Raw genomic sequence first — 72,089 nt, forward strand, 5'->3', positions numbered from 1 at the left:
TTCTACACTTCCTGGGTCCGTATCCCACTATTCCCATCCTATTCATGTATTTGTCAAGATGCCCCTTAAATATCACTATCGACCCTGCTTCCACCACCTCCTCTGGCAACGAGTTCCAGGCACCCACTACCCTCTGTGTAAAAAACGTGACTCGTACATCTCCTCTAAACCTTGCCCCTCGCACCTTAAACCTATGCCCCCTCGTAATTGACTCCTCTACCCGGGGGAAAAGCCCCTGACTATCCACTCGGTCTATGCCCCTCATAATTTTGTAGACCTCTATCAGGTCGCCCCTCAACCTCCGTTGTTCCAGTGAGAACAAACGGAGTTTATTCAACCGCTTGTCATAGCTAATACCCTCCATACCAGGCAACATTATGGTAAATCTCTTCTGCACCCTCTCTAAAGCCTCCACATCCTTCTGGCAGTGTGGCGACCAGAACTTAACACTATACTCCAAGTGTGGCCTAACTAAGGTTCTAGAGGAGGGTTTCAGATTCCTGGAGCATTGGGACCAATTCTGGGGGAGATGCGACCTGTACAAACTGGACAAGTTACACCTGGGCAGGACTGGAACTGATGTCCTCAGGGGGCTATTTGCTGGACGGTTGTGGAGGGTTTAAACTAATATGCCAGGGGGATGGGAACCTATGAAGGAGTTAGAGAAAGAGGGAGCAATGACAAAAACAAAAGGCTGAAAAGTGAATAAGACATGTGAGAGGTGGAGAAGCCAAGGGCAAAATTGAAACAGGGCAATAGAGAAAAATATTGGGAGCAAGACAAACAATGTCAAAAAGACAAACCTAAAGGCTCTGTGCCTGAATGCACGGATCATTTTCAATAAAGTGGATGAACTAATCACGCAGAGAGATATAAATTGGTATGATATAATTGGGATTACGGAGACATGGCTGCAGGGTTACCAGGGATGGGAACTGGATGTCCCAGGGTTTTCAGTGTTTAGGAAAGACAGGGATAAAAGAAAAGGTGGTGGCGTGTCACTGTTGGCTAAAGGGGAAATTAACACAGTAGTGAGATAGGATATTAGCTTTTACAATGTGGAATCTGTCTGGATAGAGTTGGGAAAAACTAGGGACAATAAACATTAGTGGAGTCATATCTCGACACTCAAACTACAGTGGTGACGTTGGAAGTTTCTTAAAGACGAAATTAGAGATGCATTTAATAAGGGAATATCGGTCATAATGGGGGATTTTAATCTTCACAAAGATTGGGCAAATCAAATTAGCCACAATGCCGTGGACGAGCAGTTTCTGGAGTGCATGCAGGATGGATTTCTTGACCAATATGTGGAGGAACCAACTAGAGAGCAGGCCATCTTAGACTGGGTACTGTGTAATGAGAAGGGAATCATCACCAATCTGGATCTACGAGACCCCTTAGGGATGGGCGACCACAACATGGTAGAATTTTGTATCAAGATGGAAAGTGCACTAATTAATTCGGAGACTAGGGTGCTGAATCTTAATAAAGGGAGCTAACACTGTTGGGGAGGTTTTAACCTAATGTTGCAGGGGGATGGGAACCAGATTAGGAAGTTAGAGGTCAGTAAAGAGGCAGCAACTAAAGCTAGTAAGGTACTAGATAATAAACACAATGTGACTAAGGGGAAGAGTAGACAGGGAAGAGATGATAAACGCAAAGGGATAGGTGGTCTGAGGTGCATTTGTTTCAATGCGAAAAGTGTAGCAGGTAAGGCAGATGAATTTAGGGCTTGGATTATTACCTGTGAATATGATGTTATTGGTATTACTGAGATTTGGTTGAGGGAAGGGCAAGACTGGCAACTAAATATCCCAGGGTATAGATGCTTCAGGAGGGATAGAGAGGGGGGGGGGGTAAAAGGGGTGGAGGAGTTGGATTACTGGTCAGGGATGATATCACAGCTGTAAATCCACATTTGAAATGTGGGAGTCTTTTAAGGAAAGGTTGATTAGAGTGCAGGACAGACATGATCCTGTGTAAATGAGGGATAGACATGGTAAGATTAGGAAACAATGGATGACGGGTGGAATTGTGAGACTAGCTAAGATGAAAAGGGAAGCATACATAAGATCTAGGCGATGTTATACAGATGAAGCTTTGGAGGAATATCGGGAAAGTAGGACAAATCTCAAATGCGCAATAAAGAGGGCTAAAAGGGGTCATGAAATATCTTTGGCTAACAGGGTTAAGGAAAATCCCAAAGCCTGTTATTCGTATACAAGGAGCAAGAGGCTAAGTAGAGAAAGGATTGGCCCACTCAAAGACAAAATAGGGAATTGTTGTGTGGAGTCAGAGGAAATGGGTGAGATTCTTAATGAGTACTTTGCATAGGTATTCACATGGAGAGGGACATGACGGATGTTGAGGCGAGGGAAGGATGTTTAAATACTCAAGGTCAAGTCTGCCTAAGGAAGGGGGAAGTTTTGGGGTATTCTAAAAGGCATTAATGTGGACAAGTCCCCAGGTCCGGATGGGATCTATCCCAGGTTACTGAGGGAAGTGAGGGACGAAATAGCTGTGGCCTTAACAGATATCTTCGCAGCATTCTTGAGCACGGGTGAGGTCCCGGAGGACTGGGGAATTGCTAATGTTGTCCCCTTGTTTAAGAAGGGTAGCAGGGATAATACAGGGAATTTTTGACTTGTGAGCTGGACGTCAGTGGTAGGCAAAATGTTGGTGAAGACACTGAAGGATAGGATCTATTCACATTTGGAAGAAAATAGACTTATCAGTGATAGGCAGCATGGTTTTGTGCAGGGAAGGTCAAGTCTTACACACCTAATAGAATTTTTTGAGGAAGTGACAAAGTTAATTTATGAGGGAAGGGCTGTAGATGTCATATACATGGACTTCAGTAAGGCATTTGATAAAGTATCCCATGGCAGGTTGATGGAAAAAGTGAAGTCGTATGGGGTTCAGGGTGTACTAGCTAGATGGATAAAGAACTGGCTGGGCAACAGGAGACAGGGTGTAGTGGTGGAAGGGCGTGTCTCAAAAATGAGAAAGGTAACTAGTGGTGTTGCACAGGGATCCGTGCTTGGACCATTGTTGTTAATGATATACATAAATGATCTGGACTAATGTATAGGTTGTCTGATTAGCAAGTTTACAGATGATACTAAGATTGGTGGATTTGCAGATAGCGAGGGGACTGTCAGAGAATAGAGCAAAATATAGATAGATTGGAGAGTTGGGCAGAGAAATGGCAGATGTAGTTCAATCCAGGCAAATGCGAGTTGATGCATTTTGGAAGATCTAATTCACGAGCGGACTATACAGTCAATGGATGAGTCCTGGGGAAAATTGATGTACAGAGAGATCTGGGAGTTCAGGTCCATCGTACCCTGAAGGTGGCAACGCAGGTCCATAGAGTGGTCAAGAAGGCATACAGCATGCTTGCCTTCATCGGACGGGGTAATGAGTACAAGACTCGGCAGGTCATGTTCCAGTTGTACAGGACTTTGGTTCGGCCACATTTGGAACACTGCGTGCAGTTTTGGTCACCACATTACCAGAAGCATGTGGATGCTTTAGATAGGGTGTAGAGGAGGTTCACCAGGATGTTGCCTGGTATGGACGGAGCTAGCTATGAAGAAAGGTTGAGTAGATTAGGATTATTTTCGTTGGAAAGACGGAGGTTGTGGGGGGACCTGATTGAGGTCTACAAAATTATGAGTGGGGATGTTAATTATCAGGGGTCACGATTTCAAGGTGAGAGGGGGAAAGTTTAAGGGAGATGTGCGTGGAATGGTTTTTACGCAGAGGGTGGTGGGTGCCTGGAACTCTTTGCCAGCGGAGGTGGTAGAGGCGGGCACGATAGCATCATTTAAGGTAGCATCTAGACAGATATATGAACGGGTGGGGAATAGAGGGAAGTAGATCCTTGGAAACTAGAAGGCAGGTTTAGATAAAGGATCTGGATCGGCGCAGGCTGGGAGGGCCGAAGGGCCTGTTCCTGTGCTGTAATTCTCTTTGTTCGTGAAGATCTAAGCCCTGAGTTGGTCTTGATAGATTGGGCAGAGTAACTTAAAGAGATGGTAGTGGATAGACAATGGCAAACATTCAAGGAACGCATGGGGGAACTACAGCAACAGTTAATTCCTGTCTGGCACAAAAGCAAAGGGGGTAAAATGGCCAAACCATGGCTCACAAAGGAAATTAGATATCGTATCCGATCCAAGGAAGAAGCATATAGATTAGCCAAGAATCAATAGGTCTGAGGATTGGGAGCAGTTTAGAATTCAGCAAAGAAGGAAATGAAATGAAAATCGCTTATTGTCACAAGTAGGCTTCAAATGAAGTTGCTGTGAAAAGCCCCTAGTCGTCACATTCCGGCATATTTTCGGGAGTCTGGTACGGGAATCGAATCGTGCTGCTGGCCTGCCTTGGTCTGCTTTCAACCCAGCGATTTAGCCCTGTGCTAAGATTGGGAAAGGACAGTACAAAATGAAGATTGCAGGGCATGAAGACTGACACAAAGAGTTTCGATAGATGTGTGAAGAGAAAGAGATTGGTAAAGATTAATGTGGGCCCCCTACAGACAAAAACAGGGGAATGTAGAACGAGGGTCAAATAAATGACTGAGCAATTCAATACATGCTTTGGTTCTGTCTTCACAAAAGAGGACACAAATCAGATACCAGAAATGTTCGAGAATTAAAGGTTTGGTGAGAGGGAAGAACTGAGAGAGATCAACATTGGTAGTGAAATGGTGCTGGGAACATTGATGTAATTGAAGGCGTATAAATCCCCAGGGCTGAGAATCCGCATCCCAGAGTGCTGAAGTAGGTGACTCTGGAAATACTGGATGCATTGGTGGTCATCTTTCGGAATTCTGTAGAATCTGGAACTGTTCCTGCAGATTGTAGGCTCGCTCACGTCACTCCAGTATTCAAAAAGTGAGGTAGAGAGAAAGCCAGGAATTATAGGCCAGTAAGCCAAACATCGGTCATGGGGAAGAGGCTTGAATCCATTAGCAAGGACTTTATAGAGGAACATTTAGAAACCAGTAGCAGAATCAATCAGAGTCAACATGGATTTATGAAGGGAAAATCATGCTTGACAAATCTGTTGGAATTCGTTGAAGATGTAACCAGTACAGTTGACAAGGTGGAGCCAGTTGATGTGGTTTATTTGGACATTCAGAAGGTGTATGACAAAGTCCCGTATACGAGATTATTGTGCAAAATGAAAGTGCATGGGATTGGGGGAAACGTATTTAGGTGGATAGAAAACTGGTTGGCAGAGAGGAAACAAAGAGTAGGGATTAATGCGTCCTTTTCAAATTGGCAGGCAGTAACGAGTGGGGTACCACAGAAATCGGTGCTGGGACTGCAGCTATTCACAATATATATTGTTGATTTGGATGAGGGAACAAAATGTAACATCTCAAAGTTTGCAAATGATACCAAGTTGGGTGGAAGGGTGAATTGTGACGAGGATGCAAGGATCCTACAGCATGATCTGGACAGGTTGGGCGAGTGGGCAAATCAATAGGAGATGCATAATTTGGATAGATGTGAGATTATTCACTTTGGACGCAAAACCAGGAATGCAGATTACTACCTGAATGATCGTAAATTGGGAGAGGGGAGTGTGCAGCGGTAATTGGATGCCCTTGTGCACCAGTCCCTGAAGATAAGCAGGAAGGTACTGCAGGCGGTAAAGAAGGCTTATGGCTTGTTGGCCTTCATTACGAGAGGTTTCGAGTTGAGAAGCAGGGATGTGTTGCTGCAAATACACAAGGCCTTGGTGAGGCCACGCCTGGAGTATTGTGTGCAGTTTTCATCGTCTTCTCTGAGGAAGGTTGTTCTTGCTCTTGAGGGAGTGCAGCGAAGGTTTTCCAGACTGATTCCCGGGATGGCGGGACTGTCATATGAGGAGAGATTGACTAGGTTGGGATTGTTCTCGCTGGAGTTCAGAAGAATGAGGAGGGATCTCGTAGAGACTTATACAATTTTAATGGGACTAGTTAGGGTAGTTGCAGGGAAGATGTCACCAATGATAGGTGTGTCCAGATCCAGGGGTGACAGTCTGAGGATTTAGGATAAACCATTTCGGACAGATATAAGGATACATTTCATCACCCAAAGAGTGGTGAGCCTGTGGAATCATTACTACAGGAAGTAGTTGATGCTAAAATATTGAATATATTTAAGAGGGGGAAAGATATAGCACTTGGGGAGAAGGAGATCAAAGGCTATGGGGAGAAAGAAGGATTAGGCTAATGAGTTGGATGATCAGCCATGATAGTGCTGAATTGCGGAGCAGGCTCCAAGGCATAAAAGGCCTCCTCCTGCCCCTATCGGCGATGTATCGATGTATCTATGTAAGTAGAGAGTGTTTTGTGGACAATGGCTCTTTCAGAGACTCAGAGGTTTTGGGGTGTGGAGAAGGGCACACGCATTACATAACAAACAAAGACTAAAAAAATGCTTTTAGATTTTGCAACATCATTGCAGTTACCATTGCCCGACAAAATACGATAAGAAGAGGTAATTGCGGCGTTAGCTGAGCATTTAAAAGTGCCTGAGACATAGTCAGAATCATTGCCAACGGTGAGAATTAATTACAGATCAAGCAACTTGAGCATGAAAAAGAAGTAAAACGGCTTAAATACGAAATGAAAGAAAAAGAAATAGAAAGGGACGTACAGCTCAGAGAAAAAGAAAAGGAGAGAGAAGAAAGGGAAAAAGAAAGAACAGCCCCAGCAGAACAAAATGAGAGAGAAAGGGAGGTACAGATCAGGGAAAAAGAAAAGGAAAGAGAGTTTGAACTTCTGAAAATGGCCATGAAACGTGAAAGTCAGTTAAAATTGACGGATGTAATGGGAAACGTAGAGTTTGAGGATAGTGTTGAGGATAGTGAGAAAGAGCGTCATAGTCGAAGGCTTGGTGGGGATCTATTTAAATGTGTCCCAGAATTTCTAAGGTTTGATGACAAGGATGAAGAAACCTTTTTCATTTCATTTGAGAAGGTAGCTAAACAAATTAAATGGTCCCAGGACATGTGGCTATGACTAATTCAAACAAAGTTGGTTCGTAGGGCCAGTGATGTGTTTGCATCACTGTCAGAGGCGGTATCTGGGATGAATGAGGAGGAGAAAAAAATCTATCTTAGATGCAGATGAACTAGTGCTTGAAGCCTACAGACAAAGGTTAAGAAATTTAAGGAAAGAACCTGATAAAACATACATGGGGTTTGAAAGGATCAAACAGTGTAATTTTGATAGGTGGATAAGGGCTTTGAAAACAGGCAAAACGTGTGAAACTCTCAGAGAAATGCTAATGTTGGACGAGTTTAAAAGTTCAGTTCCTGATGTAGTGAGAACTCATGTGGCAGAGCAGAGGGCTAACACTGCGAGATCAGCAGCAGAAATGGGCAGATGCTAATGAATTAGTTCAGAAATCAAAGTTTGCTTTCCGACATCAATTTCAGCCTGTGAGGGATAGAAACTGGTGAAAAGAGAAATACACAAATGGTAAAGATAAAGGGGATCTGATGGGAGATAATAAGGAGAGTGTACCTCAGATTAAAAAGGAAATCCAGGACGGTGGAAGAATAATGAATGTTTCAGGTGCTTTTACTGTACTAACCTAGGCCATGAAAGTCACAGTGTTGGGGGTTGCAGAAAAGCACTGGGAAGGCTGATGTGGTAAAACATGATAAGCCAGAGAGCTTTGTTAAAGTGGTAAAGGAAAGTGAAGAGAAGGAGGTGCGAAAGATTGTACAGACTGATCAAACTGCGATTGAGAAGAAGGTGCCAGATCTCTTTAATAATTATCTTGTGTGGGTAAAGTGTACTCATGTGTACGGGGAGGATTAGGTAAACAAGTCAGAATTTTAAGAGATACAGGAGCTAGTTAATCTTTGATGGTACGAGATGACAAGTTATGTAGTTTGGGTGGAATATTGCCAGAAAATGTGGTAATATCTGGAACTCCGAGGGAGAAGAGTAGCGTTCCATTATATAAGGTAAGGTTGGAAAGTCCAGTGAAGAGTGGTGAGGTGGTAGTAGGTGTTGCAGAGAAACGATCTTGTCCAGCAATACACTTTGTCTTGGGTAATATAGCTGGATCGCAGGTGGGAGTGGTGCCTACTATGGTTGATAAGCCAGTGGAAAATCAAACAACTGAAGAATTGAAGGGCGAATATCCTGGGATTGTTCCTGATTGTGCAGTAGCAAGGTCGCAAAGTCACAGGTTAAGACAATCGGAGAAATCAAAGAATGAAGATACAATTGAAGTTAAATTATCAGAAACGATTTTTGATCAGATGGTTGGAAAATAACTAGAACAGGTGGCGGATAAGGCGGATATTTTTAGTTCAGGAAAATTTGGCGGTTACAACAGGAAGATATAGAAATAAATCGGAAGTATCAGGAAGCATACATGGAAGATGAATCTGCGTGTATACCAGAATGTTAGTACCTTAAAAATGATGTCTTAATGAGAAAATGGAGATCTTTACATATGCAGGCGGATGAAAAGTGGGCAAAAGTTCATCAAGTGATATTTTAGGTAGGTTGTAGAATGGAGATGTTGCTAGCAGCACATGAGGCACCAATAGGATGTCATTTGGGAGTAAGGAAAACTCAAGCTAAAATACAAAAACATTTTTATTGGCCTGGACTACGTAAAGATGCAGTTACATGTTGTCGATCATGTCACACATATCAAGTGATAGGGAAAGCTCGAATGGTGATATAATCAGCGCCCTTAATGCCCATTGCAGCATTTGAGGAACCTTTTAGAAGGTTCCTAATTGATTGTGTAGGACCGCTTCCGAAAACGAAAAGTCAGAATCAGTATCTTTTGACGATAATGGTTGTCTACTCGGTTTCCAGAGACAATTCCAGTACGCAATATTACAGCTAAAATGATTGTGGAGGAGTTAATTAAATACTTTTTTATATATGGACTACCCACAGAAATACAATCGGATCAAAGCTGACATTTTACCTCAAGGTTATTCAAGGAAGTTATGGGTAGCTTTGGCATAAAACAATTTAAATCAGCTCCGTATGATGCCAAATTGCAGGGAGCGTTAGAACTGTGGTGCCCTCGTCCTGTCTGCACTGTCCTAAAGGTCTCGTCATTTGTCGCTGTGGCAAAATTTGGTTTTGCAGATGGGGGAGATAGCGGAATTGCTCTCAGTATGGAGTGGATCAGGCCGTTGCCTGGTTGCCCTTTCTCTCTTCTCTCTAGGGATGCTATAAGCTCTTGATAAGTGACTTCAATGCTTCCCAGAACGTGGAGGGTCAGACCTCCTCGTTCTGGTTACAGGTCATTGGCTTGGAATATTTTTATACAGAATTTGATATCGTCCAGGAGGACGGAATCACCATAGGAAAACTTGTACCTGGCCCTTCTCCAACTTTATATCCATACAATGAGGTGCATGGTCAGGGGTTATGATAGTGGTGCATTCCTCCCTCACTACCACTGGAAGCACCATTTTGCCGACAATGAAAAAGTTTTAACCTGAGCAGGCCTTGTGAACGTGGGAGAAGTAGGAGAACTATTTCTCTTGGGTGGCTGAACTTCCATGGCTTTAATCTCCCCAGGTGCTCCATAACGTTATTGAGATCTCGAGCCATTCCTGTTCAACCTCGCTCCCTGGGTTGGATCTGTCAATGTTCGGGTCTTCCATGCAGTTAAAATCACCACCTTGAGTAAGTGGGTGGATAGGTCAGGGGTTGCAGTCATAGTTTCCTTGACGAACTCTGCGTCAACCCAGTTTGGGGTGTAAACATTTACCAGTGTTACCGGGGCACCTTCCAGCTGACCATTTGAATTGGTCCGCTGGGTCCGCCACTGCGTTCGTCGCCAGATGTGTTCCTGTCGTGCGACCTAATATGGCCACATTTGTTTCACCCAGCACTTACCTTCTTATAAAATAAACGAAAGAGAAAATACTGGAAAATCTCAGCAGGTCTGGCAGCATCTGTCGGGAGAGAAAAGAGCCAACGGTTCGAGTCCGATGACTCTTTGTCAAAGCCTCCTTAACGCAGTTGGATCCTCTCTCTTAGATGCATCTCCTGTAACACCCATCCTCAGGGTTCTGAGATGGACGAGGACTTTTCTCCGACCTGTTGAGGCTTCTCATGTTCCATGAAGCTATGCGGATGAGGTGGGGGTGTGGGGGTGTGGGGGGTGGGGGGGGGGTGTCCCTCTACCTCCATTCGTGTGGGGGTCAGCCATAATCACCCTGTGGGCCTGGCCCTGATCGGCCGAGCCTCCGCTCGCCCTTGTGCCACTCAAGATACTTACTGAATGTTTTCCTTTGTTGCGACCTTCCCATAATGTAGCCAGCCTTTTACCCCTTCAGACCTCCATCACGTGCTCCCTTCTTGCTTCTGCCCCCCCCCCCTTCCCCCAAAACAGCGCGGCAGCCCTGTACTCTTTGGAACCCCTGAGCTGCTGTTTTATTCTTCCCTCATATCAGGCACTTCCTCACTCCCGGGTGGTGTGCCGCAGCCTGCTCCTTTGCTCTTCCTCGCTACGTCAGCCTATTCGTCAGTATAACCATTCCTCAACGATCAGATCCTCCAAATAACCCGGTATGTATCCTTCTTTCCCCCCACCCCACCCCACCGCACCCCCACCGCCTCCCTGTGTGTGTTCGCCATTCTCCTTTTGGACCCCTAAAGTCCATGCAGCATTCATTGACCTCTACTGCTATTTTCCAGGTTGTGTTTCTGCAACAAATTTGTTGGCCTCCTCAAGGTCATCAAAGTAGGACTCTTTGCCCTGAAAGGTGACCCATGACAAACAACACCTTGCTTTTGTACAGTGCGCATTTGGCCCTGCTAAATTCTGCTGGAGCTTGATCTGGTCTGCTCCAATGTCTTGCCACAAATGGATGGAATATCTTTCCCACTTTCACGCCTTCATGCCTTTTACCCACCATAGGTCCGCTCCTTTCCTGGTACATGTTGAGCCGTATAATCATCGTCTGCAGTGGCTCCCCAGCCTTGGGCCTCTGCTGAAGCGACCTGCGGGCGCGGTCTGCCTCCCTGGCCTTGACGACACCCTCCTCAGCTTCCCGACCACCACATGGAGGTGCCCGGCAGACACATGACCTCATGTTTAACTGACGTGACCAGTTCTTCTGGTTGGAGATTTACTCCTTCAGCCTTTTCTGTGTCATGACCAACCTCGACACCTCAGCTTCGAGGGCCGCAATCCATACCCCTGCTCCATGGCAGCTTTCTCGAGGGCCCGGGCTGTTTCGGCTTGTGACCCAAGCCTACGGACCATGTGGCTCATAGACTCACTCATGGCTGCCGGCCTCAACTGGCACCTCCATGGCCGCCGGAAGGCCCTCTTTCATGGCCTCTCTACGGTTCTCAAGCTCGGAGGTGATGAGACCCATAATTTTCTATATCAGCACCTCGATCTGCGATGGAAAGTCCTTGGGACCATCCGTCATCGGTTCCTTGTCACCACATGGTCTCCTGTGCTCCAAGGCTGAGGCTTCCCTCCTCCATTTTGGTTTTTCTTCGGCTGGCTTACTGTTTCTTCGGCGCTTTGCGCAGATTTTTAATCGATGGGTATTTGATTTGGTGATTTCCCATCCGTTTAATGCTCGTTTGTTGGGATTAAAGAGCCTCAACCAAGGTTTCTAGACTGAAGCCATTTTGTGCCACCGCTCAGCTCATGGCCGCCACCGGAATTCATGACTCCATCTTATCCCTACGACATTGTACATGGCCTAAAAGCATACCCCAAACCCCATCAGTTTTCAGCACGACCAGAACATGTTGATGCGTTTGGCCGGAACGCCCTGACATCGCTCACAAATGTCTTCCAACCCCGGGAAAACCCCGCGCCTGCGTGTCTGGGTCAGCTGCGCCCTGTGCCTCACCTGCAGTTACATCCGGCTGAGACACACTCCAGAGTTCTCCCCCTATGTCGAGATCAAGTTCTTTCTCCCACTTCGTTCTCCTTTCGTCCAGTGGGCCCTTATTTCTTCTATAGTTTTCCATATATGTTTGCACGGTTTCCCTCCTCTAACACGTCCTGCGATATCAGTCTCTGTCACGGTGTACCTAGGTAACTGAGGAACAATGGTGTCTCCTTGCGGAGAGAGTGTCGTATTTTAGGACATCGAAGCGCGCTCCCTTTCCAGAGATGGACCCACGCTGTTAGTTCCTCCAAGGTTGCCAACTGCCATCTACATTCATGTCCCAAACCCTCAACAGCCGTTCCTCCTTTCCCCAGGTTTTGTGTGTGGTGTCCATTCTGGTCGGGGTGAATCTGCGTGTTTACAGAGGTGAGCTGAGAAGGACATGTCTCTTAACTTTCTGCTTTCAGTCATGCTACGACCACAGAGATCGGCTTGTATTTGGCCTGTGGTAATGGGTGTGGGGCGGTGGGCAGTGCCCACAGTGATGCCCATACACAGGAAGCCTCTTACATCAGCACACTTTCCGCACCCGGCTGCCCCAGCCAACATCGCTCGCTTACCACATTTCCTGCCCAGTACACGAAGGCCGAGATTAGTTTGTCTTCCTTGGCAAAGAAGGATTGGGGATGAAGATTGGGAGTGATCTAAACACGAAGAGGAACCTTGACAGGACATTAATCTTTAATGTCTGCACTGCCCCCACCATGGAAAGCAGGAATCCCGCATCCACAGGCCCCCACTCAACACCTCCATCAGGCTAGACAGGTTCCAATTGGGTTCTCTGGATCAGCAGGTAACTGAAATTGGTTTGGGCCATTTTGAACAGCAGCGTTTTCAGCTCTGCCTCACCCTCTTGGAAATTCACTGGGTAGATTTTGCTCTTGCACAAGTTTAAATTGTCTCCCGAGAGGCTCTGAACTCCCTCGTGATTCCATTTTTCCCCCTCACTGGTTAGGTGGTTCGCCACGTAGAGCAGCAGATAATCTATATGGGGAGAGACTATGTGCTCCCCGTCTCCTTTCCTAATGCCTCTCCTCCCTTACACTAATCTGAGCGCTATAACTGGTGGGTCAATTGACACAGCGAACATAAGCGGGAACAGCAGGCATTGCTGCCTCGTGCCTCTGTGCAGATGGTAGTAGTTTGGGCAAGTGGCATTCGTCTGTACCTTCGCCATGCGAGAACAGTACAGCAGCCTCACACATGACCTGAACACTTGCTCGAACTCAAACCGCTCCAGAACCTCAATGAGGTTCTTCCACTCCATGACCACTCTGAGCAGGCTCTGGTGTTTACTATCAGCAATCTTCCCTTGACAAACCTGGTCTGATCTTGGGCGATTACTTCTGGCAAGCAACTCTGCAGTCGTCTTGCCAAAACATTCACCTGGACCATTGTGTCAGTATTCAGGAGTGAAATGGTTAGGTATGACCCACACTCCACCGGATCTTTGACTTTCTTCTGTATCAGTGACATAGAGGCCTGTGCCACTGTGGGAATCAGGGCCCTCTGGACAGCAAGTTGTTCAACATCCCACCACATGCAGGGCCAGTACTGCCGTGAAGCTTTTGTCGAAGTCTGCAAGGAACCCATCACTTGCCGGTGCCTTGACGGATTGCATGGATTTCATACACTTTGTAATATCGTCTAGATCTAGCGGTGATTCCAGTCCCTTTGCCTTTGCCAAAGCTGGCAATAGTAGCCTGTCCAGGGACTGCTTCATCTTCGAGTCCCCCTCGGGGCTCAGATGTGTATGGTTCCTAGTTGAAGATTGCAAAGGAGCCATTGATCTTCTCTGTAGCTATGACGACCCGTCCCTTTGCGACCCTGAGCTGTGCTATCTCTCGTATGGCCGTCTCTTTCCTCAACTGGAAATTTAATAATTTCCTCTCCGCTCGCTGACCCAGGGGTGGGGTCTTGGACTACTGCCGATCGACTTCCAGCATGCAGTCAATCAACTGGTCTGGTTGCCTTCCCTCCCCATCTTTCGGAGCCCCGTATGCTATTATCTTCCCCCGATCACTGCCTGAAGGGCCTGTACTGCGCTGTAATGTTCTATGCTCTATATTCAGTGCCGCCCAGAGTGTGGAGGGAGAGACGTCGCTGTTCTGGTTGCAGCTCATGTATCTTTTGATGGCTAGTGTTGTCCTTAGCATTGTCGGCGGGGATGCCCGTGTACAGCTCCATGGTGAACGGTTGGCCCAATGTATTTCAAACCTTATATCAAAGCAGTGTGATAGGTGGTCTGAGATAACGATTGTGGAGTATGCTGTCCCTACTACCACTGGAAGCGCCGATTCCCCGACCATAAATAAGTCTATTCGGGCAATGGCCTTGAGGACATGGAAGAACAAGTAGAACTACACGTTTGGGTGGGCTAAACCTCCAAAGGTCCGTCCCCACCACCCTCCCTCTCCAGCCCCCCTCCCCCACCCCCAACACCGCACGATCTGTTCCATCAACATGGACAGTTCATTCGCCATTCCCGACTTGCGCTTGATTTGGAGCAAACGCTATTCGCCATCCGGCCAGGAGAATTTAAGTCTCCCCCCAAGATGAGTTGTTGGGAGTCGAAGTCATAATCTCTGCGATTGTCTTTTTGATTAATTCAGCGGTGTCCCAGTTTGGGGTGTACACATTTACACGAGTGCGAACAGGGACCGATCCAGAACCCCACTCACCATTATGTACCATCTCCCCAGGTATGTTACCGTATTGGCCGCCTTGAAGGCTGCACTCGTGCTAAATAGAATTGTCAGCTTCTTGCCCTCGAGTCGAATCTCGCTTGATAGGCCTGTCCCATCCAGTTATTTCTTACCTTTGTCATCTGTAGGAAAATTACGTTGACACTCAGGCTTTTCAGGTGAACGAAGGCAGGGCCCGTTACGTCCCCTCACCTTGCAGGTGACTATCGTGCCGGGAGGTTTCTGTCCATCCACCACACCCACAATACGGTCAGCCATACTTAATTCGTGCACATGCTCCCGTGTGCTCGCTTTTGACTTCATTCTTCGTCCATTCATCTGACCAGCATTGTATTCCTCTCCCTGTCTCCGCCCCTGAGCTACCCATTCCTGTTTCCCATCAAACCCCTCCGATCGAGAGGTCTACCCTCTCCTCTACCGTCTTACTCCACCCCCCCTCCCCACCCCCACCATACCCTGCGAGCATTCCCCCATCACTCAGCATGCTAATTTACCCCCCCCCCCCCACCTGCCAGACATTCCCTCCCTTCGGTAAGACAAGCTGCACACCATCCCCCTTTGCATTACTCCTGTTTACCAGTATGCTCGCTGGTATAGTGCCCCCCCCCCCCCCCCCACGAAAAGGCGCCCAATAACCCTGAGCGTCCCGATTCCCCATCAGCCTCGTCTCTTCACCTTTCCCATTCCGTGTCGCCCTGTCTCAGGCTGGTGGAGGGTCAACCACGACGCCATGGAGGAGAGCCAGGTGAGCCCCCTTCCTCGCTCTGTTGGCCTGGACTCGATGCAGGTGTGATCCCACCCTGTCGCTGTAAACCCAGGTAATCCGCAAGCTCCATAAGATACTTTGTATTGCCAATACATTTACTGATTCCCCACGAGACAATCACGGAAGGAGACAGAGAAACGCTATTCGTCAATCGGGGCAAAGGCCACTGAGAAGAACGTGAAAACCTACGAACCAAAGGATTAAAGAAGACTCTGACAGACAATGTATAACCCCCACCGTTCATTTGAGTCTTTGATTTTATGCCATCCCGCTCAGTCCTTGCCCAGCATATTCCTTTGCATGAAGCCCTCCATCCGACCAGGTTCCCAAGCATCCTTGACATGAGCTCGTTTGGGCTCCTATCTTCCGTGCTCTCTGGCAGCCTAAGAATCCGGAGTTTTTGGCGCGGAGACTTATTCTCCTGGCCATCTACCTTTACCGTCAGTGCAGTTAGTGTTGCTGCCAACTTTGTTATTTCGGTCTCTGGCGAAGCTATTTGTTTATTTCCCGGATCGTCACTCCCTGGACGTCCACGTGTCGTTTGATGCCCGTTCCTCGCGTCTAAACATAAGACCATAAGACATAGCAGCAGAATTAGGCCACACGGCCCATCGGGTCTGCTCCGCCTTTCATTCAATCATGGCTGATATTTTTCTAATCCCCATTCTCCTGCCTTCTCCACATAACGCCTGATCCCCTTATTAATCAAGAACCTATCTATCTCTGTCATAAAGACACTCAGTGATGTCGCCCCCACTGCCTTCAGCGGCAAGGAGTTCCACAGATTCACCACTCTGTGGCTGAAAAAAATTCCTCCTCATCTCTTTTTGAAAGGATCATCCCTTTAGTCTGAGATGGTGTCCTCTGCTTCTAGTTTTTCCTACAAGTGGAAACATCTTCTCCACGCCCACTCTATCCAGGCCACGCAGTATCCTGTAAGTTTCAGTAAGATTCCCCCCTAATCTTTCCTAACTCCAACGAGTTCGGATCCAGAGTTCTCAAACGTTCTTCATACAACAAGCTCTTCGTTCCAGGGCTCATTCTTTTGAACCTCCTCTGGACCCTTTCCAGAGTCAGCAAATCCTTCCTCAGATACGCCGCCCAAAACTTCTCAAAATATGACAAATGGTATCTGACCAGAGCCTTATGTAGCCTGAGGAACATCCCTGGTTTTGTCTTCTAGCACTCACGACATGAATGCTAACATTGCATTTGCCTTCCTAATTGCCAACTGAACCTGCACTTTAACCTTAAGAGAATTGTGAACAAGGACTCCCAAGTACCTTTGTGCTTCTGATTTCTTAAGCATCTTCCCATTTAGAAAATAGTCAATGTCTCCATTTCTCCTTCGAAAGTGCATAACCTCACACTTTTCCACATTGTATTCCATTTGCCACTTCTTTGCCCATTCTCCTAGCCTGTAGTAATCCTCCTGCAGCCCACCTGCTTCCTTAATACTACCTGCCCCTCTACAGAGCTTTGTATCATATGGAAACTTAGCAACAGTGCCTTCAGATCATTCTTCCAGATCATTAATGTATATTGTGAAATGTTGTGGTCCCAGCACCGACCCCTAAGTTACACCACTAGTGACCGGCTGCCACCCTAAAAAATACACCTTTATTCCCACTCTCTGCCTTCTGCCAGTCAGCCAATCCTCTATCCATGACAGGATCTTACCCTTAACTTCCTTGTTCCTTTCTCAAAGAACTCTAGCAGATTTGTCAGACATGACCTCCCCTTAACGACGCCGTGTTGTCTCTGTCATATTTTATCATTCACTTCCAAGTACTCCGCAATCTCACCTTTAATAATGCACTCTAAAATCTTACCAATGGCCTAAGTCAGGTTAGCCGACATGTAATTTGTCGTTTCATGCCTCCCTCTCGTCTTAAATAGGGGTATTACAATAACCACATTCCAGTCCTCTGAGACCCTTCCTGCCTACCTCCAATGATTCCTGGAAGATCATCACCAATGCCTCCACAATCTCCTGAGCGATCTCTTTTAGGCTCCTGAGGTGTAATCCATCCAGTCCAGGTGATTTATCTACCTTCAGAGCTTCAGTATCCCCAGAACCTTCTCCTGAGTACTGATCCCTGCACGCACCTCTGCGTGCTGGTTCTCCTGGAGCTCTGGCATCCCACTGGTGTCTTCCACCGTGAAGACTGATGCAAAGTAACCATTCAGTTTGCCTGCCATTACTTTGTTTCCTATTATTACTTCTCTCGCCAAATTTTCCAGTGCTCCAATGTCTATTTTTGCCTCTCTCTTACCTTTTATATATGTAAATAATCTCTTCCTATCTTCCTTTATATTACTAGCTAGCTTGCACTCATACCTCATCTTCTCCACCCTTATTCCTTTTTTAGTTGTCCTCTGCTCGCTTTTAAGGGGATCCCAATCCCCTGGCTTCCCACTAATACTTGCCACTGTGTCTGCTTTTTCTTTTGCTTTTATGCTGTCCTTGACTTCCATCATCAGCCATGCATATCTTGTCCTCCCCTTCGCATTTTTCCTCCTCCCTCGGATGAATTTCTGTTGTGCCTCCCGAATAACCCCCCAAAACTCCTGCCTTTGCTGTTCCACTGTCTTCCCTGCGAGGCTCCTTTTCCAAACTACTCTGGCCAACTCCTCCCTCATGTCTTTCTAGTTACCATAATTTAATTATAATACTGTTACAACTGATTACAGCTTCTCCCTCTCAAACTGCAGGGTAAATTCTATCATATTGTGGACATTGCTCCCTCAGGGTTCCTTCACCTTAAGTTCCCGAATTAAGTCTGCCTCATTACACATCACTAAATCCAGAATTGCCCGTTCCCTAGTAGACTCTGTCACAAGTTGCTCCAAAAGACCACCTCTTCGACATTCCACAAATTCCATTTCTTGGGATCCACTACCAACCTGATTTTCTCAGTCTTTAAACGTGCCTTTAAACGTGTCCAAGGACACGTTTAAAGGCATAAACCACTTTCCCTGCGACTGCTCAGCTCTTGGCTGCCACCGGAACTCTGCGGCCTGCGAAGCTGACATTGCACTGGCACTGAAAGTCATATTCCACATTACGCAATTGGGTGGTTTGCTGAATATATTTTTGACTTGATGGTAGCAACTGTCCGATGGAAGATATCACCCGTATTCCTTCTGTATAGGAACAGTTAAAATGGTTCTCTTCACCTACTGCTCATAACTTTGAAATGCGTTAACATTCCAGGGCAATTTGCGGTGAACAAGTTCACGTTTCTGGCCTGGAAGGGGCGGCCAAAAGCAAATTCATCAGTATGCACAGTGCGAAATGAACAGATTGGTGGAGGCATTTTCCAACAGGGTATCTTTGCTGCATTATATTTTGTCTTGAAGCCTACATTGTGGGAAAATTATTCCGGCACTATTTACTGATAGTCAATCATATAATGTTGCAGGAATGCTACTGCCTTTAGTGACCAGTTAAAGTAGACTTGCGAGTGACAGTAGTACTTGGCCATAAGCTGATTCCCATCGTGAGAATTGCCTGCCACGATAGCACTTCCTGGAGAGTCTTGCATCCTTTTCAAGTGAATGGAGGCCCTGCCACAAATTTGCCCCATGACAAATTCACAGCACAGTTCTGCAGCCCGTGTAGTCTGGTTCCCCACCATTCATCTGATGCTTGTAACCTCCGGATGATTCAACACCCGAGGGTAGGACTTTGTTGGTAATCTTTCAGTGGCTGCAAATTTTGAAAGCCTTTATCTTACTGACAAACAAATGTATCTAACAACAAAGATAACACAAATGCTAATGTAAATAAACACATGGCTGAAATCCGGAGAGTTGGTGACTATGACTCAGGAGCTGAAAGTTTAAAGGCCCTGCAAATTCAAGATTAATCAAATGAAGTGGGATGCTTTTCTAATTGGAGGGCTGTGACCAGTGGTGTTCCACAGGGATCAGTGCTGGGACCTTTGCTCTTTGTAGTATATATAAATGATTTGGAGGAAAATGTAACTGGTCTGATTAGTAAGTTTGCAGACGACACAAAGGTTGGTGGAATTGCGGATAGCGATGAGGACTGTCTGAGGATACAGCAGGATTTAGATTGTCTGGAGACTTGGGCGGAGAGATGGCAGATGGAGTTTAACCTGGACAAATGTGAGGTAATGCATTTTGGAAGGGCTAATGCAGGTAGGGAATATACAGTGAATGGTAGAACCCTCAAGAGTATTGAAAGTCAAAGAGATCTAGGAGTACAGGTCCACAGATCACTGAAAGGGGCTACACAGGTGGAGAAGGTAGTCAAGAAGGCATACGGCATGCTTGCCTTCATTGGCCGGGGCATTGAGTATAAGAATTGGCAAGTCATGTTGCAGCTGTATAGAACCTTAGTTAGGCCACACTTGGAGTATAGTGTTCAATTCTGGTCGCCACACTACCAGAAGGATGTGGAGGCTTTAGAGAGGGTGCAGAAGAGATTTACCAGAATGTTGCCTGGTATGGAGGGCATAAGCTATGAGGAGCGATTGAATAAACTCGGTTTGTTCTCACTGGAACGAAGGAGGTTGAGGGGCGACCTGATAGAGGTATACAAAATTATGAGGGGCATAGACAGAGTGGATAGTCAGAGGCTTTTCCCCAGGGTAGAGGGGTCAATTACTAGGGGGCATAGGTTTAAGGTGAGAGGGGCAAAGTTTAGAGTAGATGTACGAGGCAAGTTTTTTACGCAGAGGGTAGTGGGTGCCTGGAACTCACTACCGGAGGAGGTAGTGGAGGCAGGGACGATAGGGACATTTAAGGGGCATCTTGACAAATATATGAATAGGATGGGAATAGAAGGATACGGACCCAGGAAGTGTAGAAGATTGTAGTTTAGTCGGGCAGTATGGTCGGCACGGGCTTGGAGGGCCGAAGGGCCTGTTCCTGTGCTGTACATTTCTTTGTTCTTTGTTCTTTGAAACCACACTCTCGGAGAAACCATAATCCAGCAGCAACCGGTTCAACCCAACGAATTAGATACAAGATCACAAATGTAATATTAACTTGACAAATCGTCACTCAGCCTTACACCACAGCAATAGTAAACCTGTCCATATATTAGGACGGTGTCTCCCCTTTGGGCAGCCTGGTAGCACAGTGGTTAGCACTGTTTCTGAACAGCAGCAAGGACCTGGGTTCGGTTCCCGACTTGGGTCACTGTCTGTGCGGAAAAGTTTAGAACAGATGTACGAGGCAAGTTTTTTTACACAAAGGGTGGTAATATATGGAACGCGCTGTCTGGGGAGATGTCGGCAGCAGGTATGAAAGCGGTGTTTAAAGGGCATCTAGACAAATGAATGAATAGGATGGGAATGGAAGGATACGGACTTCGTAAGATCAGATGATTTGAGTGCAGGCAGGTACTATGGTCAGCACAGGCTTGGAGCGCCGAAAAGCTTGCTTCTGGCTGCGTTGTTCTTTGTTCTTTGAGACAGGATTGACTCCAATTTGGAAATGTTGTTGTATTAGAGAGAGGCAACGTGATTTTGTGAAGGGAAGTTCGTGTCTCACTAAGTTGATTACGGTAGCACAGTGCGTAGCACTGTTGCTTCATAGCTCCAGTGTCGCAGGTTCGGTTCCTGGCTTGGGTCACTGTCTGTTCAGAGTATGCACGTTCTCCCTCTGCCTGCGTGGGTTTCCGCCGGGTGCTCCGGTTTCCTCCCACCAGTTCCGAAAGACGTGCTTGTTAGGTGAATTGGACATTCTGAATTCTCACTCAGTGTAACCGAACAAGCACTGGAATGTGGCGACAAGGGAATTTTCACAGTAACTTCATTGCAGTGTTAATGTAAGCCTAGTTATGACACTAGTAAAGATTAGTAGGTTATTATAATTTCACGGCAGCACAGCGGCTCCGTGGTTAGCACTGCTGCCTCATGGCGACGAGGTCCCAGGTTAAATCCCGGCTCCGGGTCACTGTGCAGTTTGCATATTCTCCCTGTTTCGCCCCCACAGCCGAAAGATGTGCAGGATAGGTGCATTCGCCACGCTACATTGCCCCTTATTTGGAAAAAATGAATTGGGTACTCTAAAATTAAAAGAAAAAAAACATTATAATTTGGTCACTTTTCACTTCTCCTTCTGTTTCACTTACCACCCAGGATTCTGAAAATGAATTGCTTAAGGGAAAGCAATTCTGTGACATTCCACTAATAGTTAATTAAATTACGCAAAAAAAACCTCCAAAAATCTGGGAGATGTTTTCTCTTTGCAGTAGTTTAATACAGTGTCAGGTTAAAAATTGAATTCTTGCTCTTAGATCGTCTTCATTGCTGCTGCTAAATTGTGCAACTGACAGACAGTATGGTTCGATTCCTGACTTGGATCACAGTCTCTGCATCATCTGTACGTTCTCCCTGTGTCTGCGTGGGTTTCCTCCGGGTGCTCCGGTTTCCTCCCACAAGTCCTTAAGGATATGCTTGTCTGGTAAATTGGACATTCTGAATTCTCTCTCAGTGTACCCGATAATGCGCCAGATTGTGGTGATTAGGGATTTCACAGTAACTTCATTACAGTGTTAAAGTACCCTACTTATGAAAATAATAAAGATTATCACTATTATTCATAAAATGAAGTCAAATGTCAGCGCCGAGGTGCACAATTTTAAAAAGAGATGCCAGTTTTCCCAGACAGAGCACTGGACTGAATGGCGGATACAAGATATCATTGTGAAAGTGTATGAACTGAATATTTAAGACGGTTCGTAACACCACGAATAAAACAATCTCTTCTGGTCCAAATTTCATTTGATGTAATCTATCTCCATATGAAAGTCAAGGAACAGTGTTACATTCAAGAACCCGAATGTTTACCACAACTCTGGGATGTTCAGAGTGCCGATTAGGTTCCACGTAATGTACGGAAACCTTGGATAACGAGAGATATTGTAGGCCTCGACAAAAAGAAAAAGGAGGCATTTGTCAGGGCTAAAAGGCTGGGAAAAGAAGAAGTCCGGGTGGAATATAAGGAAAGTAGGAGGGAACTTAAGCAAGGAGTCAGGAGGGCTAGAAGGGGTCACGAAACGTCATTGGCAAATAGGATTAAGAAAAATCCCAAGGCTTTCTACACGGTCATAAAAAGCAAGAGGGTAGCCAGGGAAAAGGTTGGCCCACTGAAGGATAGGCAAGGGAATATACTTGTGGAGCCAGAGGAAATGGGCGAGGTACTAAATTAATACTTTGCATCAGTATTCACCTATGAGAAGGAATTGGTAGATGTTGAGGCTGGAGAAGGGTGTGTAGATAGCCTGGGTCACATTGAGATCCAAAAAGACGAGGTGTTGGGCGTCTTGAAAAATATTAAGGTAGATAAGTCCCCAGGGCCTGGTGGGATCTACCCCAGAATACTGAAGGAGGATAGAGTGGAAATTGCTGAGGCCTTGACAGAAATCTTTGGATCCTCACTGTCTTCAGGTGTTGTCCCAGAAGACTGGAGAATAGCCAATGTTGTTCCTCTGTTTAAGAAGGGTAGCAAGGATAATCCAGGGAACTAAAGGCCAGTAAGCCTTACGTCAGTGGTAGCGAAATTATTGGAGAGAATTCTTCGAGACAGGATCTACTCCCATTTGGCAGCAAATGGACTTATTTGTGAGAGGCAGCATGGTTTTGTGAAGGGGAGGTCGTGTTGCACTAACTTGATAGAGTTTTTCGAGGAGGTCACAAAAATGATTGATGCAGGTAGGGCAGTGGATGTTGTCTATATGGACTTCAGTAAGGCCTTTGACAAAGTCACTCATGGTAGACTAGTACAAAAGGTGAAGTCACACGGGATCAGGGGTGAGCTGGCAAGGTGGATACAGAACTGGCTAGATCATAGAAGGCAGAGAGTAGCAATGGAAGGATGCTTTTCTAATTGGAGGGCTGTGACTAGTGATGTTCCACAGGGATCAGTGCTGGGACATTTGCTGTTTGCCGTATATATAAATGATTTGGAGGAAAATGTAACTGGTCTGATTAGTAAGTTTGCAGACGAACAAAGGTTGGTGGAATTGCGGATATCGATGAGGACTGTCAGAGGACTACAGCAGGATTTAGATTGCTTGGAGACTTGGGCGGAGAGATGGCAGATGGAGTTTAATCCGGACAAATGTGAGGTAATGCATTTTGGAAGTTCTAATGCAGGTAGGGAATATACAGTGAATGGTAGAACCCTCAAGAGTATTGAAAGTCAGAGAGATAGAGGTGTACAGGTCCACAGATCACTGAAAGGGGCAACACAGGTGGAGACGGTAGTCATGAAGGCATACAGCATGCTTGCCTTCATTGGCCGGGACATTGAGTATAAGAATTGGCATGTCATGTTGCAGCTGTATAGAACCTTAGTTAGGCCACACTTGGAGTGTAGTGTTCAATTCTGGTCACCATACTACCAGAAGGATGTGGAGGCTTTAGAGAGGGTGCAGAAGAAGTTTACCAGAGTGTTGCCTGGTATGGAGGGCATTAGCTATGAGGAGCGTTGAATAAACTCGGTTTGTTCTCACTGGAACGACGGAGGTTAAGGGGCGACCTGATCGAGGTCTACAAAATTATGAGGGGCATAGACAGAGTGGATAGTCAGAGGCTTTTCCCCAGGGTACAGGGGTAAATTACTAGGGGGCATAGGTTTAAGTTGCGAGGGGCAAGGTTTAGAGTAGATGTACGAGGCAAGTTTTTTACAGAGAGGGCCGTGGGTGCCTGGAACTCGCTACTGGAGGAAGTGGTGAAGCGGGGACGATAGTGACATTTAAGGGGCACCTTGACAAATACATGAATAGGATGGGAATAGAGCGATACGGACCCAGGAAGTGTAGAAGATTGTAGCTTAGTCGGGCAGCATGGTCGGCACGGGTTTGGAGGGCCGCAGGGCCTGTTCCTGTGCTGTACTTGTCTTTGTTCTTTGTACGTTCTACCATCCGGATTGAACACTGATTGAATAATGTATTGACTGACAGAGATTTTACTTGTTCATTGAATGATTGCTGGAACACTTGATTCATTGGGGACAACGTTGTTGCGTGGAAAGTGAATGGTATGGGATCAAACCTCTGTTCTACATTCCTCCAGGTGTGTATTTCTTCTCAGTTCAATGGAAATAAAGATTAGTTGAAAATAGAGAATTATAATGGGATGATCATCTGATATATCCTATTTTAAACTGTCTCCCATATTTCAACTCTCTCGAATATTGCTTCCAATTCAGACAATGAAAGGAAAATGGGTAAAAGTGTGAATTAGCTGCCTTCAAGTTTTCATCATTTAGACTATTGCATAAAATCGTGATTTAACCCTTTGTCATCGTAACTAACTTCTTATGTTTTCCAGTTAATTGTATGCAAGGCATATTAATCAGATCACTGCATTACAATTTACAAGTTGTTCATTTTCATGTCACTTCCCCTCCCCCCGCCACCCTCTCCCTTCTTTCGCTGTTTCAGGATTATTTCCTTGTCCCTTTACTTTACTTTGGGTAGTCGTCTGTGTTTATGTGTGGGAAGTGTCCTTCTACTCCCTCTCTCCTCTCTGTAGCTTGGCCTGCCTTCTCTTGTCTCTTCGCTCCCTGTCCTGTTGCCGGCCTCCCACTAAGGGCTCTCATTCTTGTGGCTTTGTGTTGGGCCTTCTGGTCCCTGTGTCGGCCACTTTCTGGCTTCTCCTTATTGTTTCCTCTATTCCCCCCCTACCCCCTCCCATTTCTGTCTGCTCCGTGTGGACCCGTTATCTCCCGTGCGTCCCCCCCCCCACCACCACCACCCCCACCCCCACCCCACCCCCTCCCACGCACACCCCACTCTATTGGCTTCGAACAGGTTTTGGAACAAGTTCGTGAATGTCCTCCATGTTTTGTGGAAGACCTTCTCTGACCCTCAGATGCTGAAAGTCTGATTCAGCTGGAGAAACTCCAATAGGTCTGCCAGCCACCCTGCAGCTGTGGGTGGTGCTACTGACCTCCGGTATGCAATTAGGGGAGCAAAGGCAAGTTCAGCAGCCCTCTTCTCCATATGTAGTCTGGCGAGTGCGATACCCCAAAGACTGCCACTTTGGGGCATTGCACCACCCTCACTCACACAACAGTGGATGTTGCTTCAAAGAAGTTTGTCGAGAACTGGACAAGTCTGGGGCAGGCCCATATCACGTGGGCGTGGTTAGCCGGTCCTCCCTGGCACTTTTCTGATTTGTCCTTCACCTCCAGTAGAAAATATTCCTTCGAGTTATTGTCAGATGCGCTCTGTGCACCACGTTTAGCTGCACGGGGCTTAGCCTTGCGCAGGAGGAGGTGGAGTTAGCCCTGTTCAGCACTTCGCTCCAGAGTCCCCACCTTATTTCCGTTCAAATCTCTTCCTCCCATTGTTCCCTTCTTTTGTCCAGTGGGGAGCGTGTCCTTTCGAAAGGTCGTCCATAAGGTCCCAACAATTCCCCTTCCCTGGAATGCCAGGTCCAGTAACTCTTCCAGCATTGTCTTTTTCGGGGTCCTTGGGTGCTTTGTCGTCTCCTTGCGGAGAAATCGTTTGACGTGCCGATTCTGTGATTCTTCCCCCCTACCATGTCCCCTGCACCCCGTCCCCCCAAACGACACACATAAACGTCGTAAGTATTCTGTTTATTTCCTGTAAATATGTCTTTGGGACGTAGATCAGTATGGATCTGAACAGGAAGAGGATCCTGGACAGTGCGCTCACCTTGATCATCTGCACCCTCCCTGCCGGGGAAGCCAGGAGTGCATCTTATGTCAGTCGGTACTTTCTTTGCGATCTCTGCCAGAATGGCCAGGTTCGACTTGTGGATCCGTGTACAGTCATGGGCTATCTGGATCCCCAAACAGCGTAATATGCTTTGGGCTATCTTACATGGTCGACTCACTAACTCTGCCCCCACACCTTCTCGGGTTCACCGGGAATATTTTCCACTTGCCCAGGTAGCGGTTGTAGCCCAAGACGGCTCCAAACTCTCCCAGGAGCTTCATGATTTCTTTCATGTCATTTTGTGGGACTGAGATGTAAAGGAGCTGGTCATCGCAGAGATTGCATCTGTGCTCGCTGGCTCCTCTTCGGATTCTCTTCCAGCCTCCTGATTCCTGCACGGTGATTGCCAATGGCACAATTGTCAGGGTTAATAAGAGCGGGGACAGCGGGCATCCATGTCTTTTGCCTCTGTGCAGCTGGAGGTATTCAGGACTGTTGGATTGGACCATACGCTCACCTTAGGAGTGTCATATAGGAGTTTCACCCATAAGGTGAACCCTATCCCCAGCCCAAACCACTCCAGCACCTTAAAGAGGTAATTCCACTCTACTCTGTTGAAGGACTTTTCTGCGTCCAGGGAGACGATATCTCTAGTGTTCCCTCCATGGATGAGGTTAATATCACATTCAGCAGACGTCAGATGTTCGCAGTTAGCTGCCTACCCTTGTCTGGTCTTCTGTGACCACCTGCATTATGCAATTCTGTAGTCTCTTGGCCAGGAAGTCTGCGGGTATTTTTACGGCTACGTTGAGCAGCATAATGGCTTTGTATGATCCAGCAATATAGTGGCTTATGTTTGCATTGGAGGCAGAGTGCCCCTCATGAGTGAGTCTGCAAACATCTCCCTCGGGTGTGGGCGAGTGCTGGCACGAATATTCTGTAAAGGTCAGCGCAGAGTTTTCCCCGCCTGCATAGAGTTGCTGCTCTTCATGACCTCTCCCGGTAAGAATGGTGCGTCCAGCTCCCTCCATCTTTGGGCCCCCACGACTGGCATGCCCAATCCATTCATAACCCACTTTATCGCCGAGTCCCTGTCGGTGGCTCGTAGGTGACCCCAGTAGAACACCTCAACTGCTTTGTTGACATTTTTTGGTTTGGCTACCATATAATCAGAGAATCAGAGAACTTACAATGCAGACGGAGGCATTCAGTTCATCGAACCTGCACTGACTCTTGAAAAGAGCACCCTACTTAAGGCCACATCTCCACCCTATTCCCGTAACCCAGTAACCACAACTAAAGTTTTTGGACACTAAGGACAATTTAGCATGGCCAATCCACCGAAACTGCACATCTTTGGACTGTGGGAGGAAACCGGAGCACCAGGCAGTAACCCACGCAGACACAGGGAGAATGTGCAGACTCCGCACAGACAGTGACCCAAGCTTTGACCCTGGACCTGTAAAGCAACAGTGTTAACCACCGTGCTACCGTGCCACCTTCTGCCTCTTTTGTCCTTTACCTTGGCTATTCCCTAGTGGCTACCTGCTTTCTCAGCTGGTGAGCCAGCGAGCGACTAGCGTTGTCTCCATGCCCACAAAAGGTCCGCTGTGTCTGGCGGAGTTGGTACACAGCTTCCCTGTTGAAAAGCAGGTAATGGTCAATTTGTAGCATCTTGCTCTCCGCAGGAAATCTACGGTAAGGACCTCGGAGTACGGTCTGTCGGCCTTCGGTATGGAGTCGATCAGTTGCTGCCTAGCCGCCTTTTCTTCCCTATCTCTGCGTGCCTTGTAGGCAATAGTATTTCTCCTAATTCCAGCCTTCAATGTCTCCCAGAATGTGGACAGTCAGACTTCCCCATTGCAGTTGCTCATTACATACCCGCCTGTGGCCTGAGTTAATTTCTCAGAGACGATCAAGAGGATCCTGTAAAACATCCATCCATGTGGGGTGCTGGGCATCGCCCGTCTCCAACCTCAGATCCATGTAAAGTGGAGTTTGGTCAGAGATTAGAATCGCAGAGTATTCCACTCTTACTTTTTCTGGAAGCACGAATTTCCCCACTAGAAATAAGTCGATACGGGTGTAGACCTTGTGGGCTGATGACACCATGGATTCACTGCCCCCATCTGCCCCATAAACCTCCCCAGTTCCCTACCAGCCTGCCGTTTTCCCTGTTCTAGTGGTTGATCTGTCCATCAGCAGTTCCTGTGCACAGTTAAAGTCCTCCCCCACCACCCCCCCCCCCCCGCCCCCCGCGCCCCGAAACTTCAGACGTTGCGTATCTATCAGGGATTTCCACCATGGTCTTCATTATAAATTCTGTGTCATCCCAGTTGGGCACGTACACATTCACCAGGACTACTGGTGCCCATCTAGGACACCACTTACCATGACGTCCAGTCCCCTTGAGTCCATGAACATCAATCGCATTAAACGCCATCCTCTTGCTTATCAAAATAGCTACCCCCAGAACCCTGACCCGCAAGAGGGATTGTTGGTATGTCCTGCCCAACCTTTCCTTACCCGCAGTCGGTCCTTCTCCCTCAAGTGTGTCTCTTGGGGGCAGACTGTGTCTGCTCTGATACTTTTCAAGTGGGTGACAACTCTGGATCGGGGCGAATGTCGTGCCGCTGTTCAAAAAAGGGAATAGGGATAACCTTGGGAATTACAGGCCAGTTAGACTTACTTCGGTGGTAGACAAAGTAATGGAAAGGGTACCGAGGGATGGGATTTCTGAGCATCTGGAAAGCCACTGCTTGATTAGGCCTAGTCAGCATGGATTTGTGAGGGGTAGGTCTTGCCTCACAAGTCTTATTGAATTCTTTGAGTAGGTGACCAAGCATGTGGATGAAGGTAAAGCAGTGGATGTAGTGTACATGGATTTTAGTAAGGCATTTGATGACGTTCCCCATGGTAGGCTTATGCAGAAAGTAAGGAGGAATGGGATAGTGGGGAATTTGCCAAGTTAGATAATGAACTGGCTAACTGATAGAAGTCAGAGAGTGGTGGTGGATGGCAATAATTCAGCCTGGATCCCAGTTACCAGTGGCGTACCGCAGGGATCAGTTCTGGGTTCTCTGCTGTTTGTGATTTTCATGAATGACTTGGATGAGGGAGTTGAAGGGTGGGTCAGTAAACTTGCCGACGATACAATGATTGGTGGAGTTGTGGATAGTGAGGAGGGCTGTTGGCGACTGCAAAGAGACTCTGAAAAGTGTGAGGTTGTCCATTTTCGAAGGACAAATATGAATGTGGAATACAGGGTTAACGGTAGGGTTCTTGGCAATGTGGACGAGTAGAGAGATCTTGGGGTCTATGTTCATACATCTTTGAAAGTTGCCACTCAAGTGGATAGAGCTGTGAAGAAGGCTTATGGTGTGCTAACGTTCATTCGCAGAGGGATTGAATTTAAGAGCCGTGAGGTGATGATGCAGCTGTACAAAATCTTGGTAATGCCACATTTGGAGTACTGTGTTCAGTTCTGATCGCCTCATTTTAGGAAGGATGTGGAAGTTTTGGAAAAGGTGCAAAGGAGATTTACCAGGATGTTGCCTGGAATGGAGAGTAGGTCTTACGAGGAAAGCTTGAGGGTGTTAGGCCTTTTCTCATTAGAACGGAGAAGGATGAGGGGCGACTTGATAGAGGTTTATAAGATGATTAGGGGAATAGATAGAGTAGACAGCCAGAGACTGTTTCCCCGGGTGGAACAAACAATTACAAGGGGACATAAATTTTAGGTGAATGGTGGAAGATATAGGGGGGCTGTGAGAGGTGGATTCTTTACCCAGAAAGTAGTGGGGGCATGGAATGCACTGCCTGTGGAAGTAATTGAGTTTGAAACATTAGGGACCTTCAAGCGGCTATTGGATAGGTACGTGGATTACGGTAGAATGATGGGGTGTAGATTAATTTGTGCTCAATCTAGGACAAAAGTTCGGCACAACATCGTGGGCCGAAGGGCCTGTTCTGTGCTGTATTTTTCTATGTTCTATGTTTTCACTGCGCCGATAAATCCCCAAAAGTTTCAGGTGACTATCCTGGTGGGGGGTTTCTGTTCCTGCGGGATCACCCATACTTACCTTGAGGATGTGCCCCTGTACACCGGGTTTCCTTTTGATAGATGTCCATTCAAAATGGCCATGGTTACTCTTTTCATCCGACACAATGTACGTCTAACATATTCTCAAACTGATTACTGCTGTGAAGTGCATCATTTTATTTTCCCTTTTCCTGCAGTTAATTTAGTGGCAATTGTTATTCTCTCTTGTGGAATATGGCATCTTTCCAAATGTATCACTTGTTTCCTGGTGGCCATGTCAGTGGCAGATCTACTGGTGATAATACTTTATGTAATATGTTCTGAAATGAATGAGATTTATCTCTCATAGTCGTTCTTGGACTACACACCCGTTTGCCGTCTCAACGGTGTTCTGGTTTTCACAGTCATTGATTGTTCGGTCTGGTTAACTGTCTGTTTCACCTTTGATTCATTCATCGCCATTTGTTGCCAGAGGTTTAAAGAAAACTAATGTAATGAAAGAAATGAGACCGTAATTTTAGCCATTGTGTTTGGACTGAGCTTTGTGGAAAACATTCCGATGTACTTTGAAACTGAGCATTTGGGGATGATTGATAATGGAGCCTGGTTCTGCAGTGTGAAATCAAGCCTCTCCAATTTACCTCTCTGGGTAGCATACCTCTTCTATGACATCACCTGCACACCATTTACACCGCTGTGTTGATTGTGCTGCTCAATGTTTCATCATCAGACACAGTGTGAGGCAAACAGAGTGAAAAAGGGCCGGAGTAGGAGTAATACTGGTGACGAGCACAACGACCCAGAGATGGAGAACCAAAGAAAATAGATCATATTAATGCTGAACACCTCTGACTGCTTTATATTGTTATGAATGGTGACTTTTCTTCATTCTGTATTTAAACATTTCGCCGGCATTCAGTTTATGCTCACAGATTATAATGATTCATTCGCCATCACGGAGCAGACTGGACATATGCTTCAGTGTTTGAGTTCATGTACAAATACAGTTATCTATGCAGTGGCTCAGGCTAAATTCAGAGAGGAATGAAAACGTATTCTTAAATTCCGTTGACTCTCACAAAGTTAGTGCCTCCAGGAAATTGAAACTCAATGACATGTTAGAATGTTGTCATGTTTGCTGTCTCTCTCCACTTCTGTCTGCTCAACATATCTGTAAAATTACACAATTATTGAAGGCATAAGACTTAATCTAGAAAATGCCAAAAAAGACAGAATTAGTTTTGGACAAAGTCCTGGTGATTACATGAAACAGTTAAGAACATAAGAACATAAGAACTAGGAACAGGAGTAGGCCATCTGGCCCCTCGAGCCTGCTCCGCCATTTAATGAGATCATGGCTGATCTTTGTGGACTCAGCTCCACTCTCCGGCCCCTAGACCATGTCCCCGAATCCCTTTATTCTTTAGAAAGGCAGCTATCTTTTTCTTAAAAACGTTTAAAGAAGGAGCCTCAACTGCTTCACTGCCTGTTTCAATGCTTGCCTGATTTTATTCCCAATGGCAATCAATAGTGATAATATTTGCATGTGTTGATAATGTCAGACTGGTGATATCTTTCATTTGGGGATGCTTTATCCACCGCTCCCAAAGTCCATTTTCATTGGGAAGGACATTAAGAGAGGATCAGAACGGTGACTGATCCAGTAACAACCATAATATAGGAATAAGAGATGGTAGTTTAGCCCTTCGAAGCTGCTCTGCCACAATGCGATCATGGCAGATCTGCAGTCTAACTCTATATGCCCCTCCTCTGCCTCATAACCTTTGATACCTCTGGCGAACAAAAATCAATGTCAGTTTTAAATTTGTCGATCATGAAAATGTGTTTGTGGAAACACTCTTTGTATGTCAAAGTCGTTCCCAAATTCACTACTGAAGGATCGGTTCTATTTCCTTTTTTGGAAATGTTTTTATCGGTTTTCACATTTTGTGTTACACATCCAAATTTGTACTTTTATATTTTACAGAGTTCATCAAAGCGCATATTGTTGAGCCAAACAACCAGAGAGAAATTTATATTTACAATTGTGCAGTAGGTCAAGGTTAAAAAACGAGAAGGAACATACAAAACAGAAAACAAGAAAAAGAAAGCACATAGTCAAACTAGGAGCATTATAAATCTGTGGCTGAGTTTACCCAGAAAAACGCCATTTTTGGGACAGGCTCCATCTTCAATCCCAATCTAGTCAATCTCTCCTTATATGACAGTCCCGCCATCCCTGGAGAAAGACCATCCTTCCTCAGAGAAGGAGACCAAAACTGCACACAATACTCCAAGTGTGGCCTCACCAAGGCACTGTATAATTGCAGCAACACATCGCTCCTTTGATACTCGAAACCTCTTGCAATGAAGGCCAACATACCATTAGCCTTCTTTACCGCCGGCTGCACCTGCATGCGTACCTTCAGCGAATGGTGCACAAGGATACCCAGGCCCCGCTGAACACTCCCCTCTCCCAATTTGCAACCATTCAGGTAGTAATCTGCTTCCTGATTTTGCTTCCAAAATGAATAACCTCACACTTATCCAAATTATACTGCATCTGCCATTGGTTTGCCCACTCGCCCAGCCTCTCCAGATATTGTTGTAGTATCCCTGCATCCTCGTCACAATTCACCCTCCCACCTAATTTGGTATCATCTGCAAATTTTGAGATGTTACATTTTGTTCCCTCACCCAAATCATTAATATATATTGTAAATAGCTGGGGTCCCAGCACCGATACCTGTGGTACCCCACTGGTTACTGCCTGCCAATTTGAAAAGGACCCATTAATCCCTACTCTTTGTTTCTTCTCTGCCAATCAGTTTTCTATCCACCTCAATACATTTCCCCCAATCCCATGCGCTCTCATTTTGCACAATAATCTCTTATGCGGGATTTTGTCAAGCGCCTTCTGAAAGACCAAATATATCAAATCGACTGGCTCCCCTTTATCGACTGTACTGGTTACCTCTTAAAGAATTCCAACAGATTTGTCAAGCATGATTTTCCCTTCATAAATCCATGCTGACTCTGAATGATCCTGCAACTGCTTTCGAAATGATTCTTCAGGTTCCATTTGTGCAGCGGTGTGCAGTCGTGGGGAATTTGGATTCCCAGGTAGCAGAATTTGTTTTGGCTCCTTTGAATCGTAATCACCCCGGCGTTGTCCCTCTCCCTTGCAGGTTCACGGGAATATTTCACTTGTATTCAGGCTGAGGTTGTAGACGAAAAGGTTCCAAACTCCGTTGAGAGCTTTATGATACTGGCTTGGGGTTCCGAGACGTGGTGGAGCAGGTTATCTGCATAGAGTGAGCCGCTATGCTCTCTGTTTCCCCGTGGATATCTTTCCATCATTTCACCAGTCATGTATGAGCTATGTATGAGCTACATGGTTAGATTGTACATGCTGAAATTTGTTCAGCTTAGCGAAGAGAGGCCTGAAAGCACATTGGATAGGTATGTTCAAAACCATTACGGTTCTCAACAGAGCAGATAGAGAGCAAATCTTCCAATTGGTGGAATCCATGAAAACCAGAGGACATTATAATTTCAGATTGATAAAACAAGAAATGAAGATATGTGAACAAACCTTTTTTATGCACTGACTGGTTTGAAACTGGATGGCATTGACTGAGGTGGAGGTAAACTAAATAATTGGTTCGGATTTTGTGGCTATTTCCGGAGCATGTGTCCAGTTTTGCGATTAAAATGTCGACGAGGCCCCAGCAGATTCCAGAACCGGTGAGGGGCAAGCAGCTGCGACACGAAGAATTGACAACCATCCCGCTTGGAGAATCGCCTGGTCCGTGGCCACACGTGCGCACGGTGACAACTTGCAGCGGTTTTGCCGTACAACATGGCGCTGGCTGCACGCGGACCCGACTTGCTAGATTGTGCCCCCCTGGACTCTCGCCAGTCCCGACCATTCCCCTCGCCCCCGCTGAAGCCCCCCCCCCCCCCCCCCCCCAGCAGCACGGCTCCCGCCCGTCTGAGGTGGCGCTGGGGACATCCGGCAAACTGAGAGCACAGGTGAAATGCGCCGTCGGGAAATCTACTGGAATTCTGCCCTTTGAATCTCGAAGAAATATGTCAAACTCTATGAATCACGTTTCAGCTGTGCAAAACATGGATGGGATTGTATCTGTGTATTTTGTGCGATACCGGGAAGCAGACCTTACGAGAATATAATGGCTTAGCGGAACAAAGTGCAATTTTCCCAAAATATTGCATGGACTCGAAGGGATAATTTAAAAGAAAGATTGTAAATACTAAGGTTAGTTTTTCTGAAATTACAAAGTCTGATCGAAGTTTTTGAAGATTTTAAGGAGACAAGCTTGTGTAGATTGGGGAAAATTGTTTCAGCTAATTGAAAACTTAGGAAGGGGGGTGGGATTTGTCCGAAGAGAAACTGGACCAGACTTCTGGTGAGGGGGATGACCTGAACAGACGCACGAAAGGTGGGTCTCCTCATGAAAACTTGGAATTTAGCACTGTATGCTCAAAAATACCCTCTAAAATCAGTACAAAACACCCCTCGCCCTCTTCCAACAACACCAGCACTGGATATACCGAGCAGCAGCAGGTCCAGGGGCTGAAAGAACGGAAAAGGCAGCAAAAGCCTGAATGACGAATCGAGGAGATAAGCATGTGGGGTGACGAGGCCCCGGCCACTCCTGGCCGACAGAGACCACCAGGCCCGTGCCGAGAGCTCCCCCTCCCCGAATAACGGATGGAGGATGTTCCTCACAAAATAACTAGTAGCTTAAGGAGGCCATCGAAGCAGCGATGAGGGCAATCGTCAAAGTGACAGTGGCAGAGGCACAGATCACGTTGCAGGTGGCCCTGGGAAAGGCAGAGGTGCGGCTGGAGACGCAGCACGCAACCATAAGAGAGCAGGCTGTTAGCTCAACTGGGAAAGGTCAACGAAGCATTCAAGGCCTTCTGTAGGGGACTATGCACCACCTCGCCCTCTTCGGTGGATTCGAAGATGAATCTGTCCCTCGTTGAACTGGACATGACAGTCGTGGGGCAAGATAGATGACGGGCCTGGGAGTACTGGGGGAAGTAATTCAGAGTATAAAGTCCAAGCCGGGGGAGGTGGGAAGGGGGAGGGGGAGAGGCCGGACTCAAATGGATTCCTGACGGACGTCTACTACGATTTGGGCAAATATGTGTCCCTTACATGCAAGGGACGTTTGCAGACTCGCTGGTAAGTGGCTCCCTGTCACCAATACTGGCGCAAGCCGCAATATCGCTGACATCAAAGAAAGACAAAGACCCGACTGAGTGCAGGTCCGACAGACCCATCCCGCTGTTTATTGCAGATGTGAAAACCCTGGCAAGCACCCTGTTGGGGCGACTGGAGAGCTGCTTGCCAGAGATGGTCGCGGAAGACCAAACGGACTTGTCAAGGACAGGCAGCTAATATTGAACTTCAGGCGCCTGCTGAACGTTATGATGACCCCATCTCGGGAGAGGACATCAGAAGTGGTCATCTCCTTGGATGTAGTAAAGACCATTGACAGAGTTCAGTACAAATACCTCATAAAGGTACTGGAATAGTTTGGATTTGGATCAGGTTCACTGCCTGGGTGAAACTACTGTACGCTGCTCAATTGGCGAGCATGCGAATGAACACAGCCAGGTTGAAATACTTCTAGCTGCACAGAGGTATGAAGCGTTCTCATGCTGAATTCATGCTGAATTTTAGCAGTCTGGTTGCGCCACTGACTGGATCTCTGAAAAAGCATAAGGGGCGGGAATCTCCATTTCTGAGACTAAGTATTGATGCCAACCCAGAATTGGTGGACTTTCATGACAGTAAAACTGACGCCGTACCTGGACCGATTCCGCTACTGTTAAGGGGCTAGCACTGGCGCCACATGGGATACAGTCGATTCCAATCAGAAATGGTGCCGGATTATCCGGATTCGCGATGGTCACTCAGGAGGCACTCAGGAATAAACAATTCTACCCTACAGGTTCCATCCCAGCCAACAAGAAGGAATCAAGAAGCGCAGTCCCATGTTTCACCGACACCGGGCTGGAGACCCTCCTGGATGCCATAGAGGAGACGAGCATGATTCTATGCCCAGCATGGGAAGGAGACTGCCAGCCACCACAGTTTGTTATGCCTGAGCATAGGTGGCAGAGGTCGTGGCTGGTGTGGGCAACACCGTCCGGACCACCAGCAGTGCCGTAAAAACCTGTACAACCTGCTCAGGGTGGCCAGGGTGATTCGACAACACTGCCTCGCCAGGAACGCCAGTCCCACACACCCATAACCCTCCCGCACTCAACTCAGAGGGCGGCCAAGCCCGCATCCTGCCTCACATGCCGGTACCCATATCGGCCGCCATGGCCGGGTGTTCTGGCCACTGCGCCCAGCAGCTACACACCGCTGGGCGGCGTGCATCAGTCGGACTGTCTAGCACAGTAATTTTATATGATTCCCCGCCAGCACAGTAGAAGGCTTTGCTTAAATACCGGCAGCGGGAGAAGATAGGAGGGGGACCGCCGGGCCTACGGCCCCTCACCATGACAGAGCAGAGGGCTCTGGGCGTAGTTGGCAGCCTGGAGGAAAGGGAGGTCGCCCAATGTGTAGTTCTGTCATGAGTGAGGAAGTGAGACCTTCCTTAGTTGTGGTTCCCGTGACACGTGAGTCAGCCCCACAACACCACTCTCATTCCACACCACACTGACCCGCAACACCACCCTCACCCCATACCACGCTCACCCCCAATAACACCATCACCCCTACAACACTCTCAATCCAACACCTCCCTTACCTCACTACACTCACCCCTTCCCCAACGCCATCCTCACCTTCACACCACCCTCATCTCCATACCATGCTCACCCCCACACCACCTTTCACCAGCAAAGCACACTTACCCCCACCCACTCCACCCAGAGAGCACTCTCACACCCTCACCTTCCGCCCAAATGCCACCTCCACACCACGCTCATCTTCACACCACCCTCATCTGCGCCATCCACACACCACCCCGGACTGGGGTTTAATCATGTGTCTTGTCTTGAGTCTTGCAGGACCTGCTGTTGATGGGATGGGTCCATCTGGTGTACTCCACCCACTGACAGTGCCACAGCCAGAGCCCCCTCCACCCACCGTGAGCTGAGCAGCGATGGGAGTAGCTCGTACACACGAGCCTCAGAGACCCCGGATCTCGGGGCGAAGCGTGATAGTGCTTCTCCATCACAGCTGTGTCCAACATAATTCACCATTCCAGAGACACTCACCTCAGTTGGGAACTTGAGTGAATAATTTCGTGGGACACTCTCTGTGGACATTACACAGCTGATGCGGTACAACAGGTGCACGTAGGAATACCCAGGGGTGGACGATCGGAGGGCAGGCCGGCCCGAGGATCTAGCTGCCGCCCAGGTGGGTCTCGGGCGTCTTGGACAGATAGTCCCATCTATGGTGGATATACAGTTGCAGAGCCAGGTACTACATGAGGGGAAATCGGCGAACATCCAGACCTCGACGTGCAGTTGGACGAGTCCAACCATGTGCAGGTGCAGGGAATGGTGCTGACCATGTGTGCCACCCAACCTAATACTGCACGTGTGGCGCTGTTGTGGAGGCATAGAGGGTGAACGTCGTGGCTATGGAGCAGCATGTCCAAGGACTCGGGCATTCTGTGCACGTTTGAACTCTCACAGACAGTCATGGGTCAGAGCCACCTGAACATCGTAGTGGCGCTCCTGAGCATGACCCAATCACAGCAGACTATGAGTTGAAACATCGGCGGCATTGCACAGGTACTGGCTGATGTGGTGCAGAAATTGAGTGAGATGCCCATTCCCAGAGGGAGATGGCGCAGTCACTGGCTGATGTGACACAATGCCAGAAGGTGGTGGCCCAGTCAATAGGTGATGTGACGCAGTCCCAGACACCGATGGTCCACTCCCTATGCTCAATGGTCCTGAGCGCGCGGACACTGTCCGAGACCAGGGCGGATATTCAGGGCTGGCAGGGCCAGGTGCCGGCGAAGCTCGGGGGTTAGCTCCGCCCGCACACCCATCCCGTGGGGTAGCCCAGGAGCCAACGAGCACGCCGAAGGAGGAGGAAATGATGGGACCAGTGCCGGTGACTCCCGCAGGGTGGGGGGAATTGGAGGACATGGGGGTGGGGGGTGGGAATGGTCGGACGTTTCGGGGTATGGGCCGACCCAGTCGGGTGCCTGGCCTACACATCGGTTGCCCCACACCCCCAACCTCCGACTTTCCCCACCACTGTCATCCCAGGGATCCGATGGGACTCTTTCATGGAATAGACAGCTCGCATGCTGGAATCACACAGGTGGACGATGGAAAGTGTTACTGTGGGCAGGAGTCAGACATTTCCAAATAATGTAGGGCACCAGAGCTTATCACAGAGCGGGTTTTCATCATCCCCCATCTAATGGAGAAGACTCGCTGTTACTGTCGACCCAGGGCCCCTACTACATAGTGTGACAGGTGTGTCACATGGAGTGAGGAAGTTGCAGGAGAGAGTGGCCAGCGAGAGGAAGTAAAGGTGTTTGGCTGGGGGATGTGGTATCTGTATCGCTGGCCAGCCCCTCCCCTAGTTGGTGAACCTGGAGGTGATCAGAGCGTCACGTACAAGTTGGCCCTGGTGCACACGTCTTGCGGCATACCATGCCTGCCGAGTCTAAATGTCCTGCCCACCCTCGCCCTCCCCGGCATTCTCCTCGTTGGACAAGGGCTGGCGTTCACCCTCATGATCATCGCTTCTCTGATGCGCGATGTTGTGGACGACACAGCATGCCGCCACTGTGCTGGTGATTCTCTCAGCATCATGCTGGAGGTCCCCTCCAGAACTGTCCAAGCACCTGAACCGCATCTTCAGGAGGTTCAACACCGCGTGATCATGTCCCTAATCACTCCATAGGCATCCTTGTAGCGGTCTCGAGTATGGCCTCCGGAGAAGCGTCATTTTCAATGACTCCAGTGGATAACCCCTGTCACACAGATGCCATCCCCCCAGCGTGTGTGTGTGGAGGGAGGTGGGGGAGGGGGGGTCTCAAACCTGTCAGCAATCATCGAGTTTGCTATTGTGAAGATGTCAGGTCCACTGTCCGGGTATCTTGTGCAGATGTGTATGATGTGAATCTGATGGTGCACGTTCATCGTGTGGAACCCCTTTTGGTTTGTGTAGAGCGGCATGTCATGTGCAGGTGCTCGCAGGGTGTCATGCACTCTGTTGATCACCCCCTGCACCCAAGGGCATCCTGACAGTGGCGGCAAACCCTGCTCCCCAGGCTGTCCTTTGGAGTTGGTCCATGTTGAAATGGATGTATTGACGCGGCCAGGCATATAGGCCTGTACATGGACCTGTACATTGAGGTCTGTGAGCTCCTGGACGGGTCCCATTCGGGGCATGGAACGGCCCGGTGGCGTAAATGATCAAGGCGACAGTCACATTGACTTGATGCCACCGGGAATGGGTGTCTTTCTCTTTGTCCCCGTTCTGGTACGTGCTCCATCATCTGGCAGATTTGTCACACTGTCTCTCCCTCTGCAAAGCCGGAGTCTACGACAGCATGCCTGGTCCGGCAGATCCACGAATGACAGGTGGTGTCATTACACACAAGGCCTGATGTGGTGCCTAGTTTGCATCTCCTCCTCCTCGGCCTGTTGGGTGGCTCGCTCTCCATCCTGCGTGGCTGCCCCCCTGTTGCAGACTCCTCCTCGTCCTCAAGCAGGGCGTCCTTGTAAAGCTGTAGGGTATCTCACAGGGCTGTGGCGACGAGCAAGAAGTGGCGCCATTACTGCTTGACTTCCAATATCCATTGTCCACAGTGGGTGAAAGGCTGACAAGTTACGATGGTTTGTTCGCCGTACCCAACACGGTGGCCCCGGTTTGCACTGCGGGCTCTGCCCCCACATTTCCCTCCCTCCATCCCCGCATCCCAGGTGACTGGTAGGGTCGGGGCTGCTGGCACTGGCGCCTGCCCCTGATTTCAGCGAGGGTACCATCAGCGAGCACCACACAGGGCAGTGGTAATCTTTGTGGCCTCCACAGCTGCTACTGTGGGCGGTGCCCTGGGTGGGGTGCCAGCAAGTTGCGGCCGGGTGGGGGGGGGGGTGGCGGTGGGGGTGGGGGGGGGGTTGGCGGGGGGTGGGATGTGCGCGTGGGGGGGGGGTGGGGGGTGGGGAACCGATACATCCGGTGTCAGTCTGCAGAACATGGGGCCGGGGTGTGTGGTCAGTGCGGTGCGCAGCAAAATGGCTGGCTTGCAGGCCCCGGTCATAGCAGTCTGTGACTGAACACCACCCCGGTCCTGTGGGGGGGTCACTCCGATCACTCGGCCTCTTCTGCCGTCCGTCCACGTCGTCTCCTCCCCATCTGGCCCTGGAAGGGCCTCTCCCCGCCACGGCCAACCCAGCCAATGTCCGGGCCGGCAGCCCCCAGTCGCAGTTCTCTGGCACCTACCTGCTCTCTCTCTCTCCCTCTGCAGCCACGCGCCGGTTTCACGATTTTTAAAAGCACAACTGAACTACGCCATCAGGGACTTTAGCCATCAGAGATGGAGATTCGCAGAGACGTCGGAAAATACTGGTCGGGCCCCCTAATGACATGCAAACGGTGCTTACTGTACATGTGGTTTGATGCCACTGGCGCGGTGGCAGAGAATTGCAATTTGGCATGAAATCAGCATCCACCGCGATTTTGGCATCAGATCCGATTCTCTCCGCAATCGCGTTAGCCAACGGAGAATCCCGCCCAGGAAATGTATTTGATATCATAATGTCAGGAGGTAATCTGAAGACTGATTTAACCACGGAACCAGTGTTGGTGACACCTAATTATGCCAACCAATTTAAGGTAGCAATTGCTACATGTGATGTGGTTGTTTGTGCTGTACAATTGTGGGAAGACGACGAATGATTAGAACAACGTGTGGGTTATTTTTCCTCAGAAATTAAAAATGCCTCAAAATAAATATTCGGACATTGGGAAGGAAATATTGAGCTTGGTATTGGCATTACAACAGTTTCGCATTTTTGTTGCGAACCATTTATCGAAGGCAATTATATATACAAACTATAATCCATTAAAGTTTTTGGGAAAAGACGAAGGGTGGAAATGCAAGACTGCTCAGATGGAGTTCTTTGCTTACAACCATTTACTCCAAACGTTCACATGTAGAAGCACGGGAATTATGATTGAAGATGTTTTATCAAAACTTTGAAATGTGACAAAACTCGAAAGGTGGAATGTGGAAAAGAACGACTGAAATCGACCATTCTCAGGTTTAAATTTGTATGCTTAAATGTAACATGATATATATCTTACAGAGTATTGGTAGTGTTTAGTAAACAGTAATGTTTAGAGTTGAAAGGCTTTGAGCAATTAAACCACCTTTTCATATTGTTGGTTCATTTTTTTAAAGGGGTTTGATGAATGTCAGAATTTCAGATATATTGCATGATGTGTATTTGCTGCAGTAAGCATTACACATTTGTGTTCGTATGTGACTGGTACATCATGGTTTTAAACGAACCCTGGTTTGAATGGCAGCTGGGTTGGAACTAGACGTGCAATTGAAACATCGTAAAAGCTTGGGCTCTTGGTTTTTTGTTTGTCTTAAGAGGGTTCCCTGGGGAGTAGATAGTTGCAGACATTGTGTTAATCTTTGTAACATGATATAACTAATGGAGGAAGTTAGGTGACCAGGCATTTTAGCGGTGCACCAGGCAGAGCTTTCTGTTTGGTTCCTGCAAGTCAAGCTATGAAGACAGTTTTTGAAGAGGCCACACAGAGCTTCTGCATTATTCTGTCAGTGTTCAGACCTATCTCTGAAAACAGTCTCAAAGAACATCTCTTAAACCAGTATGTCAGCCTCTGCAACTGTGTTTAAAAGTGTATTGTGACCTGAGATGCCTTTGTTTGTGAGAGAATACGGGTATTATTTTCACTGTATTGTTAAACATTATTAATGGGTAATTGTATGTAATTTTCTTTGTGATGCTAAAATTACTAATATTGTGTCAGTAATACAATTTGTTTTAATATACCATGGGTGGGATATTCCGCTTATGAGACTAAGCATTGATGCTGGCGCAGAATTCGAGGACTTTCATGCCAGTAAAACTGGCGCTGCACATGGACTGATCTGGCTACTGTTAAGGGCATAGCATCAGTGCCAAGTGCAAGTCTCCGGACGGAATTCTCTGGTCTACAACGCCGAAATTCCATTTGGTGATCGCCCGGATAATCCCCGTGTGGTCCAAAATCGAGGGTGGCGCCCCTTTTGCGCTTCTCCGCTCCGTCCAAAACAACATACTTGCAGAGTACTCTGCACGCTGTCTGGACGGCCTCGGGACATCACCCGATGCTCAGCCCTGTATGGGCCGAGTTCCCGCCGGCGTGGAAGATTTATCCTGGGCTAGATTCTCCTATTCTAGGGTTATGTCCCACGCCGGCGTGGGAACCGTGCACCAGGAAAACTGGCGCGAAAGGGCCACAGATTCCCACTTTGCTGAGGGCGAGCAGGACAGCAGCATAGAGCATGCGGCTCTAGCTGCCGATATGCCCCGGAGAATTGCCGGGTCCCTGGCCAGACATGCGCATGGCGGCATTTATGACGGCCTCAACACTTAGCCTCAGGATCAGAGCATGCGGCCATGTCAACGGTGTTTACTGTACGGGCGTTCCCGACCGCATTCACACTGTTGCTGAGATAACGCAAATTGCAATTTGGCATCAAAGTGACGGCCGCTGCGATTTTGACATCAGAACTTATACGCTGGCCAATCACCTTCGCCGATTTCGGCGTCAGACAATGGAGAATCCCGCCACACATCCCTATTTGTGCATAAAAATCATTCTGGAGATCAGAGTCTTCCGAAATTAAATAAAATATTTGCATTTCTGTCCAGTAATCAAGCAACAGTTGCAGACTGGTCCAGGATCGTATCTGCTGAAGCAGGGCATTTTACGATCTCGAGAAGGATTTCTTGTACTCCTTGGACTATATTCATTCCCCTGTGAGCGTACATTGGTGTGTGCGGAGTGTCAATGAGTGAGTGAACGTTGTATCATACATCTCACATTGAACACTTTCTCTCCCGTGTACATCCGCTGGTGTCTTGGGAGGCCAGCGTCGTGGGTGAGAGCCTCGTCACAAACATCGCCCTATAGTCAGTTCTCTCCTGTGGGCATGCATTGCTGTCTCTTTATTTCAAGAATGATAAATCTGATGGAGCACAAGCTGGTATCATCTGGAGTAGGATTTGTTGCACACATTTCAGGTGAATGGTTTCTCCCCATGTGAAACTGATAGCCTTCACGGTAGGTCGATGACCCTGTGACTGTTCAGTTTCCCCCCTCACAGACGAAGTTTTTCTAACCAGTGTGAATTTGAGAGTTATCCAGCAGAGCCAATGATTGTGCAAAGCCTCTGTTACATATGTCACACTTAAATGGTTTCACCAGTATGCATGTGTTGATGTGTGTGCAGTTTCTCTGACTTCAAAAAGGTTTGATCACGCATCTCACACTTTGAGGGTTTCTCTCCCATGTGAATTGTCTGGAGTATCTGAAGGTTCGAATACCTTACAAAAGCTTCTTTGCTAAAAGCGCATTTCAATGTTTATCCCCATCTGACTTTGTTGATCTGAAAGGAAGTTTGATGATTTTGACAATGATTTGTCGTATACCTCGCATCTGAATTGTTTCTCCCCCATGTGAATGCGCCGGTGATTCACAAGGCTCGATAATTCTGAAAAGATTAGGTTACATACTTCACAGGAGAATGTTTTTCCAATGTGTGAACGTTTTGATGAATGTGGAAGTTTACTGACATTGAGAATTAATTGTGGGACCTGAGTATTCGTGATACATAGGATAGCACAGCTACTGTCCCTCGATAATATGTTTCACCATTTCACTAGCAAGGGCATGGACATGCACTCAGTTTGGAAACAATAAGTAGAGTGTGTCATGAAAAAAATGTATTTACGAACGAAAATGTTTGATTCCTCAATGCATTCACTTTGGAGATAATGCAGCAAATTACCCATTAAGACCATAAGACCATAAGACATAGGAGTGGAAGTAAGGCCATTCGGCCCATCGAGTCCACTCCACCATGCAATCATGGCTGATTTCAACTCCATTTACCCGCTCTCTCTCCATAGCCCTTAATTCCTCGAGAAATCAAGAATTTATCAACTTCTGTCTTAAAGACACTCAACGTCCCGGCCTCCACCACCCTCTGTCGCAATGAATTTCACAGACCCACCACTCTCTGGCTGAAGAAATTTCTCATCTCTGTTCTAAAGTGACTCCCTTTTATTCTAAGGCTGTGCCCCCGGGTCCTAGTCTCCCCTGCTAATGGAAACAACTTCTCTACATCCACCCTATCTAAGCCATTCATTATCTTGTAAGCTTCTATTAGATCTCCCCTCAACCTCCTAAACTCCAATGAATATAATCCAATGAATATAATTGCCATGGCTCGGATTGGTACCGTGGTTGCTGGGGCCACAACGCAGAGTATTAACCACCGTACGATCACAGCGCCACACACCAACTGTCAACGTGGGTTTCAGCTACAATCAACTCTCATTTGTCTCCGATCCAATATGCTCAACCGTTCCTCAAAAATAACTTTAAATTCCTGGAATCAACCCGGGCAACCTTCTCAGGACCTTCAATGTCAGTATATTCCTCTTTAATAAATTGAAGAAACCTGTGTAAACCCCTCCGTCCTCGGAACAAGTCCAGTGAACCTTTGTTATTTCCCCTCCGTGAGAAAAATATCCCTTCTGATGTAAGTGGATCAAATCGATGCACAGTAGTTACTCACTGAACTCCGATACAGTTGAAGCAAGACCTCACTCTTACTGCAAAGGCAGAAAATCCCTCAGCCTTCTCGTAACTTGCTGCGCCTGCATACTATCCTTCAGTAACTTCTGGACAAGGACACAGGCTTCCCTTTGAATACCTATGCTTTCTAGTTTCTTACCATTTAGAAAATACTGTGCACATCTGTTCCTTCTAATAAAATGAATTACCCCACATTTTTGCACATTCTGCATGTTCTTGCCCGTTCGCTAACTAAGTCTGTCCAAATCCTCCTGTAATCCGTTTGCATCTTCTTCACAAAACACATTCCCACCTAGTGAGAGAAAATGCTGGAAAATCTCAGCAGGTCTGGCAGCATCTGTACGGAGAGAAAAGAGCTAACGTTTCGAGTCCAGATGACCCTCTGTCAAAGCTCGATTTTTAAACACCTTCCCATCTAGTTTTGTATCATGCCTGAACTTGGAAATATTACATTTGGCGCCCACATCCAAATCATTGTAATAGATTGTGAACAGTTGGGGCCTACGTACTGACCTAAAAGCAAAATACTTCGGCTTCGTGAAATCTGAAACAAAAATAACAGATAATGCAGAATGAATTCAATGGTTCTGCAGCAGGAACTTTTGAACCAAAACGTGAACTTTGCGTCTATCCACTAATGCTGCCACATCTCTTGAGATTATCAGGAATTTTCAGATTTTAACCCAAAGTATTGATCCTTCCAGTACCCCATTAGTCAAAGGCTGCCACATGAGAATCACACACTTATTCCGTATCTCTGTTTCGCCAATTCTCAATCCGTGACACCAAAGAGAGAATTCTGGAAAATCTCAGAAGGTCTGGCAGCTCTGTAGGGAGAGAAAAGAGCTAACGTTTCGAGTCCAGGTGACGCTTTGCCAAAGCTGCTTTGTTAAAGAGTCATCTTGCCTCAATCCCTGACAGTTTGTTGCTTCACATTCCATGTTAAATATCTCATGTGGGGATTTTATCAACTCCATGTGAAAGACTAAATATTCTCGTTGCATGGACCTTTATCCATTTCGGAGTGACATTGTCAAAAAAACGACACCAGTTTTGGTGGAACGTTGACACTGTAGTTACCACTGCTGCCTCACAGCACCAGGGATCCAGGTTACTATTCCCATCTTCGGTGACTGGGGTTTGCACGTTCTCCACGTGTTTACAAGGGTGTCCTCTGGCAAATGTCGGGAACCTTGGATAACGAGATATATTCTTGGCCTCGTCAAAAAGAAAAAGGAGGCATTTTTCAGGGCTAGAAGGGTGGTAACAGACGAAACCTGTGTGGAATATAAGGAAAGTAGGAAGAAAGTTAAGCAATGAGTCAGGAGAACTAAAAGGGGTCACGAAAAGTCATAGGCAAATAGGGTTAAGGAAAATCCCAAGGCTTTGTACACGTTTTTCGAGGAGGTCACAAAGATGATTCATGCAGACAGGGCAGTGGCTGTTGTCTATATAGACTTCAGTCATGCCTTTGACAAGGTCCTTCATGGCAGACTGGTACAAAAGGTGTAGTAACACGGGATCAGAGGTGAGCTGGCAAGGTGAATACAGAACTGGCTAGGTATTAGAGGGCAGAGAGTAGCAATGGAAGTGTGCATTCTGATTGGAGGGCTGTGACTAGTGGTGTTCTGCAGGGATCAGTACTGGGACCTTTGCTGTCCATAGTATATGTGAATCATTTGGAGGAAAATGGAGCTCGTCTGATTAGTAAGTTTGCGGACGACACAAAGATTGGTGGAATTGCGGATAGTGATGAAGACTGTCAGAGGAAACAGCAGCATTTAGATCATTTGGAGACTTCGGCGGAGAGATGGCAGATGGAGTTTAATCCGGACAAATGTGAGTAATGAATTTTGGAAGGTCTAATGCAGGTAGGGAACATACAGCAGATGGTAGAACTCTCAAGAATATTGACAGTCAGAGAGATCTAGATGTGCAGGTCCACAGGTCACTGAAAGGGGCAACACAGATGGAGAAGGTAGTCAAGGAGGCATACGGCATGCTTGCCTTCATTGGCGGGGCATTGAGTATAAAAATGGCAAGTCATGTTGCAGCTGTATAGAAATTTAGTTAGGCCACCCTTGGAGTATAGTGTTCAATTCTGGTCGCCACACTACCAGAAGGATGCGGAGGCTTTAGAGAGGGTGCAGAAGAGATTTACCAGGATGTTGCCTGGTATGGAGGGCATTAGCTATGATAAGAGGTTGAATAAGCTCGGGTTGTTCTCACTGTAACAACGGAGATTGAGGGGCGACCTAATAGAGTTCTACAGAATTCAGACGGGCATAGCCTGACTGGATATTCAGAGATTTTTTTCCCAGGGTAGAAGGGTTAATTATTCGGGGGCATAGGTTTAAGGTGCGACGGGCAAGGCTTAGAGGAGATGTATGAGGCAAAAGTTTTGCACAGAGGGTAGTGGGTGCCTGGAACACGCTGCCGGAGGAGGTGGTGGATGCAGGGACGATAGTGAAGTTTAATGTGCATCTTGACAAATACATGAATAGGATGGAAACAGAGGGATTACGGACCCCGAAAGTGCAGAAGATTTTAGGGTAGACTGGCAGCACTGTCGGCGCAGGCTTCGAGGGTCGAAGGGCCTGTTCCTGTGCTGTACATTTCTTTGTTCTTTGTTCTTAGGGTGCTTCGGTATTCTCTCACTGTCCAAAGATGAGCAGGCTAGGTGGATTTGCCGTGATAAATTGCCCCTTAGTGCCCAAATGTTTGGTGTGGGTATGGGGATAGAGCGGGTGGAGTGGGCCTAAGCAGGGTGCTCTTTCAGAGGATCAATAAAGAGCCGTTGGGCCGAAAGGCCTCCTCCTGCAGTGGACGGATTCCATGATTCTGTTCAGGTGGTCAAACAAGATTGGTTATTTGTAAATCCATGCTGACTCTGCTCAATAGGATCCTGGTTGTGGAAGTGTCTATTTATCATTTGGAGCACAGCCATTTGCATGTCCTGTGTTTGCTGTTTTGCTCTTCTCCACTCTTTTTTCCATAAATACATGAAAATGAAAGCCTTCACGTTGTAATGATGACCTCTGCGCGTCAGCCCTTTCGAGGACAGGTGGTGGGGATATTCGCGACATTACTCGCGGGAAACTGGCTACCATTGCTGCTATGAGTTTCCTACAGAAACCTCAGTTGAACAATCACCCGGACAACGGTCCTTCCCTCCGCAGAATCATGAGAAGTAACAGGAGGTCAGCAGTTTGCAGGCAGTTGGTGTGTGTCAGTGTGACTGTCTAATGGTCAGCACTCTGTCTTGTGGCAGTAGCAACGTCGGTTCAAATCCCAGTCACGGCAGCGAGTACTCCATGTGTTTTACAGTGTCATCTCCGGAAAGTAGTCTGGAAACAAACAGTTATTCAGGAGAACATATCTTGTGATGCCAAAAACAATGTATTGCTTCCAAGCTGAGCGCAGTCCCCATGTTCCTGCTTGGTGCTCCAGAATTTAAATCGCTAAAATTAAACGCGAATCTGAAATGGGAAAGGAAATGTTGAAAATAGAATTACACCCTCAGGCGAAACTGATACTTTCAGTTCCCGCCTTAAAAAGTTTCTGTCGGAAATTCTTGTGCTCTGTCTTCACCTGCAACAAATGATTGCAGAAACATTGTTAGTTCTGACGTTACCCACTGAGTTCGCACCGACACACTTTATCGCTATTAATTTCAAATACAAGAACAAATGTACCAGATAATAACACGAACCTTATTGGAAATGTGCGAAGGAAATAGAGCGCACTATCTGCTAGAATAAAACCTGAAAGCATCTTGTATATGACGGAAAATACAGGTAAAATATCGAGGAGCAGCGCAAATATAAGGCGATTGGCGACATTCCCAATTCAGATCCAGCTTTGGTCTCAGCTCCATTCCCAGTGTAGCTGCAGCGATTGGCGCCTCGTCACATCTACTAAATTGATGTACTTGCAATGCCCATGGTTCAACTGCCAGCAAAGTGGCGATTGTCAGTACCTGGGCAGTAGGACATTAAAGGTCGATGAGTCGGAATTCTGTGGTGAGAGCTGAGGAGAATCAGATACTTAGGACAGATTGATGGAGGCAAGGAATGACTGCAATAACCTGAAAAAATACTAACAGAGTAAAAAGGTGTTTTTTCTGTCCAGCTCCCTTCATCTATGGCCCTTTGTGTTTCTTTCTGTGTTTCCCGATTCTGTGTTGTCCAAACAGCAATCGCTCTCGGTAATAAAACTATTCCCTCCGGGCTTGGGAAATGTGAGGAGACTGTTGACTGAGTGATTCTTGAGATGAAGCTTCTGCAGGAAATACAAACCAGTAATGGCGCCCAGTTCCGTTTTGGCAGAACGGTGAATATCCAGACCTGCCACATGGGCTGACAGGCCCTTTGCAGAGGGAGTTACCTTTAGCTGAAGAGGTTTATTCACATTTCTAGTGAAACCTCCTACTGGAAAAGCAATGGGAAAGACCCGAAGAGCAGGGGGAAGAAAACAAAAGGAGAGGCTGTTTTTGAAAAGTCGCTTAAACGGAGAGAAATATAATTTCAATTGACCAACATTGTGGCGAGTAAAGAGCGGTATTTGCGGCCGAGTGGTTATGGCGAGGTTCCAAAGTCTTTTGTGGTTTTGCAGCTCGAATACGAATGATGTGGATTCCTCCCAGTTGAAATGAAGATTGGATGAGCATTCTATCGCATTAAGAGGAGAAAAAGCTTTGTGGGTGGCCGGAAATTGCGATGAAAAGAGAAAATGGAGTGGACACACTGAGCTGGACTGAGAGCTCTATGGAGCGACGAACAGTGTTTCTGCATCTTTCTCTGTCATAACACTTAACATTTTTAGGCCTTTTGGACGATTCAAATCCAACAGCGTTGATCACTGAATTATATTTTTTCTGATACTTATTCCCAGTTATTCTAATTCTCACTCACTCCCCAGTAATTGTTTCCCAGAACTATCCACATCAGGCGGCAGATTCAGCGACCTTTCATTTGCTGGTGACCAGGCGCTGCTAGAGGCCAGGGTGCCGGGAACTGAACTCGCTGCCGCAGGGTGGAACTAGTTACAAATAGATGGAGAGGAAATACAAACTGTCACATGCCTAATATCGATGGATTGGAGTATTCCAGCACCTGGTCCTCACGGATCCCTGAAAGCAGCGAGACAGATAGATACCATCATAGAATCATAGAATTTACGGTGCAGAAGGAGGCCATTCGGCCCATCGAGTCTGCACCGGCTCTTGGAAAGAGCACCCTACCCAAGGTCAACACCTCCACCCTATCCCCATGACCCAGTAATCCCACCCAACACTAAGGGCAATTTTGGACACTAAGGGCAATTTATCATGGCCAATCCACCTAACCTGCACATCTTTGGACTGTGGGAGGAAACCGGAGCACCCGGAGAAAACCCACGCACACACGGGGAGGATGTGCAGACTCCACACAGACAGTGACCCAATCCGGAATCGAACCTGGGACCCTGGAGCTGTGAAGCGATTGTGCTATCCACAATGCTACCGTGCTGCCTGGTGGTTAAGAAGGCAGATGAAATACTTGCCATTATTAACCGAGGCAAAGAATATAAGAGCAGGCAGGTGATGATGGAGCTGTGTAAAACACTGGTTAAGCCACAGCTAGAATGTTGTTTGCAGTGCTGGTCATCACACTTTAGGAAAGATGTGATTGTGTTAGAGATGGTGCAGAGGACATTCGCCAGGATGTTGTCTGGGCTAGAATGTTTCAGCGATGAAGAGATGCTGGTTAGGCTGGGGTTGTTCTCTTTAGATCAGAAATGGCTAAGGGGGGACCTGATTGAGATGTACAATATTACGAGTGGGTATGATCCTCCTTAGTCGAGGGAAAAAGAACCAAAGGGCATAGATATCAGGTAAAGATTCGGAGATTTTTAGGGGATTGGAGGGAAACTTTGTACCCAGACTGTGATAGGAATCTCGACGTCACTTTCTGAAAGAGTGGTGGAGGCGTGAACCCCCACAACTTGAAACGCCATTGCAGACAAGGCGGAGGATCAAGTACTGTAAAATTAGATTACCGTAGATTAGAGACTGACGGCTGGCACAGACGCGATGAGAAGAAGGCCTGTTGTTTACTGTCGCTCTCTGACTTTATGACAGGTACCAAACACTGGCGTAACATTTGGGTAGGGTGAAGTTACGATATCAATTAGTTTCCTTCAGTCCAATAGCATATTTGTAATTGTATGAATGTAGGTATATTTATCGGAAGCAAGTATTAATAGGGTATCTCGGCAGGAACTCACCGATTAACCGCAGAGATCATAATGGTTGGCAGATATTTTATTGTGTTGCTATGCTATGGGGAGCACACCGCCCACTCCACAGGTGTGGGACAACAGAAATGGAAAAGTATTTTTTTTAAACAAAACAATGTTTATTCTATGAACTCAAGTTAAGCTTTTTAAAACTAACAGTGAATATCCTAGCAACCATTAATTCAAATACACCCCCAAAGAATACAACACTAACTAATCTGTATGCAGTTATTTTAACATCCAAAAGACTTAACAGACCTCTAAACAGAAGCACATCAGGTTTACATTCAATACTGAAAACATTTATAATTCTGAATTCACCAAATGATTAAGATTGTCTTTGGATGGCAGACTTCAGATGCAACTCACTGAAAAACAAAGACACGCCAAAGCTTTCCTCAAAGTGAAACTAAAAAGCAGAACCAAAGCTCAGCTCCACCCACACTCTGACATCACTGCAGTAACATGAGCAGCCAAACATTTCTTAATGCAACATTCTCATGACACCTCCCCCCAAGAAAGAAAAACCCATCAACTTCAAGATGGTTTCATTTTTCACCTTTTCACCTTCTTTAAGAAATGCACACTGTAAATATACTTTTTTGTTTCATAAAGAACAACACACGCAAACAGGTATAATAATTTTGTCCATTTTTTCCATTCTTCTTCCTCCAACTGAAACTTTTTCTCGATTAACAGTTTCTTTGAACAAGAAGGTCTCTGCACGATCCGTCCATTTCTCTACACCTCGGCATTTCGCTTTGAAGTCAGATACTTTAGTTCAATCTGATCACAGAGTCCCTTGCAATTCTCCAACACAGGAGCATTGGTTAACACAGCTTTCAGGCAGTCAAATGCCTTTTGAAAGTCTGCTGTCCATTGAATTTTTTTACGTTTCTTCAGCAACTCCATCAGTGGAGCAATCATGCTACAAAACCTTCGCACAAATGTTCGATCGAATCCACTCGTGTCAAGAAATCGCATTATTTCCTTTCATCCTGAGGGTATCGAAAACTCCTCAAGGAAAGTGACTTGGGCTTTTCCAAATTCACTTTTGGCTAGGTTTAACGCTAAACCCGCCTCCTGAAGACGATCAAATAACTCCATCAGATGTTATAAATGGTCTTTCAATGTCTGGCTGAAAATTACCAGATCGTTGAAGTATACGGCACAATTGGGTAATCCTGAAACGACTGTGTTAGTTAACCACTAAAATGTGGCTGGGACGTTTTTCATGCCAAATTGCATAACTTTGAATTGGTAGATACCATCTGGAGTGACAAAAGCTGAAATCTCCTTCGCCCTTTCAGAGAAAGGTATCTGCCAGTAACCTTTAAGTAAATCCATTTGGAACTAAAAGTGGGCTGTCCCACTTTATCAATGCAGTCCTCCAAATTTGGAATAGGATAAGAATCCTTTCTTGTAACTGTATTGACCTTTCTATAGTCCACACACAACCGTTGGGCACCGTCTGGTTTTGGTACCATCACTATGGGTGAGATCAATTGGCTGCAACCCAATTGTGCCATTTTAGCATACTCTCAATCTCTTTGTTAGCCTGTGCCAATTTTAAAGGGTTAAGTCTATATGGATGTTGATTGATTGGAACAGCATTTCCCACATCTACATCACGTGTAACCATTTTAGTACTTCCCAATTTATCCTCACAAACATGCCCATGTGATATAAATAACTCTTTCAGGTCAGTTCGTTTTTCCTCTGGAAGATGACTCAACAATTTATACCAATTTTTAAGAACATCCTTATTTTCCAATTTAATTTGAGTATGTCAAATTCACAGTCATCTGGATTTGGTGGGTCAGTTTGAGTTAGAATCATTAAAACCTTCTTCTTTTTCTCTCCTTCCCTTTCAAAGTACCTTTTAAGCATATTCACATGACATACTCGGTGATTCTTCCTGCTCTCTGGTGTTTTTGTCACATAATTTACCTCACTTAATTTCCTTTCAATCTGATAAGGTCCACAAAATCTTGCTTTTCAAGGTTCACATACCACTGGGAACAACACAAAACTTTATCTCCACTGGCAAAACTACGAAATTTGTATTTCTTGTCCGCTACCCGTTTCATCACACTTTGTACAACTTTCAAATGTTGTCTAGCTAATTCAACTGTTCTACTTAATCGTTCCCTAAAATTTGACATGTAATTTCCGATTTCTCACCCACAATTTTTCCTTAATCAAGTTAAGTGGTCCGCATACCTCATGACCAAAAATTAATTCAAAACGACTACATATGGTTGACTCATCAGGTGCATCCCTAATTGCAAACAGAACGAATGGAATTCCTTTATCCCAATCCTCTGGATAATGTTGACAATAAGCCCTCAATATTGTCTTTAATGCCTGATGCCACATTTCTAATGCTCCCTGCGATTCTGGACGGTACACAGTTAATTTAAATTGTTTTATTCGTCAGCTATCCATGACTTCTTTGAATAACCTCGAGGTAAAATTTGATCCTTGATCTGATTGTATTTTTGTGGGTAGTCCATATCAAGTAAAGAATTTAAGTAACTCCTCCACAATACTTTTAGCTGTAATATTACGTACTGGAGTGGCCTCTCCTAACCCAGCAGGCATATCCATTACAGTCAAAAGATATTCATTCCCACTTTTTGTTTTAGGAAGCGGTCCTACGCAATCAATTAGGACCCTTGTAAAAGGTTCCTCAAATGCTGGAATGGGTATTAAGGGCGCTGGTTTTATCATTGCTTGAGGTTTCCCTATCACTTGACATGTGTGACATGATTGACAACATTTAACTACGTCTTTATGTAGTCCAGGCCAATAAAAATGTTGCTGGATTTCAGCTTGAGTTTTCCGTATCCCCAAATGGCCTCCCACTGGTACCTCATGTGCAATTCGCAACACCTCCTTTCTATACCTTACCGGCAATACCATTTGATGAACTTATGCCCACTTTTCATCTGTCTGCATATGTACAGGTCTCCATTTTCTCATCAAGACATCTCTTTTACGGTAACAGTTACGGTCCATTGTGTGCAGGAGGGTTTCCTGACACAGTATATAGATAGACGAACGAGAGGCGAGGCCGTATTGGATTTGGTACTGGGTAATGAACCAGAACAGGTGTTAGATTTGGAGGTAGGTGAGCACTTTGGGGATAGCGACCACAATTCGATTACGTTTACTTTAGTGATGGAAAGGGATAGGTAAATACCGCAGGGCAAGAGTTATATCTGGGGGAAAGGCAATTATGATGCGATGAGGCAAGACTTAGGATGCATCGGATGGAGAGGAAAACTGCAGGGGATGGGCACAATGGAAATGTGGAGCTTGTTCAAGTAACAGCTACTGCGTGTCCTTGATAAGTATGTGCCTGTCAGGCAGGGAGGCAGTGGTCGAGCAAGGGAACCGTGGTTTACTAAGGCAGTCTAAAAACTTGTCAAGAGGAAGAAGGAGGCTTCTGTAAAGATGAGACATTAAGGTTCAGTTAGGGCACTCGAGAGTTACAAGTTAGCTAGGAAGGACCTAAAGAGAGAGCTAAGAAGAGCCAGGAGGGGACATGAGAAGTTTTTGGCAGGTAGGATCATGGATAAGCCTAAAGCTTTCTATAGATATGTCCGGATTAAAATAATGACTCGGGTAAGAGTAGGACCAGTCAAGGACAGTAGTGGGAAGTTGTGCTTGGAGTCCGACGAGATAGGAGAGGTGCTAAATGAATATTTTTCATCAGTATTCGCACAGGAAAAAGTCAATGTTGTCGAGGAGAATACTGAGATTCAGGCTACTAGACTAGAAGGGCTTGAGGTTCATAAGGAGGAGGTGTTAACAATTCTGGAAAGTGTGAAAAGAGATAAGTCCCCTGGGCCAGATGGGATTTATCCTAGGATTCTCTTGGAATCTAGGCAGGAGATTGCTGAGCCTTTGGCTTTAATCATTAAGTCATCTTTGTCTACAGGAATAGTGCCAGAAGACAGGAGAATTGCAACTGTTGTCCACTTGTTCAAGAAGGGGAGTAGAGACAACCCCGGTAACTATGGACCAGTGAGCCTTACTTCTGTTGTGGGCAAAATCTTGGAAAGGTTTATAAGAGATAGGGTGTATAATCATCTGGAAAGGAATAATTTGATTAGACATAGTCAACACGGCTTTGTGAAGGATAAGTCATGCCTTACAAACCTTATTGAGTTCTTTGAGAAGGTGACCAAACAGGTGGATGAGGGTAAAGCTGTTGATGTGGTCTCTATGTATTACAGTAAAGCGTTTGATAAGGTTCCCCACGGTAGGCTACTGCAGAAGGTACGGAAGCATGGGATTCAGGGAGATTTAGCAGTTTGGATCAGAAATTGGCTAGCTGGAAGAAGGCAAAAGTTGTTGGTTGATGGGAAGTGTTCAGACTGTAGTCCAGTTACTAGTGGTGTACCACAAGGATCTGTTTTGGGGCCACTGCTGTTTGTTGTTTTTATAAATTACGTGGAGGAGGGCGTAGAAGGATGGGTGAGTAAATTTGCAGCTGACACTAAAGTCGGTGGAGTTGTGGACAGTGCGGAAGGATGTTACAAGTTACAGAGGAAGATAGATAAGCTGCAGCGCTGGGCTGAGAGGTGGCAAATGGAGTTTAATGCAGAAAAGTGTGAGGTGATTCATTTTGGAAGGAATAACTGGAAGACAGAGTACTGGGCTAATGGTAAGATTCTTGGCAGTGTGGATGAGCAGAGAGATCTCGGTGTCCATGCACATAGATCCCTGAAAGTTGCCACTCAGGTTGAGAGGGTTGTTAAGAAGGCGTACGGTGTGTTAGCTTTTATTGGTAGAGGGATTGAGTTTCAGAGCCACGAGGCCATGTTGCAGCTGTACAAAACTCTGGTGCCGCCGCATTTGGAGTATTGCATGCAATTCTGGTCGCCGCATTATAGGAAGGATGTGGAAGCATTGGAAAGGGTGCAGAGGAGACTTACCAGAATTTTGCCTGGTATGGAGGGAAGATCTTATGAGGAAAGGCTGAGGGACTTGAGGCTGTTTTTGTTAGAGAGAAGAAGGTTAAGAGGTGACTTAATTGAGGCATACAAGATGATCAGAGGATTGGATAGGGTGGACAGTGAGAGCCTTTTTCCTCGGATGGTGACGTCTAGCTCGAGGGGACATAGCTTTAAATTGAGGGGAGATAGATATAAGACAGATGTCAGAGGTAGGGTCTTTACTCAGAGAGTAGTAAGGGCGTGGAATGCCCTGCCTGCAACAGTAGTGGACTCGCCAACACTAAGGCATTAAAATGGTCAGTGGATAGACATATGGACGATAAGGGAATAGTGTAGATGGGCTTTAGAGTGGTTTCACAGGTCGGTGTAACATCGAGGGCCGAAGAGCCTGTACTGCGCTGTAATGTTCTAAGTTCTATGTAACAACACTCTGATATACAGGACGATTCCTCTTCCGTATATGCTTTCTGAAACATCCGTTTTATTTCTAGATCTTGTTGTTGTAACTATGCCAATTTTCCTGAACTAAACATATCCACCTCATCCTCCACCTTTTCGTGTTCTTTTTCAACCATCTGTTCAAAATTCGTTTCTGATAATTGTACTTCAGCTTCATCTTCACTCTTTGATTTCTCCTCTTGTCTTAACCTGTGACTTTACGACACAAATCGGAAAAATCCCAGGATATTCGTCCTTCAACACTTCAGTTGTCTGATTTTCCACTGGCTTATCAACCATAGTAGCCATCACTCCCACTTGCGACCCAGCTATATCATTACCCAAGATAAACGGTATTCCTGAACAAGGTAGTTTCTCTATTACTCCGACTACCACTTCACCACTCTTCACTGGACTTTCCAACCTTACCTTATACAATGCAACGCTACTCCTCTCACCCTGAATTCCACATATTACCACGTTTTCTGGCAACATTCTTCCCAAACTACATAACTCCTCATCTCTTACCATTAAAGATTGACTAGCTCTCGTATCTCTTAAATTTGTGACTTCTTTACCTGCTCCTCCTGATACACATGAGCAAACTTTATCCACACAAGTAAATTCTTTAAAGCGATCTGGCACCTTCTTATCAATCACCTCTTGATCAGGCTGTACAATTTTTGCACTTCCTTCGCTTCACTTGGGCTTTCCTTTACCACTTTAACAATCCCCACTGTCTTATCCTCTTTTACCACATCAGCCTTCTCAGTGATTTTCTTCAACCACCAACACTGACTTTACATGGCCTAGTTTATGACAGTGAAAACATTTGAAACTTTTGATTTATTTTCCACCCTCCTAGATTTCTTTTTTAAGCTGAGGTATACTCTCCGTATTATCTCCCATCAGATCACCTTTACCTTTACCACTTGAGTATTTTTCATGTCCGAAGTTTTTATCCCTCACAGGCTGAAACTGATGTCGGAAACCAAGCTTTGATTTACGAACTAATTCATAATCATCTGCCATCTCTGCTGCTAAGCTCGCAGTTTTAACCCTCTGCTCTTCCACATGAGATCTCACTACATCAGGAATTTAATTTTTAACCTCCTCCAAAAGTATAATTTCTCTGAGAGCTTCATACATTTGGTCTATTTTCAAAGCCCTTATCCACCTATCAAAATCACTCTGTTTGATTCTTTCAAACTCCATGTATGTTTGACCAACGTCTTTGCTTAAATTTCTAAACCTTTGTGTGTAAGCTTCAGGCACTAGTTCATATGCACGTAAGACGGATTGTTTCACCTCCTCATACGTCCCAGATACCTCCTCCGGTAGTGATGCAAACATTTCACTAGCTCTCCCTACCAGCTTTGTTTGAATCAGTAATACCCACATGTCCTGTGGCCATTTCCTTTGTTTAGCTTCCTTCTCAAATGAAATGAGCTTCCTTCTCGTCAAACCTTGGCAGTGCTTGGACATATTTACATATATTCCCACCAAGCCTTCGACTTTGACGCTCTTTCTCACTATCCTCATCACTTTCATCCAACTGTACATTTCCCTTTACGTCTGCCAATTTTAACTGACTGTCATGTTTCATGGCCATTTTCTGAAGTACAAACTCTCTCTCTTTATCTGTTTCCCTGATCTGTATCTCCCTTTCCTTTTCTTTTTGTTCTGCGAGGGCTATTCTTTCTTTTTTTCTTTCTTCTCTTTCCTTTTCTTTTTCCTCTCTCTCGCTTTCGTATTCAAGCTGCTTTAATTCTTTCTCATGTTCCATTTGTTTTATTTGCAACTGAATTTTTGCCATTTCGAATTAAAGCGACACTATCATGACACACTGAAGGACAAAAGGCAAGGCGATGCGCCATGAACCATTCAAGGGGACAAGCTTCATTCCTGGGTGGGATCGAATCACAAACATTCTGATTACCAGCCGAACGCATCAGTCGATCATCCCAAAGATGTGACGGAGCACAGCCATTTAGAAGGACAAGGACACATGGGAACAAGGCCACCTGCAAGTTTCACTCCCAGCCACTCATCATCCTCCTTTGGAAATACATTGCTGTTCCTTCACTGCCGGTGGATAAAAATCCAGGAACTCTCTCCCCATCAGCATTGTATGTGTACCTAGACGTCAGACACTAGTTCAACCTCACCACCACCTTCTAAAGGGCATTTCGCGATGGAAACTAAATGCATCAACTCGCTATAATGAATGCAAAACTTATGCTATCAGTTGCTATGATCATTTGACTTCACAAAGCATTCACAAGGTAAGACCAGGAAGAGTGCGCATAGAGAGAGAGACAGTGGAGAGTGTGAATGGAGGGAGTGAGGGATATACATATATATAATAGAGAGAAAGAGAAGGGGGAGTGTGAATAAAGAGAGAGAGACAGGAAAGGATGGCAATATAGAGAGAAATAGGATAGTGGGAATGTATGGAGCGTGAAATAGTGAAGAGTGGGAAAAAGAGGCAGGACCTTAGCAGAGTGAGAATAGAGAGATAGAGAGAACCAGAGAGAATGGGGATGGAGAGAGGGGAAGGCGGAGTGGGAATTGAAATAGGGGCAGGAAGAGAGGAAGTGGACAATGGGAATGGAGAGAGAGAAACAGAACGAGAGCAGTGGGAATTGAGAGAGAGAGACAGGGGAGTGGGAGAGTGGGAAAATAAAGAGAGAGGGAGAAAGAGACAGAGAGAGAGAGTAGTAGGGGGCGTGTGAATATAGGGAATAAGAGAGGGAAGAGTGGGAATATAGAGAGAAATGGGACAGTGCGAATATATGGAAAGAGAAATAGAGGAGTGGGAAAAGAGAGAGCGAATCTTGGGAGAGTGAGAATAGAGAGAGAGAACCAGGGGAGAGCGGGGATGGAGAGAGAGGGAGGTGGAATGGGAATTCAAAGATGGTTAGGGAGCGAGTAAGGGCAGAGTGGGATTAATGGAAGAGAGAAAGAGAAAGAGAGGAGTGGGAATTGAGAGAGATAGGAGAGAATGGAAATAGAAAGAGAGAGAGTTGGACTGTGAATTGAGAGATAGAGGGGATAGTGGGAATAGAGCGAGGGGAATGGGAATACAGAAATAGCGAGAGTATGAGACAGGGGAGAGTGGCAATAGAGAAAAAGGAAGTGAGAGAGGGGCGAGTGGGATAAGAGAGAGACAGGAGGCAGTGAGAGTACGTAACGATTTTCCCTAAGCCGCCTGAATGTTTCCATCTTCAAAAATCAGCTCAGCAACAGCTCCGCTCTCCTTCTCCTCAATGTTGTCAATATTAGAGCCAAAGCAAATCGCAAGCTGCAAAATGCCTCCTTATGAATGGGCTGATATTTTATACAATATTTTTTTCTCCAGTTCTTTCATGGGCTGAGAGCATGTCGTGCATGGCAACCTGCTGACCCGGAATTTCCTGGAGAAGAATTGGTCAATTGAACGAGGAAAAGTACTTTAAACATTGAAGTGTCCAAATGTCACCTTAACCCAAGTTTGATGCAATTGAAGTGTGTGAAACTGCATTCCCCATTAGAAGTTAGACAGTATTGTGAATTTATGATGGGGGCTTCCGCACCAAATTACCCAGCGCCTGTGTTCGGGGAAGTGAAATATATTTCGTCTGTATGCAGCTCCACTCGGTGTGAGTCGAGACATTGTTGCAGCTCAAGGCCTTTCCCCCCTTCGAATCATATTGCTCACTGACTGTTCCTGACTTTGCTCGTCATTGACACAACATATTTATCTCCACTCACCGTCCCATGCGAAGCAACCAAAAACGCGTTGTCTCTTGGACTCCGTCTAAAGTCTCTGTAATTCCACGCAATAAACCGAAGCTCAGTTCTTACATGTCCGGCAAGGGTACTCTGTTTAACTAATCCCTTTCTCATGAGGTAGGACGAATGTGAATCGAGTTTCGAGTTGACAAAGAGAACATCTGGACACACCGGATCATTGGATAGGAGCAGGGATTTGAAACCAGGTCTCGGATTAACAGGCGGAGTCATCTGTGACATTCTAAGCAGGATTTCCTACTTACCAGACAGACACTTCCACCCACTAACTTACGGCGTTAACGAACAAGCAAGCAGTGAAATGCATCATTTTCAATTGTACCTCATTATTTTGCTGCAACATTCAATGGTCGGCAGGATCAAATGATATTGTCACTGGACTGGTGATCCAGAGAGCCAGGATAATACCCCCGCCAGATCTAACAAATATCTGTGATTGGAAAGGTTGAACGCGGTACGACGGCACAGTGGCTAGCACTGTTGCTTTACAGCACCAGAGTCCCAGGTTCTAATCCCTGCTTGGGTCACTGTTTGTATGGAATGTGCACGTTCCCCCCTGTGCCTGCATGGTTTTCCTCCGGGTGCCCCGGTTTCCTCCCACAAGTCCCAAAATACATGCTTGTTAGATGAATTGGACATAGAAATTCTCCCTCTGTGGACCCGAACAGGCGTCGGATTGTGGCGACTAGGGGATTTTAACAGTAACTTCATTGCAGTGTTAATGAAAGCCTACTTGTGACAATAATAAAGCTTATTATTAGTGATGCACCTTTAAATTCCTGCATTGAGTGCATATAGAGAAAGACCCGGGGGATTGTGGAAACTGAAATCTTGGAAGTCCAGGGAGGTGCAGTAGGGAAATGGAAATACAGAGATTAACTCAGGAGAGAGTGGAAATAGCGAGTGACACACAAGAGAGAATTGATATAAAAAGAGAGGCACGTAGTGGCATGTCGAAATCCGAGGGTGGAAACAGGGGCATGGAAATAGAGAAAGACACAGAGGGGAGAGTGGAAATGACTGCATTTAAATTGTTTTCCAGCATTAAATAAATCTAATTCCATCGCATTCTGCACCTATTTGAAAATCACAAGTAGGTTCTGCTTGTGGAGAGCCAGGATATAAATGTGTTGATATTTCAAGGTGTGAAAATGGAATAAACGTTGAAATGTAATGGTGAAAATGTGAGAAAAGAGTGAGAAAAACAACCCGAGTGAAAATCAAAGTAAATGCGTCAGTGAGTGTTCAATGATTTGCTGATGTGAGAAGTTTTGAGAAACGTTCAAACAATGAAAACAATGAAAAGGTAATGTATTCAAAATGGATTGCAATTTTACAATGGTAACATTTGACAGTATGTAAGTTGTAAAATCTGATCAAAAATGAGTGAAAACGTGAAGAATTACAAGAACAGATCACAGAGTGAAAGATTTGCTTTTGTTTGTTCAGAAATTTAAAGTATCCAATTCTTTGTTTTCCAATTAAGAGGCAATTTACCGTGGCCAAACAACCTACCCTGCGCATCTTTGGATTGTGGGGGTGAAACCAACACAGACACAGGGAGAATGTGCGACCTCCACATGAGCAAGCGACCCGGCGCTGTGATCGAACCCGCATCCTTGGCGTCGTGAGGCAGCAGTGCTAACCACTGCGCTACTATGCGCCCTCTCAAAGAGTGAAATATGCCATAAAATTGAGATAATATTTCAATGGTGAACATTTTGTTAAAAGTTGGATTTATCCATGAAATGTTGAACACAAAAACAGGGAATATTCAAAGATTGTAAAAGTGGATGTGAGAAAAGTTAGTAAAGTCAAGGAGTGTGAAAATTTAAAGTGAAAACATAATAGTTCAACTACTTAAAATTCTGAAAATATCACAATCAATTACATATAAAATATTCGACAGAAATGTGTGAAAATGTGAGAAAAGTGAGAGATTGACTGCAGCACGGTAGCATTACGGATAGCTCAATTGCTTCACAGCTCCAGGGTCCCAGATTTGATTCCCGGTTTGGGTCACTGTCTGTGCGGAGTATGCACATTCTCCCCGTGTGTGCGTGGGTTTCCTCCGGGTGCTCCGGTTTCCTCCCACAGTCCAAAGATGTGTGGGTTAGGTGGATTAGCCATGCAAAATTACCCATAGTGTCAAAAATTGCCCTTAGTGTTAGGTGGGGTTACTGGGCTATGGGGATAGGGGGAGGAGTGGACCTTGGGTAGGGTGGTCTTTCCAAGAGCCGGTGCAGACTCGATGGGACGAATGGCCTCATTCTGCACTGTAAATTCTATGCATCTATGATTAACCTAAAGAATGGTACTGAGAACAATAAATGAAGTTCAAAGGGTAAAACATGTGACAGAGAAAAAAGTGGTACACGATTATTGATATTGTCATAAAGTGAATAATTATCATTCAAAGATTGAAAAATGTATGAATATCTGTGAAGCATTGAACACTAAAACATGAGATTCTACTGTACAAATTGTGAAATTCAGGTGGAAATTGGAACGAATGAAATATGTGTCCATTTTTGTGTTCATTTCAAAGAGTGCAATATTTCAACACCGTGAGAAAAACTTCAACAATCAAAAATGTGAGAATAATTAGAAACTGAAATATAGTTCAAACATGAACAAAACACACAGCTTCGGAACTGTGAAAAAGTTCGAGAAAACATGTGGATAACAAATCGAAAAATAGGCAATCAGACAGGAAAGCGTGTATTAAATTTAGGGTGAGAGAAATGTAAAATATCAGAATAATTAATGGAGTGAAAATCAGAATCAACAATGAAACAATTGGGGAGTTGAAATGGGAGAAAATCTTTCCAATTTGTAAAAAGAGTGCAAAAATTTTAAAGACTGAAAATGAGAATAAATTGAAAATAATTCTAAATAACATTTTAAGTAGAGAAAAGTTCCGAGTGAAGTGCGGGAAATGGTTGGAGGAACTTATGGGGAAAATGTGAAAATTTTTTGAAAAAATCAGAATGAAAATGTGAAAAATCAATGCAAATTCGAATATTTAAATATATGAGTAAAAGTGAGAAAAATTAGGAATACAAGAATGCGAGAATAGCGTGTAAAAAGGGTTAAAATGTGAGAAGAGCCAAATGTTCCAAAAGTATGTGAAAAATCACAGAGTAAAAAATCTGAATGGAATGTCGCCATTGATATTCACAACAGGGCAGCCCCATTCTCTGGAGGAACAGCATTTAACTTGTTAACAGGAATAAGAAAGAGCCACTCCAAGAACTATCAATGAGAAGGCTTCATGCTTGAATAATTTTATTGCAGCTTCTGTAATACTGGAAATGATTCATTACAAACCGTAGACACATTTAAAAGTGAGACTGACACACTCGTGATTGGAATTCCAAATTCTACCCACCGTAAACTTGAATAACTCTCCAGCCTGTGACCTTGTTTGTGCCTAGTGCAGTGGGAACATCATCCCTGTGCTCCCTGACCTACAGTTTCTCTTTGGAATGAACGCCTGCATTTTGAAATTCTCAGTCTTGTTTCCAATTCCCTCCCTGGCCCCCAACCCCACTTCAATTACTCCACAGTTGATGGTTGTGCTCAACTTTGCAAAACGTCCGAAGCTCTGGAATTCCCTTAATAAAATTCCCTTTCTCTTTCTGCCCTCCTTTAATACTTGGCTCAGAACCTCCCGCTTGAAATAAGCTTTTGTCTATTGGCTCTAATGTCGTCTTATTCCTGTGGATTCCATTGTTTTTGTAATTCGCTGGTGAAGGGATTTGTGGAGTTTATTGACGTGAAAGAGGCTAGAGAAACACAAGTTGTTGTTGCAGTTGAGTTGAATCCAAGAATCCCATTAGGCCAATTGTTCCTCTGTTAATTTCAGGAACTGAGTCTTCTTCCCCAGTCCTCATTTCCCTGTCCATTCACTGAGTAAGTTACCTTTCCACTGGTTTTGCTAATCGGACTCTGGTCGATTGACTGGTTGTTGTGGATTTAATTCTGTTCCTCTGACCGTGTCTGGAGCAACAACATCTCCGTTGACCTCAGCGACATCAGTCATTTCCCCAAATATCTAAACACCGAGTATTGCATCATCCTTCCATGGTCAACCTCATCCTCTCACAACCGCTACACAACTAGCTGAAGAAGACGAATGGACGCCAAATCTTTACTGTGTTTCTCCCTCCACAGACGCTTCCATATCTACTGCATTTCTCCCTCCACAGACACTTCCATATCTACTGCATTTCACCAGTAATTTCTGTTTTATTTAAATTTCCAGTATCTGCAGTATTTTGCTTTTATGCATCTACCGACAAAGCTCAGGTTGATTTGCCATATTCCCCCCACACAAATCCATGTTCGTTTTCCCCATTGGAATAATTCTGTTTCCTGTCCAACCCGTTTCCCTACTCGGCATCTAACCCTTCTCCACATACCATCGGACACATTTATCACACACTGACTGGTCAGTCTCTGAAACACGTCCATTGCCGTCACTTCAAACAAATGCTCGTTTTTTTCCTCATATAAAAATCATCCTTTCTCTAATCCGCCCTATCCTTTACATCATAGACTGAATGTTGTTGAGCTCCGCTCTCAAGATTCTGTTCCATTCATAGATTTCTGACCTCACCCTCCGCTCTTAATCAACACGAATAGTTTGTGGCCTGAATCCTCCTGGATGGTCATCCTGGACAACACCAACTTATTCCCAGACATTATCTTAGTCTGTATCTCACCCGCCTCTCTCCACCATCTAAAACTATAGATCCAGTGACTCACTCTGTGGACCTCCCACTGCGGGTAGGGGGAATTAGACGGAAATGTTCTAACTCTAAAAATCCTTCCGACTTTCCTGCTTCTCCTAAAAATTCTGAAGCCATGTTAAAACTGAAGTATCCCAATTCCTTTGGGAACTCTCCTAAACTGGAATTCAGTCGTTATTTTAACGATTATTTGACCAAAATTTACATCTATCCACTCATTTGTTAATTTAGCTCCCTCTCTAAATACATTTGATAGTTTTCACATTTATGGAAATGACTGTTAGGTGTAGTTTCTTTTTAAGAATAAAGCATACACAAGCTTTGTCTCACAACCAAGGGCGTCATTACGTCCACACTAAAGAATTATTTCAGCAAGTAATTTAACAAAACAACTAAAGGGCATTTCATCATCTTCTTCAACTCCACTCTGAATTTAGTTTGTGTCATTGCATAGACACAAGTGTTGGTGGAGCAACTTAGAAGCTGAAATAAGAATCCTAGTCTCCCAATTACTATTTTTTGTAGGACAGTAAGGGAGCCCAATGTTGTCATTTGGTAACCGATAGAATAAAGGAAATAAATAGCCCATAACACTATAAAATTCCCAGAAATGGTGAACATTACAATGATGGATTTCTTCCGGTTCTGCACCTCTGGATCATTTTGCTTCTCTCCACTGCGCTGGCCCCTGAGTCTCTGGCGGACAATATTGGCAGCTACGATGTATCTGACGGTTAAAATATTGAAAACTAGAACTAGGAGAAATGGGGCACAGGGGTTGTAAACATAATGGAGAAGTTCAATTATTCTCCAAAGCAGTGAATAACGAACACTTTCTGTTACAACGCAAAACCAGAGATCATTTCCGAGCCTATATTCGCTTGTATACATAAAGTACCAGAAAATGTTCTTGAGGCAGCTCAACAGAGTCACTACTCCTATCACTATAACTGCGGTTCTCTCTTTGCAGAATCTGGCTTTCAGATTTTGGCAGCAAATGGCTACAAATCGATCAAAGGTAAATAGGACGGTGAACCAGACTGAACAGTCTGTGACTGCATAAAGGAAGACGGCATGGATATTACACACACGAATGTACTCCACGAATCGTAGCTCCCACGAATAAACAATAGGTATACGTCTCAATATCACATCAAGGATAATGACCAGTAGATCAGCCGTACCCATGGCCACCAGGTAGTGAGTGACACATTTGGAGAGTCCGCACTTGCCCCGAGACAGGATGATAATTGCCACTAAGTTGACTGCATTGACGGGGAATAAATGTGAAAATTATACCAGAGTCTGCGAGCAAAAGCAACATTTTTGTTTCAGTAAAAGTGTGGATATTTAGACTCAATTAATTGATGTATCTTTTCACTATCAGTGTGGCAGCCCATTGTAATCTGGTGCGAAACTATTGAAAAAGTAAGCAATGAATTACACAATTGAAAAACAATTGACTGGAATAAGCTGTGACAGGTAGTAAAATGGTGCATTTCAGGGGTAATAATAAATTGTCAACTGATTAAAATTTAATATATTTTCTATTCTCGTGAAGGTATTGGAAACGAGTTCACTAATAATTTGGAACGGAATGGATAGATAGACCCTGTGTAAAATCTGAGATTTGTTAAGAAATGAATAATAAGCATTGATGATGTGAGTTCCAATGTTAGAGAGTTATCTGTTACTTATTCCTGACTTATGGTGGGTTGGAGAAAGGAATCAGCACAGGTTCCTGCCCCAGGTCTCAATAGAATAATCCTGGGTTAGAGAGCGGAACCACAGGTTCCTGTTATTGATCTCTATATCGCTATCCTGGGTTCGAGGGAGGAATCAGCGCAGCTTCCTTCTCCTGATCTTATAGAGTTATCCGACTTGGAGAGAGGAATTAGTACAGGTTCCTTTTTCCTGATCCCTAAACAGTTATCCTGGGTTAGAGAGATGATAAAGCACAGGTACCTGCTCCTGATCTCTATACAGCTGTCCTCGGTTATAGAGAGGAATCAACACAGGTTCCTGCTCCTGATCGCTTCACGGTTGTCCTGGGGTAAAGTGAGGAAGTTGCACAGTTTGCTGCTCCTGATCTCTCGCAATTATCCTGAGGCAGCGAGTGGAATCAGCACACGTTCGTCTTACTGATCCCTATATAGTTATCAGGATTTATAGAGATCAATCAGAACAACTTCCTTATCCTTCTCTCTATACAGTTAACCTGGATTAGGGAGAAGAATCAGCAAATGTTCCTGCCCCTGATCTCATTGGAGTAACCCTGTGTTAGTGAAATGATTCAGCACAGTCTCCTGGTCCTGATCTCTGTACAGTTAACCTGGGTTAGAGAGAGGAATCAGCATAGACTCCTGCTCCTGATCTTAAGAGAGACATTTGGGATAGAGGGCAGAACCAGCACAAGTTTCTGTTTCTGATCTCTAAATAGTTATCCTCGATTAGAGAGAGGAATCAGCACAGTTTCGTGCACCTGCTCTTTACACAGTTACCTTGGGTTCGAGGGGGATATCAGCCCATGTTTCTGCTCCTGAATTCTGCATAATTTTCCTGGACCGCACAGAGGAATTAACCCAGAACCCTACTCCAGATCTCTTCACAGTAATCATTGGGATCAAGAAAGGAATGTGCACAAGTTCACGCCCCAAATCTTTACAGAGTTCTGCTAGGTTTGATAGAGAACTATCTGCAAGCTCCTGCTGCTGATCTATATACAGTTATACTGGGTTAGAGAGAAAGAAATCTGCACAAGTTCCTCCTCCTGGTCTCTATACAGTTATCCTGGGTTCGTGGGATGAATCAGCTTAGGGTCCTGCTCTTCATCCCTATAGTTATCCTGGGTTACAGAGAGGAATTAGCAGAATTTTCTTCTCGAAATCTCTATAGATATCCTTGCCTGGCGGGATCAATGAGAACAGGGTTCTGCTCCGGCACTCAATACAGTTATCCTGGGTTAGATAGTGGAATCAGCATAGTTTCCTGGTACTGATTGCTATGCAGTTATCCTGGATAAGAAAGATAAATGAGCACAGCTTCCTTCTCCTAATCTCTGTACAGTTATCCTGGGTTAGCGAGAGTAATCAGCACAGGACACTGCTCTCATCTCGATACAGTTATCCTGGGTTAGGGAGATGAATTACCATAGGTACCTGCTTCAGATCTCTAAATTATCATGGGCTATATAGAGGAATCAATATAGGTTCCTGCTCCTGATCGCTTCACAGTTATCCTTAGTGGGAGGAATCAGAAGAGGTTCATGTTCCTGACCCCTATAGTTATCCTGGGTTAGAGTGAGAAATCAGCTGAAATTCCTTCTGGTGATCTCTGTACAGTTATCATGGCCTGGAGTCAGCAATCAGAACAGGGTTTCGTTCCAGCTATCCATGCAGTTTAGAGAGAAGAATGAGTACAGGTTCCTGCCCTGATGTCAAGAAGGTAATTCTGTCTTAGACAGCGGAATCTTCACAGGGTTCTGTTCTGATCTCTATCTAGTTATCCGAGGTTAGAAAAAGGAATGTGCAAAGGTTTGTACATCTCTGTACATTTCTCCTGTATGAGAGAGTGGAATCAGCAGCTATTCCTACTCCTGATCTGTACAGATTTATCCTGGTTTACAGAGAGGCATTAGTACATTTTGCTGCTCCTGATCTCTATCGTTATCATGTATTAGAGAGAAGAATAATCAAAGTTTCCTGCTCCTGATCTCTATACAGTTATCCTGGGTCGAGAAACGAATCAACACAAAATTTTATTCCTCATCTGTTTGCAGTTATTCTGTGTTAGAGAGAAGAATAACCACCAGATCCTGCTCCTGATCTCAATATCGTTATCCTGGGTTAGAGAGGGGGAACCTGCACACGTTCCTCCTCCTCACGTCTGTACAGTTATCCTGGGATAGTGGCCGGCATCATCATAGGTTCCTGTTCCTGATCCCTATAGCCATCCAAGGTTAGAATGGGAAATCAGCAGAAGTTTCTTCTTGTGATCACTATACATTCATCCTGGCCGAGACAGAGCAATCAGCACACGGTTCTGCTCCAGCTCTCCATACAGTTACCCTGGGTTAGTGAAATAAATCAGCACAGGTTCCTGTCACTGATCTCTATATAGTTATCCTGGGTTTGAGTACGGAATCAGCACCGCTCCCTGCCCTGATGTCAATCAAGTCTACCGGAGTTTTTTAAAATTTAGTGTATCCAATTATTTTTCTCCAATTAACGGGCAATTTACCGTGGCAAATCCACCTACCCTGCACATCTTTGGGTTGTGGGGGCGAAACCTACACAAACACGGGGAAAATGTGCAAACTCTCCACGGACAGTAACCCAGAGCCAGCATCGAACCTGGGATCTCGGCGCCGTGAGGCAGCAGGGCTAATCCACTGCGCCACCATGCTGCGCTGGACTGCTTGAATTAAAGAGCGGAATCAGCACTAGTTCCTGCTCCAGATCTCGATATAGTTAACATGGGGTTGAGAAGTCATAAAGCACAAGTACCTGCTTCTGATCTCCATATATTTATCCTGGGTTGTATATAAAGATATCAACACAGATTCCTGCTCCCTTCGCTTCACATTTATCTTGGGATAAAGAGAAGACGAGGTACAGGTTCCTGCTTCTGATCTCTACAGTTAACTTGGGCGAGAGAGATGAATCAGCACAGGACCAGAGATTCATAGAATTTACAGTGCAGAATGAGGCAATTCTGCCCATCGAGTCTGCACTGGCCCTTGGAAAGAGCAGCCTACCAAAGGCCACAGCTCTACCCTATCGCCGTAACCCAAGCTAACCTTTTTGGAAACTACGGGCAATTTAGCATGGCCAATCCACAACTTTGGACTGTGGGAGGAAACCAGGTCACACTGGGGAGACCCACGCAGGCACAGAGAGAATGTGAAGACTCCGCACAGACAGTGCGGGAATAGACCCAAAACCGGGAATAGAAACTGGGATGCTGGAGCTGTGAAGCAACTGTGCTAACCACTGTGCTACCGTGCCGCTAGCTCCTGATCTTAATCCAGATATCATGGGACTCAGTTTCAGTTTTACCCAACCATTTTCAGATCAATTGCATGCCATTTTCATTACAAAGAGCTGAAAAGGTTAAACCGACATTTTTTGTCCACTGAGATAAGGTGCTATTAATCTTTGCAACAGCCTAAGCAAAAGCATAATCAAAAGACAGTTGCTGATCAGCAAACGACGATTTTATCAGAAGAAAATAAATCAAGTACTTTAGTAATTGAAAGATAATGAAATAATAATCAATATAGAATTAGAAATAGGTTTAATCTATTTCATTGTTTCTCCATTAGCTTTTCTTATGAGAGAATTAAGGTGTTGCAACAAATGGGAGTGAAATGGCCTAAGCCTTTGCCTGCCTTCCCATCAGAAACACACACTGCACTTGACGTTTGGGTTTGCATTAAGGAACGGGACTCCTGTAAACACATTAAGATGGGAGACATGGCTAAAAAGAAAGCATTTTTCTAAATGTAAAACAATGAGTCGCATTACCTACAGGCAATGGATTTGACCCTTCTCACAAAATTGCAAAGTATAAACCAATTTTCCATTTAAAGCAATTTGGTTAAGGCGAGCTTACAATATTGTTTAAGCATGAAAATAAAAATTTCGGATGTAGCTTTGTTAGCCTGCTATCCATATTTTCACTGATCAGAGGTTATCACTGAACGTCTTTGACATGATCAGCTGAAGACATTTGTGAGAAGTCGGTTTGATGGTTGGGTTAACGTTCTACTCTCTCTGGTTTTTTTAATAAACATTTTATTGAGGTATTTTTGGTATAGTAACAACAACAAAATGAACAATATACATGAACCATAACCATAGTGTAAAAGCCATTTACCTCTCGTACAGGTTCCACCCTTATTGACCCACTACTCTATTCTAAAGTACTCCCCCGCCCCCCCCCCCCCCATCCCCCCTGGCTGACGATTAATTTCCAGCAAAGAAGTCGACGAACGGTTGCCACCTCCGGGTGAACCCGAACAGTGACCCTCTCAAGGCGAACTTGATTTTCTCCAAACAGAGAAAGCTGGCCATGTCCGATAGCCAGGTCTCCGACTTCGGGGGCTTTGTGTCCCTCCATGCTAATAGTATCCGTCTGCGGGCTACCAGGGAAGCAACGGCCAGGTCATCTGCCTTTCTCCTCGTGGATTCCCGGATCTTCCGACACCCCGAAAATTGACACCTCTGGACTCAGCGCCACCCTTGTTTTTAACACAGTGGACATGACGTCTGCAAAGGCCTGCCAAATTACCCTAAGCTTTGGACATGTCCAAAACATGTGGACATGGTTCGTCGGTCTTCCCGCACATTCTGCGCACCTGTCCTCCACCCTAAAGAATCTGCCCATCTGGGCCACTGTCATGTGAGCCAGGTGAACAACCTTAAATTGTATCAGGCTGAGCCTGGCACATGTTGCGGACGTGTTGACACTACTCAATGCGTCTGCCCATAGGCCATCCTCGATCTCACCTCCCAGCTCCTCCTTCCACTTGCGCTTCTCTCCTCGGTCTGCATATCCTCCGACTCCATAAGCTCCTTATAAATGTCCGAGACGCTCCCTTATCCCAACCTCCCTCTGGAAACTACCCTGTACTGAAACCTTATTAGCGGTAGGAGCGGGAAGGTTCACACTTGTTTACAAAGGAAGTCCCGCACCTGCAGATACCTGAATTTGTTTCCTCTCGTCAACCCAAACTTTTCCTCCAATGCCTTGACATTAGGAAAGCTCCCCTCTATGAACTTCTCCCCCATCCTCTCACTCCCCACTTTCCGCCATATCCGGAATCCCCTGTCCATACTCTCTGGGGAAAGCCGGTGATTATCACAGATTGGGGCCCAGACCGATGTTCCCA

The sequence above is a fragment of the Scyliorhinus torazame genome, chromosome 14 (genome assembly GCF_047496885.1).
Source record: "Scyliorhinus torazame isolate Kashiwa2021f chromosome 14, sScyTor2.1, whole genome shotgun sequence".
NCBI classification, from domain to species: domain Eukaryota; kingdom Metazoa; phylum Chordata; class Chondrichthyes; order Carcharhiniformes; family Scyliorhinidae; genus Scyliorhinus; species Scyliorhinus torazame.